Source organism: Haliaeetus leucocephalus, unplaced genomic scaffold (genome assembly GCF_000737465.1).
Source record: "Haliaeetus leucocephalus isolate CR32 unplaced genomic scaffold, Haliaeetus_leucocephalus-4.0 Scaffold0, whole genome shotgun sequence".
NCBI lineage: Eukaryota > Metazoa > Chordata > Aves > Accipitriformes > Accipitridae > Haliaeetus > Haliaeetus leucocephalus.
The window spans coordinates 8,096,034-8,168,122 of record NW_010972436.1 but is presented as its reverse complement, the minus strand read 5'-3'; the positions used below and the strand labels follow the sequence as shown (position 1 = coordinate 8,168,122).

At 37.4% G+C, this 72,089-nt stretch overlaps 1 protein-coding gene across 1 annotated transcript; it reads right to left on the bottom strand.

Moving 5' to 3' along the window:
* Nucleotides 1-23,321: 23,321 nt before the first annotated feature.
* On the bottom strand, nucleotides 23,322-58,256 carry SLC39A12 (solute carrier family 39 (zinc transporter), member 12). Its single transcript, XM_010578389.1, has 12 exons — nucleotides 58,126-58,256; nucleotides 56,655-57,007; nucleotides 52,450-52,731; nucleotides 49,740-49,947; nucleotides 47,120-47,322; nucleotides 43,124-43,295; nucleotides 39,679-39,851; nucleotides 38,253-38,405; nucleotides 34,573-34,636; nucleotides 30,744-30,902; nucleotides 29,146-29,333; nucleotides 23,322-23,924 (listed from the first exon to the last, which is right to left on the bottom strand). Exons 2-12 carry the CDS (start codon nucleotides 56,922-56,924, stop codon nucleotides 23,796-23,798), a joined length of 2,001 nt encoding a protein of 666 aa, XP_010576691.1. The 5' UTR covers nucleotides 56,925-57,007; nucleotides 58,126-58,256; the 3' UTR covers nucleotides 23,322-23,795.
* Nucleotides 58,257-72,089: the final 13,833 nt, after the last annotated feature.

The window sequence follows — 72,089 nt, the reverse complement described above, 5'->3', positions numbered from 1 at the left end:
CCTACTGACTGCAGTGCAATTTCTCATGCCCACCTGTCCTGGTTTTGGCTGGGATTAATTTCCTTTCTAGTAGCTGGCATAGCATTATGTTTTGGGTTCAGTATGAGAAGAACGTTGATAACACACCGATGTTTTCAGTTGTTGCCAAGTAGTGTTTAGACTCAGCCAAGGATTTTTCAGCTTCTCGTACCCAGCCAGCAAGTTGGGAGAGGACACAGCCAGGACAGCTGACCCAAACTGGCCAAAGGGATATTCCACACCATGTGATGTCATGTCCAGTATATAAACTGGGGGCGAGTTGGCCGGGGGGGGGCGGGGGGCAGACCGCTGCTTGGGAGCTAACTGGGCATCAGTCGTCACGTGGTGAGCAATTGCATTGTGCATCACTTGTTTTGTATATTCCAATTATTTTATTATTACTATTGTCATGTTATTATTATTGTCATTATTATTTTCTTCCTTTCTGTCCTACTAAACTGTTCTTATCTCAACCCAGGAGTTTTTCTTTTTTACTTTCCTGATTCTTTCCCCCATCCCACTGGGTGGGGGGAAGTGAGTGAGTGGCAGTGTGGTGCTTAGTTGCTGGCTGGCCTGAAGACAGAAGCCTCAAAAAAGAGAACGAATCATGTTCATCTATTACTTAAGCCCTAGTTTTGCTAGATTTGTGAATGAGCTGTATATAAAGACACCAAAAGAAGTCTTGCAAATCATTCATGTAAGCAGTTTCATTAGCTTCATAGAACCTTTCATGAGTTACGAAGTGCTCTACACTAGTTTTTAACGGGGTGCCAGAATCCCAAATAAGTTTTCTTTTTCATTGGATATATTTCGGTATGGCTTACAAACGCTAACACAATTCTTACTTCATGCAAGTATTCCAAAGCACTTTATACAAACTAATTCAATATTTACTGTGGTAAATACTTTTATATCTTCCAAATGCTCATCTACTATTCAACACATTGTGAAAAACATGGTTTTGTTTCTACAGGCTGACACAAAACATTTAGAATAGACCAAACACACATGAAAAAAGACAACACTATGTATTAGAGTAAGTCTCCTAACAACATAATAATACATTGGTAAATGGCTACTTGCATAAGTAATATGGCCGATGTCATAAGAATTACTTATCAGTGTGAATCCTGTGATTAACTGCACAGGGTTTTGCAGTTTGGTTCACTATGAAGTTGTTTTCTTTGAGAAGAAAACTCTACTGCATGCTTTTACCAAAAACAATACTGTTTTATTTAGTTTTGCTATATATGTCACCCAGCATAAAGGAAACAATGACAGTAAACACAGTGAGATAGTCAGGACCGAACTTTTAGCTGTTTGCAGCCAAACTATTGTTCATGAATCAACTCCTGAACTCCTGCTGTTTCAAATCCAGTATGCTAATTTAAAACAAGATTAATTCTTGGTTCTCACTCATATGTTGAGTGCAATAGTTCTCCAACCAGTAAAATAACCATTTGGCCATCCTTTTGGCTGAGGCAGCAGTGTCCCAAAGCAGCAAAGTGGCCAGCTGAGGGTGGTCACCCATTCAGTGATTCCAACTTCATTTGCTGTGTAGTTGCTTCTGGAAGAAGCATTAGTTTGAATGCAGTGTTTGTTCAGCCCCTAGTGTAAACTAAAAGGGCTTTTACTAGGAACTTCTGCCAGTGTAAGTATACCAGATAATATTTATTTCTTTTTTTTTTCCCTCTAAATAAACAAGGTTAAAGTTGTAATAAGGGCTTTTACGTGCCTTTCTTATAAATTAGCAATGCAGAGTGCACACCAAAGTATCAGGCAGAACATGAAGATCATGTAGAAGAAAGAAACTTCCTATATCCTTCTTGCTCTGAGACTTCAGAAAGAGAAGATTAGGTGATGCTCATAAGTGTTCCTCATAAAGTGCTGCTACTCCACACTGCATCCTCCGTTCACTACGTAGCTGAGTCTCCACTCTGTTTTTCTTGATTGCACATAGGCTGTTGTGCATAACAGCCTATAAACTCTATTTAATTAGCACTCATATTGCTGTTTGCAACTGCAATGAAAGTTTACCACAATCTAGTATAGTGTTTATATATAATCTCTTCGTTTGCATACCTACATTCTGTGTGTTGTAAGAAAATTCACCAATCTTGTACATTTGCTCCGATGCTTCAGCTAGAGAGGGAAAACCAACTTCAAGATAGGTGTCTTTCATGCACAAGTATGTGTTCCAGTACATTTAATGCTTTCATTATTCTGAATGTCTGACAGAACTAGTAATTTTGCTAATTGTCTTGCACTGTATAATTTAAATGCAGACTTTTTTTTTTAACATTTTTATATATAATGTTGATTAAAAATAATAGTATAATAAGGCAATGAAATGATAATTTACGGATTAGGAAAAAGTACAGAACAGTTAAATGTTTCCAAGGTGACACTATTATGGCTTTTGAACCAAAATAGGCATTGGATAAATTAAAATATCCTTTAAGAACAGGAATCAAATCTCGGGATATTCCCATCTTCTTGGAATATTCAACCATTAGATTAAAAACTAATATTTATTCTTCCCCTCATTCCTAGTCCCAAGAAACATTGTTTTCAGAATAGACCGTTCATGATGGTTACAGGAACCTCCAGGCAGACAAATAATGTGGATCTAAGCATCCTTATAGGTGTTTCTTAGGGAAAAAAGTTATCTAGTCTTTGCTCAGAGGTGCAAATCAAAAAAGAAGTACAATGTCCATTGAGGTGAGTGCCTCTGAGATCACTTCACACCCCAGCAGGGTGTTTCAGGTTTGCTCTTTACTACTGTGGAACCTCAATTCAGGTCACATTTTATGAGAGTAATCCTGTTTCTAGATCAGACCTTACATTTCAGAAGCAGCTTAAATTTCAAAGATACTACACAACATCTTTTAGAGGAAATCAATCTGATTGTCAAATCAAACAAAAAAATCCAACTCCAAGCAGAAAAATATGACAAAAAGTATTGAAAACACGTGGTAAACAAAGCTGATATTACATGCCTAAAAATGTCCTTTTGTGGGTTTTGGGTAATAAAACAGATATCAGATTATATACCAAAATATCCTTAAAAACAGAACCCAAAACTCTTTCAGCACAGTTACTATGTATTCAGTTGGTCTATGCACATACATATTTTTAATGATGAGCAACATAAATATTAAAAAGATAGATTGCTTGTAAATGTAACATACAAGTACAAAAACTGTAAATGCAAAGTGTTTTAAAAATAATTCCTTTAAAAAAAATAAAATTCTTTGTCCAGTAGGTAAAATGATGTATTGCAACCCATTGATGCAAAGGAACATACAGTATTCACTAACATTTACACAGCTTCCTTACTAAAGATATGCTTCAATAAAGCAAGTACTTAAGAATAAATTTAGGTAACAGGTACAATATTATGAAAAGGTAGTTTGATTATATTTTCAGAGCTCAGAGAGTTAGAAGTACCATTGTGTTACGTTGAATGTTAATGATCAGATTGGGAGCCGTATGCAACAAGTGTAGAGGATCAGTTTATTACAAAAACAAACACCCATCCCCCAAAACCAAAATCAAGTCTCTCAAGGTTTAGTATCTTAAAATTGTTTGCTGCTTAACCACTGTCATCACCCAAACAAATGGAATCAAACATCCTTAGAGTAATTCGATGCAATTACTTCATAACTGTGTTTATCATTCATACAAAAAAGGAGTACTAGATTTAACTGGCGAACTTTTTTGACAAAAGCATGTAGTAAACCCCACTTGTAATCCTTAGCCCAGGTTCATCTGTCTGTGATCAAAGGCCAAGTTTGGTGAAAAAAAAAGGAAAAAAAAAGAAAGAAAAAAAAAGAAAATTGCTGGTAAAGTAAAAATAATAAAGGCCTGCAAGACTTGAAAAGTGAAAGCACAGACAGAAGTGTTATTGGATGAAAAGCTATTGTTTTCTATAGAATATAAAATCTTTTCCAAACAGTTTTAGTCTTTACTTAGCCATCCAGGCTAGCAGTAGGAAAATCACATCGTTAACATGGACAGGCTGTGGACTCTACCAAGTTGTCTCATTTCACTGGTATGGGAGCAGTACTGGAAGTCCTCAGAAAGCGTGAAGCCCTGAGGCTGTGCTGACACAGAAGTACAATCATCACCCTTCGTTGTTTCTTAGGTGTTTCAGACAGGGGCCACGTGATCTTTGAAACTTCTTCGTTTCTTTGTCAGTAAGAAATTACTGTTCTCTGTGGGGCATATGATTAACAAGTACCAGCCTTGTCAAGAGGCATTTTCATAATCTCTATATCAATTTACATTGCTCTCTGCAAAAATACCCCAAGGTGTTGTTAATACTGTGAATAATTACATCTGCAGATAGATTGCGTCTTCGCATTTCTAGCAAAAACCATACAAATTGTTAAATATTTGTCAGTCAGTGGCTTTGCTGAGAGCGAATTGCTGCAAATTGGAAATCCAAATTATTTCATCACCTTCTCCCCTGCTTCAAAATGATTTTGAAATGCCACTGCTGATCCACAAAGATTTGTGAAGCCAAGGGTAAATGAAAGCCTGCTGTGGAACAGCAACTGGTCTGTGACAACGTGGTTTAGCAAAGTGTGTAAAGGTGTCTCACGGCGCATCCCGAGGCAGCCAGAAGCCTGTACCGCAAATGGCCGAAGCGAGCCAGCGGGGAGAACGGGAAAGCAGGAGGGTTCAGCGAGGGCTGTAAATTCAGCCTGAGCAAGCTGGTAGCGCTCAGGTGGCTGGCACGTAATGCGCTCTGTCCTGCTGCAAGCGTGCCGCTCGTGTGCTGGCCAACTATTGTAAAACTAGCTCTGATTGATGCCTGCAGCCTGTGTGATCCTTGGCTATAGCAGATACACGCTGAAACTCGCAGGTAAGCTAAGCACAGGGCTTACACCACGTTTCTGGTCTTTATTTTCCTTATTGTTTTAGAGGGGAGATGGTTTAACTGAAGATTGCTTCATGTGGCTATGACTACATACATGGAAACTATGAGGCCAAAATGCCCTAAGATAAACACAGCAGGATTTCATGAATGGGAAGTGATGTTTGGCTATTCTCTGGATACTGTGAGTGGGTCTCACATGCAGCGTCTGTTAGCACTAATCCCCATGCATTTAGAGCAAAGACAGATTAGACTCCTGTGGTGGTACTTTCCAGATTGCACTATAATAAAGAGAAACCATACAGACTTCTCATATTTCCTGCAGCCTACAAATGTGTGCAGTAAAATCAGTTCACGCAAAGAGCCATGTAACTACAGCCCTTGAAGCCCTCCAGAAAATAATACACGGTGCCAAAAAGGCAACTACCACATATACCACAAAGCAAGGACATCAGGACTGACTGGACTGATGATAAAGTTCCTGGAACATCTGGTAATTAATCTTAGTTTGGAAGGATTTTAAAACGTTGGCTTATATGACTAATTCCCTTTCACTCTAGTAAGTATGTATATGCCAAGAGAACTTTGCTTCTACAGCTCCTCAGTTGCTTCTCATGAAGTTTTAAAGAAAAACATGTTTAGAGATGTACATCCCACTTAGGAAAAGGTCAAAAGGTCAAAAGGCTACACTGTGCTGATAAGGACCATGGAATAAGTTTTAGCTATAAGGGGACCAGAATCAAAAAACAAAGTTCACTGACACAGAATAAGTATGATTCTCCATTTCAGAGTTTGAAATTTATCTGACAGCTGCTTATATGTACCTACCAGGTTGGCATATTGAGTACCAACCAATCAAATATTTGTGTTTTTGAAATACTGTTTGATTCAACAGTCATTGAAGCCATCATACAGAATGAAAATATAATTTATTGCCTAATGAATCTGATCAGTTTCTTGAGGCTAAAATGCCTCAGTATGCTCTCTGGTGGCTCTTACCTTTTCATTAAAGGAGCAGTTGCTCTATTGCTCCATGTTGTTCCATGTTGTTCCATGCTTTGCGCTCTAGTATTTATTCTGACTTTGTGTTTTCAATGCCTTCTGCGTGGGGACTTTGTTACTAGAGCCTTAAAGAATTTGCATCGTATTTATTTTAAGCACATATGGGTTGTAGCAGTCATGGAAGCTTCTCAGATTAACAGTGATGCTGTGAACACACTTCTAACAGCACGAGTCTCATGCGCAACAGTACCGCTAGTAAAAACTCTATGTATGATAATATTTCCAAAAATAATATTTCACTAGTGTTAGTTGTGAGCAACAAAACTCTCTTGAGAGACTTGTAAACATCATACCCATGTTACCAGTGGTGCTGACAGACAATCACGCCATGCCGTACCAGGTCTAGGCATAACTTCTTGAAAAGGCAGTATTTTATTTCAGCTCCATAAATGCCAATCAGGTCTAATAAAGGATACCTTATCAAGCAGGATGGTATAAAAGTAATAATAATTAAAAAAACTTCCTGTGACATCAGCTGTCCTAGAATGACTACACCTTTACCAGTAGGCCAGCCGAATAACATCCAGTTGGGATAACTTATTTGTTATTTTGATTGATAAACTCCTACAGGAGAGCTCTGAATTGAGGCAGAGACCATGCAAGCTCTAGCTATTTTAATAATAATTTAAAACAATCAATTATTCCTGAAAAAACTCTTCTTACATGTTTTATATAGATGAATTATTTTGGAATGATCATCATAAATCCTTAAGAGAAAACGAAGACATTAACAATATAAATATGCACTCTTACTTATAAACAGTCATCTCCTTTACAGTCCATAGGGAATGCTTCAAGCTACTATAGAATACATGCTTTAAATCTATCCTAGCATCATAATTGTCTTTGAAGTGATGAGTCATTTGGATTCCAGCTAAAACAGCTCAGTTTGTAGAGCTGCCTGCTGTGGTAATGAGATAGGATACAGACACAAGCCACCCTCTGCCCCTGAGATTTTATCAGGAATAGTTTTTAAGTGCTCTTGTCACATTTCATATTAGCATGGGTGCAAGAAGGGTTGCTGAAATTAGGTTAGGTTCTCTGAGCATTGCCAGATAAGTCACTCCAGAGAGGAGATCAGATTTTTCTACTTTGATTGTTCCAGCGCTCTGGGCTTCTATCAAGTATTAAAACTGCCATAAAATGAAGCTGGTTTATTGCAGTTCTCTAAATGTGCTAGAACCATTGCTCTTCAGAGAAGTTACAACACTGACAGCTATTAGATAGCTCTTTTTGCATTGTAACCTGAAAAACAGGCTGGAATATCGAGTGTACCTCTTTTCCCTATATGGATGCAATAATCTCATACTGTAATACTAAAGAATCAAAATTTGGCTCATAATCAACAAACCTGAGTAACACATTTATATAATTCCCATCCTGACACAGCTCCCCTGTACAGTCACAGCTGGTGGAAATGTGAAACGTGGGGAAGTAATGTAGCAGTGCACTACCTAGCCCTGAGCTGGGCACTCCGGGCAGATCCAGTGCTCTCACGCTGCTACTCTCTTACCCTACAGGCTGATGAAAAAAGCAGGAAATGCTATAGCTACGTTTACTGCCATCTTTTCCGTTTCTCAGTAGTAACTTCACATGAATGCAACTTAGTTTGCTTTGGTTGCAATCCTCTTAAATAAATAAATAAATAAATACAAATCTCACATCAAGATTTTGTACCAGCCACTGTTTAAAATACCCAGACCCTTAAAATGAGATCTATTCAGATAGAGATTATTATTTCCTTACAAAATAATCTCACTGAAAAGACCTGAAATATCCACCTAAGCTTCTGAACTTCTATAAAATCTTGGGTAGAAAACAAGTTCAAAGGATAATAACCTGTTTTCCATGGCAGCTTCCAAATTTTCTCTTCCATTATGTTAAAAGCCTCAGACAATTTGATCTTGCTAGGAATTCCCAAACGAGAAGCACAAATACAGTTAAAAGAAAGGAATGCTTTAAAATGAGAAAAGCTAAATACTACTTCAACATTTTTGGAGGTTTAAAGACTTTTTCTCATTTGGTCTTGGCACAGTGCTTTACATAAAACAACAAATGCAAATATTTATTGCAAAGCCTGGTTTTGTATATCCAGAAATTTTAAGGATGACAGCCAAATGTCTTGTTAATTCACTAAGAGAGCCCAAATAGAAACAGCCCTTCTTTGTTGTGATATCCAGTGCATAATAATGGAGCAAACTCTTCTGCCAGAAAATAGCTATTAATTTTCTTTTCTACTATCTTGGATCTGGCCCACACCATAAATAAATGGTTAGTATGAAGTATACAGTATTCCTAAGAATGCATTTACTACCACTTTCATCATCTCCAGATTTTCTTCAGACCATAAATGTGTTCTGAGGGCAAACATGCAATATACAGGTAGGGGTCACTTCACTAAAAATGTTAGTATTTTCATATGATTTATGATATGAACTGTTATATGCTATGATTTTATGAGCAATATGTATCTGACCCAGAAAGAATCACAGCGTTTAGAAAATAGAGACTAGTTTGTCTACAGAAGCCATATCATCAACTTCTGTTTTTTAATGTTTATAACTAAAAGATGTCAAGAAACAATATGTAAAAAAATTCCACGATGAAATCAGAATGGATTACAAACCAATGAGCTTATAATGGATTTTATGCTAAACCCACTAACCTGTGTCATGAAGAGGATAGGAATTATACTTCTTAAGGAAATACCATTTTAAAGATTTCACATTAAATAAATCTTTTGATATATTTACTTGGGATTAAATATTACTGAAACGTAGCATTCCTTGGGTGAATTGGAGTTGTTTGCAATTCCATAGCTGTTTACAGCACAAGAAAGAGAGTGTCTTTCATTTTACCACAGTAAAATATGTCTTAAGGCAAATAAAAGAGCTTTTTCTGGAGCAACTGCATGTTGAACATTTTGGAAAAAAGTCAACAGGAGCAAATATTGCTGCAATAAACGCACTGAATATCCTCCACTTTATCTTGTAGCACCTTTGTGAAATGCTAACTAGTTGTTGTCACCTGATAAACCTTTGAGAAAGCATATGATCAAAGTACTAAAAGTACTTGAAACAGCACAGAAGTCCACAGTTGTGAACTTCCAAAGAACTCATTTCACTGTTAAAGAAATAATTTAATTTTGGTTTTCTACAGAGGAAACATTGGGCAGGTAACTACATTTACAACTATAAATGCTGATAAATTTTTGATAGCAAGAAATAAGCAATTCCTTTTTTTTTTTTTTGTGGAAGGATAAATATATGAACTGATGACTACACTTAGAAAGAGGCAACATTTTTCTCTTTATCTTTTAAAATTTTCTTACCTTATCCTTAATCTCATAATTTTCTAGACCAAAACAAAACAACTTTTTCTTTTCCTGCCTGTATAATTATGAGGTTAACTAGAGACATAAAGCTCAGCTGAGAAGATGGGAGACTAACAGCACTTCATAATGCAAAAGCAATCTAAACTTAGTGTTTGCTCTTCAGTCTACAAAATACAAACACAGCATCAGTACAGCACAAATCTTCACCAGAGGTTCAGCAAAATCTTGATCTTGCTACTGTATTTTAGCTAGCATTTCCCCTTTAGGCTTTAGCCAGACTAGATGGGCCCAATTTGAATTTTTTTTAATTTTTATTTGAATTTTGAGAATTGGAGTGTTGGTCTGGATATTGTCATGTTTGAATAGTGTTGTAGAAGCTTGACTTGCCTTTAAACAAACTTTCCTGAGTAGGAAGAGAGTAGCTTGGAGTTGTTTGTTGAAACTCAAACTGCTGTTAAAGCCTTGAACATTAGGGTGAACTACAACCTACAGTGATTCTTTTAGCTTATTTTCAGGGGATATAAAAGCTGTATGATCAATTGACCTATTAATCAGTCTGTGCCCTGCTCCCTCTCTCAACTAAATTTGCCAGAGTTAGGGGTAACTAAGTTGTAACACCCCTTTGTGATGGGTTGACCCTGGCTGGACGCCAGATGCCCAGCAAAGCCGTTCTATCACTCCCGCATCCTCAGCTGGACAGGGGAGAGAAAAATATAACAAAAAGCTTGCGGGTCGAGATAAGGACAGGAGAGATCATTCACTAATTACCATCACGGGCAAAACAGACTCAGCTTAGGGAAAATTAGCTCACTTTTTATTACAAATCAGCCAGAGTAAGGTAAATGAGAAATAAAACTAAATCTCAGAACACCTTCTCTCCACCCCTCCCTTCTTCCCGGGCACAATTTCACTCCCGGATTTCTCCACCAAGCCCCCCCAGCGGCACAAGGGGGACAGGGATGGGGTTTACGGTCATCACATGTTATTTTCTGCCGCTTCACGTCCTCAGGGCGAGGGCTCATCACACTCTTCCCCTGCTCCAGCGTGGGGTCCCACCCACGGGAGACAGTCCTCCATGAACTTCTCCAACGTGGGTCCTTCCCACGGGCTGCAGTTCTTCACAAACTGCTCCAGCATGGGTCCTTTCCATGGTGTGCAGTCCTTCAGGCACAGACTGCTCCAGCGTGGGTCCCCCACAGGGTCACAAGTCCTGCCAGAAAACCTGCTCCGTGGGCTCCTCTCTCCACAGATCCGCAGGTCCTGCCAGGAACCTGCTCCAGCGCAGGGTTCCCACGGGGTCACAGCCTCCTTCAGGAACCCACCTGCTCCGGCGTGGGGTCCTCCCCGGGCTGCAGGTGGAGATCTGCCCCACCGTGGACCTCCCTGGACTGCAGGGGGACAGCCTGCCTCACCAGGGTCTTCACCACGGGCTGCAGGGGAATCTCTGTTCCGGCGCCTGGAGCATCTCCTCCCCCTCCTTCTGCACTGACCTTGGTGTCCGCAGGCTTGTTTCTCTTACATGTTCTCACTCCTCTCTCCCGTGGCTGTTTTCTGCGTCCCAACTTTTTTTTCCTTCTTAAAAATGTTATCACAGAGGCGTTACCACTGTCACTGATTGGCTCGGCCTTGGCCGGCAGTGGGTCCATCTTAGAGCCAGCTGGTATGGGCTCGCTCTCTCTCGAACACAGGGGAAGCTTCCAGCAGCTTCTTACAGGAGCCCCCCCTGTAACCCCCCCCGCTACCAAAACCTTGCCACACAAAGCCAATACACCCTTCTGAAAAGACTAGACTAGATAGAGGAGCACTACCCCAATGACTGCCCTCCCAGAGAACAGCAAGACAAACTCAGCTGTTACAACATGGGCTGAAGGAGCCAGTGGCCCAAAACCTGGTGATGCTTTTCTCTCTCAGCTTGCGGAGGCGAGACAGTCATCTTGTATGCAGGAGGCGAAGAAGCTGCTGCTTATGGGACAACCATTTTCTTATGTACAGCCTGTCTTGTTTAACACCTTCTAGTCTTCTCATGTCCCATATTTTACCTGATTACTGCTTATCTTCTGTTCTGATAAAATACTAAACAAGGCAAAAATCCTGCTTTCATTCTACCACAGCTGTCTGTGGTCTTCTGAAGGAATCACAGTTCTGCATATTATCCATTTGTACTACACCTGTTCTCTTCGATGGGTACAGATTTTTCTTCTTATTTTTGGACCCTCAAGGACACCGGAGGAGCCCTGAAGACTGTCAGGTGGTACTTCTGTTAAAAAGACCCCTTTGAGTCCCTGGGGGGATGCAAAACTGTTTCATGTAGATGAATTTCAATTACTTCAAGCAGGAGTCAGGCCTGAAACCGCTATAGAAATTAAGCAGGGGCTCTGAAAACTATTCTAATCAAAGGGTCTGTGATTTATAAAATTTGTATTAAATTAAATTATACAATTAAAATGCATTGAGATCACCTTTGAGATACATTTGGTTCATTATCGCAGTTCACTCATGTTTATCTTTAATTTCTTCCTGGTTCCTCTCAAGGCAATCTCTGAAATGTAAGGGACTATTGCTTTAACTGAGGACACATTCACTTAGATAAAGAGACATCTTAGCAACTTCGCATTTTAAAGCTCATGTTCCAGACTTACGAACAACTTTGGAAAGACAAAAAGTGCAATCCAAATAGAAAATTTTATCTGATGGGCACATTTTGGGACTAACAAAAGCGTGGAAAGCTCATTGTGCAGTCAGAACTGTGCAGTGCAGGAAACTGAAGAAGTTTATTGATAGCAATTAAACTGTTAGCTTATGAAAAGAAGATGTTATTCTTTGAATTTCAGATTTCCAAACAAGCTTATTAATGAAATGGTGTTTGGGTACTTCACATATTCACACAGCTTTGGCAGAAATGGACATGGCTGGAGATGATAGGTAGTAAGTAGAGTTTGCACCTTTTATTTTTATTTTTCAAAAATGCTTACTTGTTTAAACATTTAAACATAAAAATCTGTAGCTCTAATACTCTTTGTACAGCACAAACTGTACTCATTTGCAGGGATGTGGACTGATTGGGAGTGTTAGAATGAAATAATCATGCAATGCCTGTCTCATCTCTCATTCTCCTCCCTTCTCTAGAGCCAGCAGCAGTAGTTTGACAGTAAATATTGTACACTGTGGGGGGTCTATAACGCTGGATGGAAAAGCCAAATTCAGGGTAACGTTGCTATATGTCATATCCTTGCACCAAAAGCTTGTGATGTTTGTTTTCCCTGTGTAAGTCCCTCTAGAACCCATAGACTATTAAGATGTTTGGAGCAGGAGTTAAGCAGAACCAAAGCACCTAGTTTAAAAGCCGCAATCCTGGAGCATCCACTCTGATGCATAATTTTTAGAGGTACATAAGCACACTGAGTAACTCCTATTTGATCTGTAAGCTCCCTAAAATTCAGTTTCTGTCACAGTCTGAGCAAATCAGAATGTACCTCTCAAGGATTCAGGATCTAGATATTAAGCATTTTCTAGGGCTCAGCCAAGACATGCTTCAGAATTGCCTAATGTGTGAACTGGCCTCTGAAAAAAAGTATGGCCGCTGCCTTTCCAGAAATGGTTGAGAAAGAACATGGATCCCTATCCTTACTCAAGATATCTAATATGAAGAAAACTTTGTTGGGGATATTGGCTTGTTGCTTTCATCAGGAGGAGATTGAAATCCCTGTCTCCTACTCCCCAAAGGACTATGTTACATCAGGCTTATTGGCCATTCTGAGGAGTGGCACTCCTCTATTCCCATTAGCACTCTATAAGAATTAATTTAAGGTAGTAGGTCAGAGAGAAAGCAAAGAAAGAATATAACTTGCAGGTGGTACAAAACTGGGAGGAGTAGCTGATACACCTGGGGGTTGTGCTGCCATTCAGAGGGACTTTGACAGGCCAGAGAAAAGGGCCAACAGGAATCTCACAAAGTTCAACAAATGGAAATGCCAAGTCCTGCCCCCGGGGAGGAATAATCCCATGCACCAGTACAGGCTGGGACCATCTGGAAAGCAGCTTTGCAGAAAAGGCTCTGGGGATGCTGGTGGACAAGTTGGATGTGAACCAGTAACATGTCCTTGCAGCACATAAGGTCAAAAGCCTCCTGGGCTTATTTAGGCAGAGCATTGCCAGCAGGCTGAGGGAGGTGATCCTCTCTACTCAGCCCTGGTGAGACATATCTGGAGTGCTGGGCCCAGTGCCGGGCTCCCCAGGACAAGAGAGACATGGACATACAAGGTCAGCGAAAATCCACAAAGATGGTTAAGGGCTTGGAGCATTTGCTGCATGAGAAGCTGAGAGAGCTGGGACTGTTCAGTGTGGAAAAGAGAAGGCTCAGGGGCATCTTATCCATGAGTATGGATACCTGAAGTAAAACAGTAAAGAAGAGGGAGCCAGACTCTTCTCAGTGGTATCTAGTGATAGGACAAGAGGTGATGTGCACAAATTGAAATACAAGAAATTCTACTTAAACATAAGAATTTTTTTTTTTTTACTTTGAGGCGACTGAGCACTGGCAGAAGTTGCCCAGAGAGGTTGTGCAGTCTCCATCCTTGGAGATTCGTAAAACCTATCCAGGCATGGCCATGGCCAACCTTCTCTAGCTGAGCCTGCTCTGAGCAAGGGTGGTTGGACTAGGCAATCTCCAGAAGTGCCCTCCCATCTCAACTCTTCTGTGATTCTGTTACTCTCCAGCCTGGTGACCAGTTAATCACTTGTGGACTCTAGTCTTTACTCCAAGGACTGTTTCTGTATTTACGTTTCACAGGCCCTGGAGAAAATGCATAAGCAGTCTCTGGAGTTGGGAGTAGCTAGTTTTGGATTAGCTTTTCAGTATTCTGATTTGCCATGCTGTTTTATAAAATTTGGCAGAACAGCTTCCTTTAGACAATCTCTAAAAGAGAAGAGTGACTAGGTTCGGATCTTTGAAAGATAAGGTGTGTCTTCTCAGCAGAGGATTAGATCCAGTTCGCTAGATCCAGACTGATTAAAGGATTATCCCTGCATTCTCAAAGGCCTCTAAACTGTAGAGAGAAAGGTGGGAGTAAGATATTTTGCTACCTTTTGCATTAGCCATCCTGAGAAATGGCCGGTTTCTGTACAGGATAGTAGGGGCTTTTCACTGACAATCCTATTCTGTTCTATTGTCCTCATGTTCTCTTCCGAAGTCCAGTGCAGAGATAAGACTATGCACCTAAGGAAGTGTCTTTTGTTGTATCTAACTATTGATAGACAAATTGACAAACTTAACAAGCCCTAGGGGTTACCTGCAGCACCCACAGATGCTGCTTAAGACTGTTAGGCTATCCCTGGGTTTTGAATTTTCCATTGAACTCTTTTAGAAGTCTTTCCATTTTCTTAGCTCTCTGCAGAGCTCAACTGATTTGATAATGTGATAGACAAGGCATGGAAAAAATCTCATTTGGGAAGGAATTCTCTTCTTCACTAGATTTTCCCTGAGACAGCTTGATCAATTGATCAATTATTTTCTCATTTAAGTAGGTAATATGAAACTGTGTAGCAACCTAGTGCCAAAACTGTTACATTGTCATTGATGATTACTATCTATGAATCACAGAGATACCAAACACTGCTTCTTCCCTGTCACTGCATGGGGTTTTGTTCTGTCCTGTTTATCTTACCTTCATAGAGCTAAAAATTGCAATGACCCATTCACAATTCACACTGTAAGGTGCAGTACCATATCATTTAGAAGTTTACTTTCAACTCCCCCCCCCCCCCCCCCACCCCCCGCCTTGGAGCAGATTAATTATGGTGGAAGTATTTGCAGCAGCCTATCTGTCACCAGGAAACAATAATATAAGGCAGACAGAACTGTAGTGGTAGACTTACTGGAAGGGTATTACATGATCAGGTTAAACTTAACAAATTGAGTTTGCTTCTATTTTGTTAAAAATCAGTTCCACAATGGATTAGCTAACGAATTGTCACTGCGGTGACTGAAGGATGTAAACCAGATATAGGTTTGTTGAGTGTGTTTGTAGAAGAGATGTTTATATCTCACATTTTAAATAGACATAGGGGATAAATGAACATGCAATGTGTTTTTCATCAAACATACTGCCTAGGAACTTTCAGTACTTGAGAAACAGTGCTGGTTGCTGGCTGTGTTTCAGATGATCTCCTTATCATGTAGATCTCAGCCACAGAGGCACTGTGCAGCCTTGGGGGTTTTGTTACAAAGAATGCAAAAGCCCATGTTTTCTTTTGTTTAAAATAGTATAAAGCAGAAATTATTGCCTTTAGTAAAGTTTCACCAGTATAAAACCAAGAGTTCAGAAATGGTTTATGCATTTACATGCTAAAAAGTAAGTCCTGCTGATTATAAAAGCATTAGAGAGCAAAGTCTGAATCTGACATCTGACATGATTTTGTAACCATGAATATAGTGAACATGAATGTCTCTTCTGCCAAGACTGACTGTTTCTTACCACATGAACCATCAACTTCACTGGGGAACAAGCTTGACAACTCTTTGTCAAAGGTGGCCATTTCTGAAATAAGTAGGATGAAAGCGCAGAATAGAGGAAAGGGCCTTTTTACTATTCACGTAACCATTTTAAACATACAATAATGTAATTCTTGAGAAAGCTAGGGACCTGAAGGTTTGTTCCTACTGTCCTGAATTTCAGATAACTTTTGTGTTGTGAATTCTGCGGGAAGAGGGAAAGGTATGAACTATCTCTTATATGACATAGATATGAGAGACTCAAAAGCAACTCTTGTTAATTCTATGGTTTACATTCATACCAGAATTGTAAACTGCAAGAGCATATTGCAAGTTCATTAGTATCTACATTAAGTCATCAGGAATTTTCAGTTTATCTTGCTTATATCAAATAACTATCCATTCTTAGAAACTGTTTTTCTATGTCTTCATCTGTAATACTAGTAGGCTGTAGAAGTGAAAGTGGTTAGCAATTGTTTTACTGAGAATTTACAAAAGATTAGGCACATGCCCAGTGTCAGCTAATATGTCTCAGCTGGGAAGTAAAAACTTTAAGAAAGAGTGATTGAAGAAGTGCAGGAGATCTGATCACTTGCAGTCTGGTGTAAACTGACTGGTGAATACCAGTGCTGGTATTTGCACCATGTCATTTAAATCTTTTGTTGTTTGTTTGTTTTTCCTTTAAAGGGGGAGTGTGCTCTCTCATACCAACAAAAAGTGGGTAGGAACTGCTCTTGCTCTACTTATGCTTCCTTAGAATTCAGACCATCCTTTCTGAGGTCCTTCCTACCCATGATCCAACACACACTATAATTATGAAAAGTCTGGAAAAAGATCTTCTGACAAATTAGTTTTTCCCCACCAATACCGAAACTTAACACATAGCATAAATTATTTGGGGGGAGAAATTAAATGAGAGCAAGGGAAGGAAACAAAAAAACCCACTTCACTCAAGTGAAGTACATTATAATTACTTCTAAAAACCAGAGCTCCGTGAAGGAGAATCAAGGTCGGGAAAGGAGGGTTAATTAAGTGCAATCCAGCCTAAGAATTCTGATGGTGTATTAAAATATTACGTGCTAGAAAAGAATTTACAACAAATAGTCATGTGCTTTCTTAGTCCACCCTAATAATGCCAGAAACACTATGCCAGACAGTCAGCTACTCTGTTGTCTAGACAAATGGCATATTCTTGCTAATTGCAAGTACAAAAAGCCAAATTAAAAAGTAGGGTTTATGGTAGTAGGAAATGATAGAAAATGGACTAGGCTCTCATAAGCTTTTTTCCTTCTCATTACTTGAGATGGAACTGAAATCATGCATACAAAATTATACTGATTTCATCAACTATGAATATGTATTTTCCAAAATATATGGCTATGAACATATGGATCATATTTTCAATGCATGTCTCAAGTTTAAGTGTTATTAAAAGTTATCTGTTTTGTAATATTTAAACTATTTCCAGTGTTAAAGCTCAACTTCTTAGACATGGTATTTTCCAGCAACATTTGCAGAGAATTGTGTGGGTTTTGTGTTTACCAATGAGAATGAACTACAATGAGGAGGGGGTAATATTCTTTACGTATTTGTTGTGTGTTTTGGCACTTACACAGTCTTCTACAAGAACTTTCTCCTGAACACTTCCTTGTTCTCGCTTTTCTGTTATGTACCTGTTTTGTCCTGTTTGTCTCAAAGTGAAAAGGGAGATGCTTTGCATTTGTGCAGGATGATGAATCACTATGCAATTTAGTGCACTGCCACTTGTATTCATTTCTTTACCAAATTACAGAAGAGGCCTTATTCTCCATTGCATCTTTTCCTCCGAAACCTTGTGCAAAGTGCACAAACAAATTATCATCAGTGAAGTCCTGGAGTAGGACGGAATGATTCTAATACTCATGGGACTCCTCACGTGGATAGTACCTGGGAAAAGAATTGCATTCATGGCTATAGCTCAGTTGTGGATGTCACATCTTCTGAATGCTGCTATGCTCTCCTGGGCACACTAAACCACCAGATGTATATTGTCCACTTACACCTTTCTAAACTTGCTGATAATTACAGCTACTTGCTACTGAGCTGCTGTACCATGTACATACATGACTTCTGCTTATATACTTAGATGTGCAATACCCACCCACTTCTGGATTGAGATGGCAGCCATAAAGTAGGTGTACTCTTGCTCCGGAGCTCATACTAAACCTTTGCACAGGAATATGAAGATGGTTTTGAAGTCCTGAAATAGGACATGCTACCAGTTGCTAGTGGTAAAACCACCCAAGACCAGCAAGACAACACCAACACATTTCAGCATGAAATACGAAAGAATGAATGACTTACTTGTGTTTGTGTTCAGTACTCATAGCAGTGTCTCTTAAATAAGAAGAGTCAAATTGCTGGTACCACAGTGTAGGTAATACTATGTCCTTCTGTGTGGTTCTCAGTGAAATTTCCAATGCTCTGTTGCCCTTTCTGAACATCAGAAGTCACAAAAAGTTGCAACACATTGCTCCAAAACCATCAGTATGGATGGTGGAGGAGAACAGGCAAGAGCCCATACCATATGGGTTATGATATTTGCATAGCACAGACAAGCAGGTAGCAGGACAAACGCTAAAAATCCTTGCGAGAAAAGCCAAAAAGTTTTCATGTGAGGTCGTGTGCTGGTGGATGCCGTACCTGGTACGAAATGACAGGGACACCTGGAATACTCTGAAACAACTGTCAGACCTGAGATATGGCTGCTGCTCGCCCACCATGTACCCTGGCGAGGACAGCCTGGGCAGCTACCCAACAGACCTGTGCAGATGTTGTCCTGGTGCTTTCCCTGCAGTACGAGAGTCCACGGAGAGACAGCAGAATTTGGCGCGGTCTTAAATCAGGACTGGAATGTGTCATAATAATTGACTAGTCTATTCCCCTATGCATATCTCTTGTCATCTCTCTGGCATAGGTCAAGTTAGTTTCTGCTGGCCCCTGGGAAAAGGATGAGGGAGGGTTCCCCAGCCAACTGCAGTCGGACAAAATGACGTCACATATAGACACATCTATAGCACTGGATTAGTGGTTGGTCAGCATTATCTTGGGCCAATATGTAAATGGTTGCTAGGCAGATTTAGGTCGCCAGGTAAGCAATCCTGTGTTTAATGCTCTCTGGCAATGTCAGAGCTGAGACCCTGGGGAGGAGGGACTGCCACATCATGCTCGGTTTAGGTACCCTGTGGCTATAATGTGGAGGTGGACCACCCTGGTCATGGCTACGGGCCTTGACCTTTATTTATGAGAGCATCGTGGGAGGTTCCTCTGCCCAGAAGTGGCATTCCCTTGGGTCACCCTGACTGCTGGGGTCCTGTGGATTGTTGCCCTGCAGGAGCCCACACTCACAGGGTTATCAGACAGATTGTTTTCGTGATATCCTTCACATCCAAAGCCAAGACAACGTGAACCGTCTGAAAATTCGCCCTGAAGTGAGCTCCTGCAGGATGACACAGAGACAACTATAAAACCTTTGATCCTTCTGCTACAACTGTCGAAGCGCTGCACTGAAGTACGCCCTTCTGGAGCAGCCCTGCCTGCCCTGCCTCCTCTCATCTCTGCGAAAGGAAGCAGCACCAGCCCTCTGCGATTCCTGCACCCCCTGCACCACGACGCTGTTCTGTGCTGCCTCCATGGGAGCTTGGCAGTGACTTCAATGCAACCAGACGTCTACGCAGGGTCTCCCATTGTGCTCTGTCCTGTTATCGGAGACATAAAAGGAAGAAGGCACTGCTTACATTCCCCTACGTGACCGAGAGCAACAGCTCCACATGTGGATTTTTTGTTCTTTTGGGGAGAAGGGAATGAAGGTGGGTCTAGTAAAATAAATTGCAGGACTTTTTGTTTTGATTAAAGCCATTGTGTAACTACTGCTTGTGTTTTCTGTAGTCCCATTCCTACAGCTACACTCACAGTAGAAGGCAGCTTATTTTTAAGATGAGAGGAAGACTTGACAAAAGGTTAACAGTAAAGCAAGAAAACCTAACAACATTGATACAGTATGCCCTTATAAAATTATCAGCCCGAATCCTTCCTTTGATATAAACCTGGTTTTGGTTTCTAGCTGCAGGCTAAAAACTGTTACAATGATAATATGCTTTCTCAAAGGCCATGGCAAAGTGAAAGAAAAACAATCCAAATACACATATCAAAAGTAACCATGTTTTCTTATATGAAAAGGGTATTTTTTTTTGTTTCTGGAGAAATGCCATATTCATGCCTAAAGCATAAAATACAGTGAAGGAATAGATGGCAGTATTTAAAACATGCAGATGAGCTCCAGAAACTTCTAAGGGCATTAGCATAGCTGGCTGCAAAGAAGGTACTATTTATCTTAGGAGTCACTGGGTAACGTGTAACATATACAGAAAAGAGGTCAGCTCTCTTATGCTTAGGAGCCCTGGTAGTTTGGAATTGGAAGTATTTTTTATGAGGCCCTCTGCCATTTAACTTCTAGGAAAAAATACTGTAGCAAACAAATTCTTTCAACCTTTCCTTTTCTCTCTCATTTTCTGTGTTGAAAAGCAAGATATTTTCTATCTTTTTCATCTTGAGAGTGCCTGAAAACTAAGAATAGATGAAAGAGAGAAATACTAACCAGCTTCTTCCAGAAAAATTCCTGTATCTATAGATTCATATATTTAAGGGTTTCAAAGGAACATTATGATTATCTAGTCAGAACTGCCTGACAGGCTGTAAAACCTCACCAAGTAATCTCTCCATCAAGCACATAACATCTGTTTGAGTAATTGCATACCTCTTAGAGAGATACCTAGTCATGATTTAAGGGCTGCAAGTGATGAGGTTCTGCAGTCCTCAGTCAGGATTTGACTCAATGAAAATATTGGCATATTACGCTCTCTGTCTGTTAGGTTTAGAGGAACACAAAGAAATGCGGCTTTAAATAGAGTCTTGTTTGAATCTGTATGAATAAACTCTACAGAATTTAAAACAAACAAAAGAGAATGCACCATAAGAATGCATTGTGCACCACCTTCTCCTTTGTAAGGACACAATACCATATTCTTCTACCCTTTTTCTTGGGATTCTCAAAGAACATTGACAAAATAGATGAATCCTGTAGGCTGATCTCTCTGTGTTTAAACTGATGTACTTTTCTAATTCCGTGACTTATAGGAACAGTTTCCAGTCCTCTGTATGATGCATTGTTCCTAATACACACTCTAGTCTTGTTTTATGTGTGGTAATACTCCACCTTCAGTATCTTTTTAAAGACACTAATGTCAAGAGAATTACAGCAGAGGCACTCACAAGTGCCATAGGAATTCAAACTTCTGTACGGTAACGAGCCTTCAGGTGTTCAGACTTGACACCAAGGCAAAATGGTGACTGAACTGCTCACTTGCTGACAAATACCACAAAAGCACATGAGCTCTGTGGCAGAAATAAGGACTAACTGGCATTCTGATCAACACATTTGTGCCTGCGGTGGAAGCTGTATAAATATAATTGGCTGTTAAACGTGATGAAGAAACCTGATAAATATATATAGCCAAAAGATGGCATTTTCTGAACAGATGCAGATACAATATGTTCACAGATCATGTCAGGATGTGAACCTATGCTCATATGCAACTTTAATGTAACACACTGCCAGAAATTACTTGCCCTCTTTCAGACACATTAATAAATAGTAGCAAAATACTTCAGCATACAATAACATTGCCAAAACATGATCATATTGGTAATCTTGTTTTCTGTGGTAGTGAACATTATGCGTACATAAACATTCAAACTATGTTAGCTCTTCCTTTGAAATAACAAATGTTTCCAATATTCATTTGTACCATCTGATACAAGAATAGATTTTGCTTACGTCCAGTGGTGTCCTGCTATTGCTTGAATTGACTGTCACAGCTGAAGGTCATGGAGTGACTCTGTGCCAATACAAACAGATGAAATACTGGGAAACCACTTTTAAAAAATCTTACCTTACTAAAAGCAAGTACAAACTCCTGAAAAATGTAAACTTTGAAAAGAGAAGCATCAGTCATGGCTTCTCAGCTCATCTTTCAAAGTTAAATCAACAGAAAAAGCAGTCATAATATTTGCACACCTAAATAAAACAATCGAGGATTTTACTTTGGGGCTTAAAACAGCTCAGTTCATTTCCCTAGTCAGGTAGAGACTTCCTATGTGACCTTCGATAAATTGTTTGGGACAAGGTTTTTGAAGGTATGTAAATGGCTGAAGGTACATTTAGATGTGCATTGGGCTATTTGCTACAGATTCTCATAACTAACAGGCACTGAAAATGAGCGCATATCTACCTTTAAAATGATCTTTAAGTGTTTTTCCCAAGGGTAAGTCTGTGGATGTCTAGGGGTTCACAAGCCCATGAATCTGTGCTGTTATAAACAACGAAAATCAGAATTATTTTCACTTTACATTTTGTTGATAAGGTAGTATGGTGCCTGTGAAGGCTTTGAAAACTGAGAGTTCTGACAGTCTACTCCAGGACAGTAGATGCTGCTCCCCTTTGTAATAAGAGAATAATTGTACCTTCACTAGGAGCTGTCAAATAAACACAGGACACATTGTGAGACAGTCATATCATGTCATAATGTAGCCATATTTCAAGCTTGAGTTAAGACAAGGAAAAGAAAACATTCACTTTCTGCATAAAGAATATATGTTTGTTCTGTAACTTGCTCTCCCTATTTCCACAGTTTATCAGAGGAGGGAGAAAGAATGCATCTCAATTCTCATAAAAAGCATAAATTAGGTAGGGGGGGAGTCCTTACACCAAAAATTGATAGCATAAGTAGCAGAAATCGCAAAGCTGAGTGTTGCTCAGTACCTCCTGGAAGTTGCTCAGCACCTCAGAATCAGGGCAGAATTTGTACATTTGTTTCAGGCTTGATCCTGCAATACTAAATTAAATGAGTCATCTCAGCTTATGCAGAATTTCTTTGAAATCAAGAGGACTAATTACACAAAAATCACTCAGGATAGAAGGAGTTGCTGTGAGGCTCTACGTGCTACATGCGCTTTAGACAACTGAAAAAGCTCTTTCCACTGTGGACATCACATATGTATGAATAAGCTAATTGCTGATGGGAAGGCGCTATTGGTGTTTATTAAACATGATGGCTCAGAAGCAACATCTGGCTCAAGGAATCCCTTGATTTGAGGAGCCTGGAAGGGATATCAGGGAAACCACTTTAAACATATTTCTTATAATCCTTCACAAGCATTTGCTATGAGCAACCATCAGAGGTGGGATAATGCAGAAGGCAGTAACTCTGGCAGTTACTATGGTCCAATGCTTAACTGTCACAGAGTCCATCACACGTACGAGAAACTACATCACAGTCGGAAAAGGGCATTCTCAGACTTCTAGGTCATAAGCTTCAACATTTACACTTGTCATTTTTTACCTATACCAGTGTATACCACAGTGGTACCAGTAAGATACGACTACTGAGGATCTTTATGTTGACAAAGTAGATAGATAGTGCAGATATTATGAGATTGCTGTATGCCATTTAACAGTTTAGTTTTGCTATATTTTTTAGTTTTATAGAAATACATTTATTCTTTGTACTAAGAGGCAAAAAACATTTCTGCTTCAAATTATTCAGCTATGGTTAGTCCACTTTAATTATTGCATATAAAAGTGTTTTATTCTTTTCTTCAATCAGACTGGCAGAGATCACTTAGAGCATTCAACTAGAACAGTCTCAGTAAAAACTAATCAAAAGCTCCTGTGAGTTTGAGCATGGGATCTGGTAAACTCAGTAACAAATAAAACATAATTCTAAACATTCATGTTTACAAAAAAAATTACAAAATCTGAACAATAAGTTAATAAAGTGAAATAGTTATCTACTGTTCAGATATAAAAATCCCAGCAACTTAATTTATATATCACTATATCAGACATGACAAAATTGTGAATAATGCTATCCACTGTCATAAGTGGTACTTCAAGATTTCCAACAGAAAACTTAAATTTTAATTTTCTGTTCATATATAGCCAAAAGTAAGAGGCAAAGCCAGCCTAATAGTAATCCAAGGTTCTGTAGGAGAAACATCAACCAGGGTCGCCGTGTCTGAATATGAGTCATTTCAGGAAGCTAAAAAAAGAATAAGACACCAGAATGAGAGCCAGATATATTCATCTCTGGGAAAAAAAGTCTTATGGGAAAACAAGGCAAACTTCATTAAAAAAAACTTTCAAAATACTGAGTTTCTGAATATAGCTATTAATCTGTAGCATGTTCTGTACATTGTAACAACACTGATCTTGACAGTGAAATATTCAAATTAATCAAATTCTACCCTTTTTGGTTCTTTTACTAGTACCAACAAGAATTATAAATGAGATTCCAGAATTTATTAACTTCTCAATAGTTTTTAGTAATTTTATACAGCTGTCTGCAAGGAAATGCTTGTTTAGTAAAATTAGTGATTCCCTTTTGTGGGAATAAACTAGTTTGAGTTTTTTTGTTTCAGTACTATATATAGGGTCAATCCTGCTCTTACTGAAATCACTGGCAACACTCCTATTTACTTGGGCTTTAGTAAACATACAAATAGAAAACAGGATTTTTTGAATATGCTTGAAAAAATTTCGTCCAATATTTTTCTCTGTGAGTTTTCAATCAAGTAAAGGAGCAGCAGCTGTTTATAATCATATTAAAAGCTCCTTAACGTTGACCTTCCACCCTACATGGTCTCTTTTATCAAAGTTTTAAACAAACAGTATGCCTCAACAGAGCCTGTGGAAATGAGGTCTCAGGCTCCGACTCTCTTAGTATTTATGCTTTACGTGTTATAGACACCAGGGGAGACACCAATGACTGCTGATACTTTCACATCAACTTTGGAAATAAATATAGAGCAATGGCCTTGTATCGACCTTTGGTTTTGGTTGGGTTTTTTTTGTCTATTTGTTGTGAACTTCAAAACAAGAGCAAGTGGTCCTGGCACTCTCCCATCATCCCTTCCTGCTCCATTCACAGCCTGTGCTTGAATGAAGCTACTTAATTCCTCTGCTCTTTATAGCCTCTTCACAGGAGCTGTAACAGCATCAGCCACTGGGAGACAGTGGAGTGGTGCTGACCACGGAGGCTAACAGGGTATGTTTACACCTATTTGCTATGCTTGTCCTTCCCTCTGTCAGAGGGGGGGTCTCTGGGTCTGCTTCTCCTGCACTCTTCTTTCTCTGGAAGTTGGCATGGGCCCAAAACAAAACTATAGTGAAAAATCTGCCTCCACTTTAAAGATTTGCATAAAAATAACAGGTAAACCCAAACATCCTGGGTCTCTGTAACAACTAGGCAGTGGTTTCAATTACGTACAAATCCGCATCTTAGAAACTCATGTAGTTATATTTAATTTGTATTTAAGGATCATCAGCAACTTTTAATTTAAAGCAAATGTAAACACCTCAAAGTTCTGACATAAATCAAAATCGGAACTGACAGCTTGTATGTGTTTGGAGCATGTGTTTTTTGTTGTGTATCTAAGTAAAACCTGTTAATTAAGACCTAGGCTTGAATTCAGGGTTCCAGCCTAGACCTTTGGCCTTTCTTATTTATCCTTATAATCAGTCTATTTTGTCCTCTTCACCAATGCCTGGGTGAACAAGTTCTCTAAATAGGAACCTTTTTCCCTTCCCACTGCAAAAACTAGTTTTTCCTCTTATTGCTGTCAGTGCCAATTTATGAGTTACACACATCCACAGTAGGTTCCTAAGAAAGTTTTAAAAAAGGAATTCTGAGCAGGTAGTATCCTTCCTATGTCCAATGCAGATCTCTCCTCCCTCCACCTAACCTATGTGAATGTTATCAAGTGCACAGACCATTTCTATAGCCTTACCTAATGTGACATCCCTGCTTATGTCTGAAAATAAAGGCTGATTGCTGACACAGTATCAGCTATGGTTCCCCGACTCTCTCTGAACACAAATGTGTGCGGTACAGCAGAGAAAAGCTTATTGTTTAGAAAGCATAAGCCTATTCAACTGGCAGATGCAAACCACTTCACAAATTAAGGGAAGATAGGACCGTATCCAAGCTGTTGGATGCCATCACACTTACTAATTCTTGAAGTCTGTTGGAGGCAAAAGAGTTACTGTTTATCAAGGGACTACTCTATTCCCACTCCAGCTCATGTTATCATCAGCATACAGAAGATATGAAGAATTAGGAAGCAGCATGCTGAAAGAAGGCATGAGGGTCTCTCAACCATGTGCTGGCTAAACAAGAGTTCTACCAAGCTGGGGCATATATGACATCACTGCTGTGCTGTAACGGCCTGATAAGTCACTTTAAAAATACTCCTTTAACTCCAAAATCAAAAATATTTTTAAGGTTAGTCAGAGAAAATGTCAGTTAGTTGCCTCAGGGCGTGGTCAGTTAGCTCCTGCTTCTTGACATCTTTATTGTCTTTCTTCCTTCTGTCTCCCTCCTTTCAAATTAGACAGTAAGTCTTTCTGGTCAGGAACCATATAAACCAATATGATCTGTACAATCACTCAGAAATTACATCCCAGTGCTTGGGGTTTAATACAATGCATGTGATTTCATAAACATTTATCCATAATGATTACTTCATAGATACTCATTTAAGAGGTTGATACAAGATTTTCAGGTTTGTTTCGCAAGAGGAAAAGGGGACATATTTTGTCAAAGAAACAATTCATTAGGAGTTAGTTATTCTGTTCCATTCCATATATTGGTGTCTCAAGTTTCAATTCAGGTTAAAGGTATGTTAAAGAAAAGGTGTGTTAATTAAAAGGTCTTTGGAAATAGTGCAAAGTTATGATTATACTTATGACGTCTAAACAGATATCAAGGACAAAAAATCTCACTATACTACTCATAAGAAGCTGTTTTTCAGGGGATTTAATTTTGGTTAAACAAAAACTAAACCCACAATATTACAGGTGTTTATTCACATGCATATCTTGAAGCAACAAACAATTTACGTTGCAATATTACACCTCTGCATACACATTTGCAAGACAAAATACTCCTCCCTTCCACCTTCCCCAATTACTGGGAAGATGAAGTTTTGCAGAATTCCTTGGTGAAAAATGATGAAAGATTTAAATAAGTTTATCTTTTGTCCTTTTCCTCAAATGTCTAAAATGATTAGTCTACCCTGCTTGTTAGTGGAGCTAGAATGCCATTTGTAGAAATGAATAATCTTTAATTAGCCACAGAAGTAGTTCTGTGTAACCTTGACTGCGGCGGCAGTCTCGCAGTGCTGTCCTGTCAATGAACCTCCACCTCACACCTCTCAGCGTTCCTCAGTGGAGAAACCAGAGAGGCTGTTCAGTTTTATTTACCTGCTGCTCTCTTACTTAACTGCTCCTCTGACAAGCACATGAATATGTGAAAGCCCATAAAACAAATACTGAAAATTCTAGTTAAGCTTTGTAAATCATTAAGTATTTGTACACCATTGGCAGGAACACTGATGACTGCTGTTTGTAGATGAGAAAGCAGCAGAGAATAGATGTTATTTCTGTGCAGAAAGTTGAAAAATACATAAAGCATGGCTGATTTTCTTTTGAGAGGTACTATACAAACATATGAAACTCTTCAGATCTATAGATTCCTGCAGTGCTACAGGAATATATTTTTAAATAAAATAATCCCCGTGATATTCAACACTTGCACTTCAGATGAACATAGGTGAGCAACCCAATGGCAGTTCTTTTGACAAAATGCAGAGAAAGGCAATAGGATTGGAATCTTATTAATAGAAGGGAGGTGAGAGAAATAAGATCCTTCCCTCTCTCTCCCTTCTTTCTCCTTTTCACATCAAGAACAAGATTATGGTGACAAGCTGAGGACAAGGGAAAACATGTCCCTGTCTCTGCCTGGAATTATGTCATCCATTGGGATTTACAGCTGGCACATTGCTTTGAAGACTCAGGGAAAAACATGGTGTTGTTCTAGGAGCTTGTGGATCCCTGATGGATGGCAATCCTACACTGAAGGAAAAATATGCCTAAATCATTCCTAGCCACATTAATAAAACCATGTCTATTGAGTAGGTAGGCAGCCTCACTTCCAAATTTCTCTGTGTCAGAACAAGATGCAACTTGGTACACAGTGTTCTTGTCTGTTATTTACCACCTCAGCCAGGACTGTTGACACACCCACAATCCTCAGGCAGTTCCCTCATAAGCTCTTAGAAGCACTTTATATTCACTTTACTTTTGTTACAGTAGCAAAAATAGACTAAAATACACCCAAGTTCTAAGGTCAATTATTACAAGTAGATTTTTATATAGGTTATAATAGTGGCATGGCATATCAGATTTAAGGTATTATGCTTGAACCTGGTAAATGATATCTCAGGCATGAGGTGGGGGGTGGTACTGAACACAACAGCGAGACAGACAGGCTTGGGAAAAACACAGTAATAATTTGTGAAGAGACAGACCTCTTTTTTCCCCCCTCTTGATCTAACCACTCAAAATATTCCATCTTTGTTCAGAAGCTTGCAAGCAACTTTACAGTAACACATGTTGGTTGAAGAGCCATGTGACAAAGCTAGCAAGGTAATTAAGTTCTGCATTGTTACAAGTGTAACAGTTAGCCATCTCTTCAATAAATTATGTGGCCTGAGGCATCTTGCATGAGTTATGATTCCACCACATTCTTCCACAGTCCTTAGACCTTCCTCCTACCGTATATCTTCACACTTTATTTTTCTATAGTCAGATCATTGCTATGGAACTGGGAGTGTGAAAAATGTCAGGCAAATACAAAAAAAGTTGAGGCAATCTGATGGGTTTTTAATTGCTTAGGAGCTCATCCAAACCTCTCTGAGATAGAAAGGCTGGCCAGAAAGAGCACAGGATAAGCATCTTGCATTTTAGTTCAGAAACAGCAAATTCATGTTGAAACAATGGATGAAAAATATATAAAGAAAAGGGCAGGAAAAAGAAAAAAGTAACCAACTTCTTCAAGATTTTAAAAACCCCTGCAGGTTCAAATGTTTTTTTATGTTGTACTAAGTAACTCTATCAGGCCTAAAAAAGATATTGTTTACCTCTCCCCCTTTAAAAGTCCTTTATGCCTTTCTCATATATTACCTTCTTAATGGCCTTTATTTCACCTTTGTATTGCTAATTACACCTGGCATGAGGGTGACACGAAACAAAAACAGACTATAGTTCTAAGCACTGTCCACACACAGGGAAGACAACATGCTCTTCCCAAGAAGCCTATGAACTGTTTTTCCTTCCAAGTTCGTTCACCTGCATTTGTTTGACATTCATCTGTGATGTGGCTGTGTTAAAAGGAAAATATAACAATAGACTGAAGTTCTCACCATTTCTGCTAAAGATAAATACAAGAACATTCCAGCTGTAACAGTAAAAATCCAGTTTTGAATGCATGGGTCAGTTGATACAGAAAGGCCAATATAAAGTCCTAAGAATGCTGTTAGTGCACTTATAAAATTCATCAAAATTGCAATCTTCGTGGGGAGTCCTGTACTTAGCAGCACAGCAAAATCTCCTGCATAGAGAAAAAGACAGAAAACTTATTACTTAGCTGATAAATATATTTGTAAGACTCTCGGTAATAACACATGAAAGAAAATAATTAAGATATGCACAAAGACAGTGAATGATGGTGGACTGTCCTTAGATTTCTGTAGAATTAGTTATAAACCCATCACCTGTGAAAAAAAACAAAAACAAAAAGCCCATATTGACTTGTATTTGTTTAGCTGTTCCTAAAGATAGCATACAGTATACAGGAGTGGCCTTCTGTTAGTTCTCGATGTTCTGTGACATTTCCAACTTGGATACACGCAAAAGTGAAGTCACATGCTTTCCCACAGTTTCTAAATCTTTCTCAACTGGGAACTTGCCAGTTCAAACCATGTGAGTATATTTGCAGCATGGTCTTTGAGTGTTTTACAGGTGCTGCAAGTCAGAAAAACCTATGCCAGTCTGATTCCAGTTTGAGTTTAATTCCACAGATTTCAGACCTAATTAACTTCAGTAAATTGTACATCAGAATCCCATCACAGATTTTTCTTCTAAAATAAACACTTTCACAACAGGTCCAAAGTAAAAGATTTTAAAAATTCTTCTCTGTGAGCACAGAAATGCCACTTTGACACTGGGGCACTACTTCCCTAGAATTAACAAGGTCTGTCTTTGGAGTTAACGGTTCAGTATTTTAGTAATTTCTTTGCTATACAAACAAGAGTTACCAGTTTCACAGCAATTCCCCATCCCACCTTTTTGTTTAGGGAAGTTTTCTACAGCACATGAAATCTTCAGTCATTTAAGAACAGAAATGAGAATCTGCAGTTCTCATCTCAAACTTGCCAACTTATATATGTTCATCAGCACAATGTCAGGAACAACTTAGACCACACTGAAAGATTTACCACAAGGAGATAATTGAGGGCAATGTTCAATAGAATGATATTCCTGTCCTGTCCACTAGTAAAATGGGTCATATATCTTCTTTTATTATCTTGTTATTCTTGATCAGCAGCAGGAATGAGGGTGGCATGAGGAATACATTGTTAAATGGCTCTGCTGCATATTAAAACTCTTGGATAGCCCGTTGTGTCAGGCATGCCCATTGTGCACACATGGCTCCTGCTCACAGCTTACTATTTTTTTGTGTCTGTACACATGAGAATAACTCGTGACCTGACAGTATTTATATCTGGAGAAAGTGAGATGGGATGGCATCCAATAATGAGGGCAGAAGCCTCCTCTCCTTTTTGTGAAGGGGAAAGAGAAGAAAACAGCCTCTTTATATATCCATCTCACACATTAATGTTATAGTTCATGATGCTATAAGCAAGAAGAATTTCCACTAATGCCATACAGGAAAGAATTCTTTGGGAAACCTGGAACTACAAAGCCAATCAGGAAAAATACACACATATATATTTCTTACCCATTTCATGAGGAATTTCATGGCATAAAATAGCAATAGTCGTTGTCACACCTGTTTCTGTTGAGGATGAGAATGCTGCTCCTATTACCAAGCCATCAGCAAAATTGTGAAGACTGTCACCCACCAGAACCATTATTGCTAACAAGCTAATTTTCTTACCTAGGAAAAAACAAACAAACAAGCAAATAACAAAAAAGCCTGGAAGTTTTAACAAAACCAGATGCTGTTATTTTTGCTATGTTACAAATTATTTGGGTTTTTTCACATACACCATTATGAAAAGTCATAATAATCAGAGGACAACAGTGTTTATCTGTTTTGTTCTTGTTATTATACTTCTTTCAATACACTTGAAATGAAAAAGTACGTTGTAGAATAAATCAGAGATGGAAATACCAGGAAGTAGCTTCTTTATTTTTACTGGGTCAACTACTAGACAAAATCTTAGACTTCAGTTTGACTCCAGACTCATGATGTGTCCTAAAGGTTTCCATTAATCTTTCCTTGGTCACTGAAATTCACACAAGTTTTCTTGCATTCTAAATGTTTTTTTTTCCTTAAAAGGTGGGAGTTTTTCATGGAATTGCACAGCTATAATGAAGATGAATACTTGGTCTCATGCAGCTGATCACTGTAATACTGTAAAGCATGTTGCTACTGAGTAATATTTTCAGTGTCTGTTTTTTATGAGATTGCATTACAGTGAAAGACAGAGATGAAAGGCAACAAGCCCCAGAATATCATTATTAGTACAGCATTACAGCATGCTCATTTCCAACTTTTGTTCCAATCAATTAATGGCTGTTATGCTCATAGTACCCCTGTCTGCAGCATCACTCATGGATGCAGATGGCTATTTTTCTTTCCCATATTGTTCTGTGACCTTGCTTTAGTATGGAACAGTACATTGAATGTTCATGATCAGGCCTCTGACATGAGAGGAAAGGTGCTACTAGTTATAAAAGTACTGAAATCAAGCTAGGGAACTAGGGCCAGTCTCTCCATCCAGCCTGTAACCCAGACAGCCATGCAGCATGCTGAATGGATTCATGGAGAGGGATTTTAATTCTTCATAGATACATAGGCTCAATGTCTAGGCTTAGCAATATATAATTGGCTCCCCTATGCTGTACTTTGTTCCATCCATTTTATCCACAATCTTACAAACAGGACATTCTAATGCCTTTCAGGAAATTCATCCATCTTCCCTCTACACAATATGGACAGAACACTTTGCAAAGGGTTGCTTTTATCCTGAAGAAGCAGGGTCATGATTTGGGCCCTAAACATCAGGTATTTTCCTGACTTTTTTGGCCCCACATAGACATAATATGACGTCTAAGGAGCTAACATGGAGCTGCACAGAACTGTCTGAATATAGTTATTACAAGGTTTCACTTCAGTAATGTTTTTCCAGAGATGACCATTTTATAGTGATGGGGGAGATGTTTTTCTTAGAGAAACTGGCTAGAACTGCAGTCTTCAGACTATTATAAAAAAACACACAGCACATAAAAGCCTAACAACTGTATTCAGAAAATCCTCCCTAGTTGCCTGGGAGCTCTGCGGGTTCAGAAAAATTGGCAGGCTTGTTAGATTTTCCTGCCAGCTTACAGAGCCAGACGTGGATGTCCCCAGTTTGCACAGTTCTTTCTAAACACTATGGGCAGTTTATAATCAATAGTGCAGAGCATGAATTACATAGAAATAATAGATTGCTGCATTACATTAAGTTTGTGATTTGTAATAAGCACTGGTGAGGACGAAATCATGGCCTGCCCTGAGATACTATTAGTCTGTTTTATTCAAGTATCTGATTGTTGAAAAAGATATACCATGGTTACTGGAACTCACTCCAGCGTGCTGTCTATAACAGGGATCAGGTTAACATTATGGAGCAATTGCAAATGTAAGCTTTGTGAACTTATTTGACTGAAAGCTAAGAAGATGCATATATAAACAAATCTGAATCTTTATCTTAATTTATTTTCAGCCTATTTTAAAGCAACTTTGTTACTAGCAACTATCTCACTGCATTATATTGCTGCAATAGTAACTATTAACTTATTACCCTACCTTTCTACAAAGCCTCTTCTTAAACAATCCTACATTTGCTTTTGATAATTTTCTCTGCTTAAATAGGGGATTCTACACCATAATTTTCATAAAGTTAATGGGTGCAGGACTCTGATCATAGATTACACTTTTTAAGCTTTGAATAAGAGTTTAAAGCAAACATTTATCCATAAATAGAACTTTTCCCCAATGTTTTCATTACTCATACAGCAAAAATATTTCTAGTTAATGTAAAGTCTCACTGAGTATACCAAATATAAAATGCTACTGTTTGATCTGTTCAGATATTGATAGAATAAGTGTGGATAAATGAGGAGAAGACCTGTGAGACATCTTTTTATTCCAGTAGCTTCTTGCTTTCTGAGTTACTCATTGGCTATCTATCTAAGGTGACTGACTCCTCTCGCAGACCTACTTGACATGCATTTACAGTGAAGTGTGGCATTTCTGGAGATGTCAGGCTTCTGTCTTAGAGCTGCAGATTCCATTCCATTTTGGGAAAAAAAACACCTAGAAGTTTAGCCCAGCATCAAGGTACCCAGGTATGTTTATGCATCTAGCTATTCATAAGAACTCTAACAACAGAAACTTTTGAAAATATGTATTCTCAAAAACACCCTAAAACAAAACAACCCCCCTTCCCTACTATGGCTTCCCTTACTGATTTCTAATATAGAGGTAAAACTGAGGTATGAGGAAAAAATGGAACCAAACAAAGAACATTACTGAGAAACTCTCCCAAATTTAGTTCTACACCAAATTTAGTTATTTGTAACAAATAACATTGACATCACTAGAAATTTGTTTGTGCTTAGCAGGTAGCGATGATTGAACAGAATGGAAACACCTAGAGATGGACTAGATAGTCACACTGAAACTGGCACTGGATTGTGTACTGCTGGATGCGTGAGACTGAAGAAATGGAAATCCAGATTTCAAATGCCTCAGAAATGGAAATTAAGTCCACAAGAACAGAGAAGAATATTAAAAACCTAGAAGAAGATAATGACATTGTTAAATGAATCAAACTGATGACCTGAGATCTGAGATCACAAAATAAAGGGGAGTTGATGATAGTAAATAAACAGATTTCAATTCAAATGTTATTCTCTCAGTTGAATAACTACAACTCTACTAAATTCACAAAGGTCACACAAGTACAGTCAAAGGCAGAGTTTGGTTTATGCTCTATGTTCCCATTTTTTGGAGTAAGCAGCAACAAAACAGAGAAGATAGGAGTTACTCTGAAGCTCTCTGAAGAAAACAGATTATTATCCTAAAACTGAAAGCCCATAATTCCATACATGTAATAAATCATTACTGATTTACAGAGGTTATTGCTTTACTACGTAAGAGCAGAAGGAAGCAGAATTATATTAGTATAGTGAGCCAACAAAACAACCATTTCACTACCTCCAGAAATAAAAGCCCAAGCAAAGTTTACAATTATAAAAATCTGTTTTGTGTTAAATTTTGAATATTTCCCTTTAAGCAAAGGCTTTAGAAAAATGGTTTGCAACAGTGAGTAAACAAACACTAAACATGGACAGTATAAGATTAATGAACTTCACAATTACAGGGTTGGCAGCTGAAAAGGTCTTTAAGCAGAGATTAAATTATGTAGCCAAGCACCATCAGATGTGGTGATGTAGCACATAGCAAACGCAGAGCCAAGCCAGCTTCACACTTTCAATTCCATCTTAGGTCTGAAGGCTTTTCCTGTTACTTGTCTAGTCTTTTTATTGATACTAACTTTTTTTGCTGATTGCCTTACTCTCTGGAGGAACTTCAGCAGGCTCAGAATCTTCTGGGCTTCTCTAGTTAAAAGCAAAGATAATAGATCAGTGTTAAAGGGCTCTTCCAGCTGTTGCTATAAATACAGGAAAATAAGTTCAAGCTTTTTGAATTAAAGATAATCGCTGTTATTTGCATAGATATCATTAGAATCATATATTGAGCACTGGCAGTGTGATTGGTACTGCAGAAACACAAAAAAAGAAATCTCCCTTGCGCAGAAAAGGTTACAGTCTAATTCAGGTAGGAAGAAAGACATTCATAAGCACTGTTATAACCCAAGAACATAATGTTTCTGCTTGAATACACAAAAAGCTGAGCCAAATGCAGAACTAAAAAGAACATGATAATTCAAATTGTATCTTTTGATTTTGCTATGACCGGATGATTGTAGTTTCCTGCTGGATAGGGTGTCTGTAGGATTTCCAAGGAAAAATGGGTAGACACCAGAGTCTCTTTGGAGTTCATGTTCTTCACAGTTACTCTGTGAAAACACAAGACTAAAAAAGATGGTCATAGGTAGGTTTCACAGCCTTTCAAAATATAGGGTTTTTTTCTTCAGGGTGGTACAGGCTCCATCCAGTGCCTTGCCCCTTGGCCTTTAGTTAGGGCTTTGTCTTGGCATCAGGCATCACTGGCTGGGCATAGCAGCACATGAGTACACTCCACTGCAATGAGTGAAATTTACCCTTATTTCAACTGAAGAAAGAGACAGTATCTTTGTCCTTATCCTAGAGAGTTAATTTGATGTGTCAGCCCTAATGTTTAATTAACAGAAGCTGCAACTGTGGAAAGAGAAGGGAGAATATGAGGAATCTCTCTCTCCCCCTACCTCTCTGGGGCTTTTCTTTCTGACTAGAGAAATTATTAGAAATTCGTGCAAGGGTGAGATAAGCCAAAAAACCTTGTTTCTTTGAAACTAGAAAAACTGAATTTATAATGACTATCTTTTCTTTTTTCAGCCCCAAAAGCGTATCAAAGGTATTATGGCAGCCAGTGAAGAGTCAACAGCAGCACAAAAGAGTGCTTTGTCAGGGACAGCAGCCACCACTCCAAAAACTATAGCAGAGATGTGTACTGGCTGCAAAACAGGATATGTTTCTTGGCTGGTATTAGCTTGGTTGTGATGTGGGATATGTGCTGTAGAAGCATGAGGAGGGAAGGGAAAGGGTTTGGTTTTGAATTCTACATTTTAAAGGAAAAATAAAAGCCTTTAATTCCCATGATTGCAGCCAATCATATGAATTCCAGTAATTGTTCCACTTCTCTTATAATATTTATTCACATGCCACTCCTTTGAACTCTGAGTCAAAACTGCAAGACTAATCAGTGACCTGAAGGATTTATAAGCTTTTCTTAGTCAACCAGTGTTTGTCTTACTATTACTCACATGATTCTGAAAAATTGGCTGCTCTTGTACAAACTAGCTAAGCCAGGCTAGTTCATGTGTTCTATACGTAACTTTAGGGGGATCTTGCAGCTGTGAGGAATGACAGGGTCGTTCATTATCATAAACAGGAAGCTATGACGTGGCTCACAAATTAGTAAACATTCTTCATCTGTCTGTTTGCTCTGCATTTAATTGAGAGTTTCCCAAGTGTGTTTGAGAGATTAGCAGTGGCTCATGAGGCTCTTACCCATCACAACTGCTTTAGTAAAATGGAGTTCGCATTACAGAAGATCTCTGGAGATTCTGATTTAAATAACCAGGAACCTATGTATCTAGATACTACATATAAACTGAAGAGATTTGTTGGAAAAAGAGAAAACAGGTTAAAAGGTATGAGTCAATTTAGTTTGCAAAGATATATCTGTCTGGATACCCTCCACAGACCAACAGAAAATGATGTAACTTCTTATAGGTAAGCACCATTCCCAGATATCCAGCTTGTTTATGTTACTCTTCAAATCTGTAGAAAAATACCCAAGAACAGTCCAAGATTTCATCTGTTCACTAATTATGCACTTAACTCTCACTGCAGAACATCCTGAAGTTTTTCCCATGGGACAGTCTACCCTCATATAGGATAAATTTTTAAAAAGAAGGGAGGAGGAAAATCTTCAAGAATTTTATCAACAAAAGGTGGTACAGGAAGTATACTGTTATACCAATCTGATACACACTTAAGAAAAGTTATTGTAAAAATCTGTTTTTGAAATCTCTGTAAAAGCTCATTATAAACTTAAAAATACAGAGATTCCTGACAATCATGTCATGTAATAAAGGACAAATCAATAAAGATTGAAAAATAATACTGATTTATTACATTAATTTGGTTCATTTTTTTGAGGAACAGAGAAAGAAGGATATAAAATCAGGGAAGTACATCATATTGGTAACCTACCAACTGTATGGTTGAAGTAGATTTGCCTCTGCCTGAATGTTCATTTAATTCAGATTCCACTGGAAGATCATGGGAATGTCCCCAGTGCCCATTAACTAAAGAAAGGCCCTGCTGAATGAAGATGCTTTGCAATTAGTTCTGAAACCCAATGAACACAGGTGCAGTCTTTCTCAGCCTTTTGTGAAAGTTTAGCATTTGTAAGAATTATTTTTTTCAGAACAAAGCCTATTGAAAAAGATTGTTGGCTGGCATCAACATTTCCTAATGCTTATTTGGTTAAAAAAAAACCCTGAAAAGTGAAACAGATAAATCATATTTTAAAACTGAAGATTAAAATTTGAAGCTGAAATTGATATAAAAATTAACTTTGAGAATTCATGTAGTTCTCAGTAGAACAAGTTTAAAAATTTGTGGGATGATGATAAAGCCCTTTTCTCCAAATAAGTAACAAAAAGGACTACTTTTTACCAAACAAACAAAACATCACCATCATCAAAACATTCTCATTCTATTAATCTCACATAATATTCTTATGGCTGACTCAAAGATAGTGGGAATAAGGACTCTTTGCTACATATCTAAATCAGGCTAGTCATTAAACATTCTCTGTAAAACAGAACAAGCAAAGGCTTAGCCTTCTAAAGTGACATTAAGATAGCCTCCCATGCTGAGAAACTTAATGAGCCATCACACTTTGTGTTACATTATATCCTTGTGCATAATCATATTTTCAGGCAACAGCCACACTGAAATAAAGTAATAGAGTTACTGTAAGTATGGCAGTGAGCAAAGAGATATTATTAATACAAGATTGGGTTCTACTGACTGCAACATACATATTAGATTTTCAAATCTATTGGGATAGGGGTCAAAAACAATTTGGAAATTTTAAGATATTGTTCTTGATAATATCATGTGTTTACATCTATGTCTTCCTCCTCTTCAAACAGAGCCTAGAGTAAACAACTGCCATTGCTATTTCATATGGATACCTACTCTTCACCTGCTCCAGTGCTAGTCATGAAAGTATGCTTACGGAACACATTCAATTAACTGTTCCCTTCTTGAGTTATAAATATATGGAACACATTCATGAAGCATACAAAATCCACAGAGGAAAGCAAAATAGAAATTGAAGGTCAGTCTGGTAGGAGCACTTTGGAAAGCAATTTTTAATGCTTCATTTAATTCATACAAATGATAATCATTTTCTCCAATCATTTTAATGTTTTGTGCACTGTAAAATCTCAAAATAAAAGAGATGTTTTAAAGGATAAATTGTACAAAGCTTTACCTGGTCACGTGGTGTTACCAAAAGAAAGAAACACTTTTCTATCAGAAAAAATCCATGAATTCCTCCAATTATTCCCAAAAGTTTCCAAATATATTCCTTCCCCTCATAGAAATGTTCTACCTCTTGTGCTTCATGTTTATGTAAACCAAGAGTCTAAAAGAAAGAGATAAAGTAAAAAAATTTAAAATGTCAATTTTTTAATTTTTGCTACAGTAATCCATAATGTGTTAATTCAATTTATTCTCAAAATTTTCTTCTGCTGTCTCTTTCAAATTTAAATTGTGTTTCAAGCTAATCAGCTGAATAGTAGATGGATAAAATGAATTATTACGAGCCTCTGCTACACTTCATCATCTCTCAATGGTGAAAATAACTATTTTTAGAGACAGTTTTATGAAATTGCCCTTTACATATATATATTATATTTGGTGTATATTTTGTTTGGAGTATATTTGTCCTTAAAGTCTAAAAAGTTACTTTCATCATCTTCAGATGTAAACTTCACATTGAAAATAATCCATAAAGGTTTCTGCTGGTGGGTGTGCTTCCATTTTTTCCCCAGCTGCAGAGGATGGTAGCCCTTCTTTGCTCTGAAAGTGGGCACTTTAAAGGCTGCTGGATACATCACTTAAAACTGGTGAGGGAGAATACTTTCACATTCAAAAGGCGTTTCTAAAGAAACGCATTTGTCTGACAATCACTGAGAACTGCCTTCCTTAAACCACTCTCCCAGTTCTTCTTCCAGAGGTGATGTATTCAGTACAAAGAACATTTTGACCAGAATCTCAAGTGAAGGTGTGAAGCCCTGATTCAATGACCAGCTGAAGTCTACTAATAACAGTTATGTAATATCAGAGGAGACTCAATCAAAAATAAATGAAATGGAAAATTTGGTTCTGTTTTACATGCCACCTGTGCTTAAAATTTATTTTATTAATTTAGGAAAAAATCATAGAACTCATTTTCTTACAGTTCTAGGCAGCAGGATTAATTAGGCTGATAGCCCCTGGTTCTCTGGAACAATGTGTGGAGGGGACTGTGGATGCCTCATACAACCTTTGAACAATTTCTCCTAAAAAGCATAACAGAATCTGCCTCATGAAAGAGTTTAATGCATATCTAGAAACCTGGCTTGCACAGGACTTGTGGGTTTTCTGAAAAGTTTTTGTGAAGATAGGAACCTTATTTTCTCTGGATTCATCATTCATTGATTTCTGCTTCTTACTACTTGGAATCTCTCTCTGAACTACAAAGTGCAAATGTAATTGGAATGCTGGCTAGTCAGTTCACAGATTTCATGGAAAGCTTTATTTTTAAGCAGATGAGCATTAGCCAGGTTTAAATGAAACTTTGTGTGTGTGTGTGTGCATGTGCATGCATGTGCGTATGTGTCAATATTTTAAAAACAAAGGTGTGCATTACCTACCTGAGGAATAAGATGTAGCAATGCATCTCCAGAAAGGGTCCCAACAGCCAAACCGACAAACAGCTGTAAAATGAGTGTATAGATTTCTTGACAGGAGTTAAATAAAATGAGGGTTGTACCAAACATAGATCCAATAGTAATAAGTAAAACAGCAACAGTGCTATAACCATATTCTGTAGGGAAAAACAAATGAAACAAAACAAGGGCACCTTTAATCATTCAATATTTGTATTTGTGTTTGAGTATTTGTTTTGTATTTGTATTTCTATTTGCTTTTGAGGCTATGTTTTGCTACTGCTGTGTACAAGCACACAGAGGAGAAGTGATTCATTGTGCCACATAGATTTTTCTAGTCATGTGTGATATAGATGACAGAATTGGAAGCCTAAAAACATTCATTTTTTTCAGGCTTTACAGGTAATACAGTCTAATGTTTCCGAATTTCAGACCTTAAAGAGCTAAATAGACTGTGACTGTGCAGATTAGAGATACGCAGAGAAGCACAGTGAATGCTGGTCTGCATTTGTTTCCTCTCTTAACAGATTTATGCTTGTTATTCTATATCCTCACATGCCACACCTGTGTATCTTTACAGACAACATTATTAACCAAATCATATTTAGTAAACAAACCAACGTCTAAAACCTCAGATGAATGTAGGCATCTAATTTAGATTTTAAGCATAAACTTTTTGGTCCAAATTATGTTTACAAATGTGCTGTGGACATAGACTTCTCTAGTTACTACATCAGGACCACCAACCTATTTTTCCCAGGTTACTGGGATTTTTGGAAGGTTGCTCTTATAATTCTTCAGAGTTACATGCTGCTCACATTTCCAACCTTTTGCACAACATGAATCCTGATTAATCTGCATGAAAGTCTTATGATGGAGGTAAAACACTGATGAGAAACAGACATAAAGGAACTAATGCCAGAATATTTGAAAGTGTCACTTAATGTTTCACACTTTAATAGCATTGCAAGTGTTCAGCACCTCATAAAATCAGACAGTAAATTTCACAGACTGCACATCCAAATACAAGGGTATAGTAGATATTTATGGAAGGTCAGGCCTTGGTGACTTAGCCAAACCAGCACAGTCTGTCAGTAAAATAGAACTGAGAATAAAATTAATGAGCCTATGCTCAGGTCACTAGGTCACACATAGGTCAAACATGAAGTCCTTTGTCTGGCTCAAGCCAGTAGCAGTGTCCCTGTGGTCATGGAAACCTTCCTTTGCCAAAAAGCACAGGGAAAGGGCTGCAGAAAGGGCTCTTATTAATTCCATTCTGTGTTTGAATAGTTCAGCTTTTCTCAGCTACACAGATCTCTCACCTTTATGAGATCACTAAAATGTCATTGACCAGGCTGATGGCCTTAGACTTGGGCAAATCTCACTCAACTGTGAATTTGCCATGAACCTTGTATAAGACCTAGATAAGCTCCTTTCCTTCTTTGTCCCTTGATTCCCCATCTGAAAAATGGGCATATGTGTGTAGCATAGAAAAGATAAAAGCAGTAAAGACTGCAAGGTGTTCAGGTAAAGAGAAGAGAGATAACATAAGAAAGAAGGACTGCTGCCTGCTGGGGAGCTATAATGATTCTTCCTATTCTGTATGTTTCTTTCTCCTATAATCATTCTTGATGTCCATGAGTTTCCACCATGCCCTTATCTAACATGTTTTTTTAATTCACACTCATAGTTCAATTAATTTGTACACCATGGAATGATAGCTCAGCTCATTCTCACAAGCTGCTTAACATGTGTAGCTTAAAGTACAGACAGAATTTAGAGATGGAAAGTGCTGCTCCATAAGGATTGTTGGCCAGCAGTGTGTGGGGAAGGCTTATAAGCTCCTAAAAGATCTAGTCATCTAGAGCTGGCCACGTAGATATTAGGATAAAGGTACTGAAGGCATTGATTTGTAGCCTAAAAGTGCTGCTCTAAATGCAGATGATTATGGCTAGATGCCCCTTCCTTTTTGCTCACTCCTGGCTCTCAAATCCCCCACCAGAAATTAATGTCCCCTGTAATACATCAGAACACCTAGGTTTGTAACCACTTTCCAGATATCACTGGTTTAAAGTAAAAACAAAACCAGGAAACACATTAATCATAGAATCATAGAATCGTTTAGGTTAGAAAAGACCTTTAAGATCAAGTCCAACCATCAACCGAACACCACCATGCCCACTAAACCATGTCTGAAGTGCCTCATCTACACTTTTTTTGAACACCTCCAGGGATGGTGACACCACCATTTCCCTGGGCAGCCCGTTCCAATGCCTGACAACCCTTTCAGTAAAGAAATTTTTCCTAATGTCCAATCTAAACCTCCCCTGGCGCAACTTGAGGCCATTTCCTCTCATCCTATCGCTTGTTACTTGGGAAAAAGAGACCAACACTCACCTCACTACAACCTCCTTTCAGGTAGTTGTAGAGTGATAAGGTCTCCCCTCAGCCTTCTTTTCTCCAGACTACACAACCCCAGTTCCCTCAGCCACTCCTGATAAGACTTGTGCTCCAGGCCCCTCACCAACTTGGTTGCCCTTCCCTGGACACGCTCCAGCACCTCCATGTTTTTCCTGTAGTGAGGGGCCCAAAACTGAACACAGTACTCGAGGTGCGGCCTCACCAGTGTCAAGTTAAGTGCTGATTAAGAAGGCCTTAGGTCAGGTCAGATTCAGTGGTTTTTTTTCAAGACGGTGGACTAGGGAATGGTTACAGGAGAAGTTGAATCAGCAGAACAGATGGGGCAGAAATCCCTGGAAGCAGTGGCATGTGAGGGCTACAACTGCAACTGGGAACAATCTGATTATACTCTAACTCAGTTCTTGTTCCAGCTCTGTCACACAAGTCCTGCTGCCCATGTGATTGGTTTTCTGGTTGTTTTTCTTCCCACAGTAGTATCCCCAAAGCTTCTCTGCTGTAAAATATCACAACATGAAAAACTAGCAACAATTTTAAAACTAGCACAGAACTTAATTATATCAAGCATTTTCCACATCATGGTATAAAATGCCAGCTAACATAACCTTGGGGCTATATGTAAGAGCAATGAAATGATTCCAGTATAAACCTGGTGGAAATTTCACAAAATAGGTCATTACTGCCCAGCAACCCACTGATAAGGACCTGTCATGGCTCACCTGCTGCCTACATCAAGCAGCCCTCTAAGAAATGAAGAAAAAGCTTAAAACTTTACACATTGAAATAGAATTCTAATATAAAATTGAGACCATTGAATCCCCTCACTTCTCAATACAGTACTATTATCCGACAGGTATGCTATGAAATTACAGAGTGCATAAATTATGGAGTGCATAAATCTCATCATGTTTTGGTTTAAATATATTAATGAATGAAATGTCTCCAGAAGTTAGGCCCCTGCATCCCTTTATCTGAATTTTCACAATACTTCACTGATAACAACATAACTCACTTTCCAAAGTTGTTGGTGGAAGCTTTGTCTGGTTGGAGTTAGGAAGCTGACATGAACAACTTAATAGTTGCTGAATGATAGCTGGACTGATTTGCTTGAAGTGGTCCTTAGAAATGGAGGAAGAACTGTTTTTAAAAAATATCTTCACAAGTTCATTGGCAGAGAAACAAACCTATGTAGAAAAGTATATACAGTTACTGAATATGTTGCATATACCTGCATTTAATGCTGAGGTTAAAAATGGAATCTGAGAAGAACACAGGGTTATACAGCCTGGAAAAAACCTGTTTTCCGTACACTCTTTTCTGGTTAAATTACTTTAATTACTTCAATTACTTCTAATTCTTTTTTGGTTTTCCAGTTAAAACTTGATACTACTATATATTTCAGAAAGATCAGAACCTTTGGGATGAAGTAGCACAATTTCTATTGAAGCCTGTTAATGTCATGAGGATCTGACACAATAATATCTCTAAATATTTTATTGTCATATGTGCTAACAAAAATATTTTAATGCTAACACAAATCACATTCCTAGCTATTAATATAAGACTGCATTAACAGCAACATTATTGCTATTAATGTAAGATACTGCCTGTATCAAGGCAGTACTGAAATTTGTCCTTGTGCTGCATCTTTACGAAGATATGGAACTAAATTTTTTTTTTTAATTCTTTTAACAATAGCATGTCACTTTAAGGTCAGCAAACTAGATGTTATGTAGTCTAAATTTGGTCTAAAGATTACATAATAATTGTATTATTAGAGCTACTTAAGAGTTTCAATACTTTTTATTCTTGTTAGAAATGTTTCTTTGTCGAAAAAAAGAATTTTTCTTGGGAACATGTATATTTTGAAAAATTTTAATGAAGAATTGGTTTTTCATCTCCAGGATAAAATTCTAGCGAGCAGTTAGCATTAGAACCGTTCTAGTGGCAATTTCTGCAAGAACTTCTAAAAAGAAGATGTCCAGATCAAATATGCTATTTTACTTAAAGGAATAATCTTCATTTCTTAATCTCATGTGATTGGTTGTGATTCAATTAAAAAATAATATTTGTTTCTTTCATTTAAATGAAGAAATGGGCTGACAAGACCTTCATGAAGATCAGCAAAGAGAAATCTATTGCACTTCAAACAGAATAACCCCATGCATCAGTAAAGGCTAGGAAAAACTGACTGGAAGGAAGCTTTACAGAAAAAGCCCTTGGGGTCCTCACAGACAACTTGAACGTGAGTCACCAGTGTGCCCTTGTGACAGTGAAGGCTAAGTGCATACTGGGCTGCATTAGCAAGAGTATAGCAAACAGGTAGTGGAAAAAGATGATCGCCCTCTACTCAGGACGTATGAGGCCACATCTGGACTATGTCCAGCTTAATAACCAGCAGTACAAGAAAGACATTGGCAAATTGGGGGAAGTCCAATGGAGGGCCACCAAGATGGCTAGGGAACTGCAGGACATGATGTGCAGGAAGAGGCCGAGGGATCTGAGTTTGTTCAGTTTGGAGAAGAGAAGGTTTGGGGGGTATCTTAAATCTTTAACTATCTAATGGGGGCTATAGGGAAAATAGACCCAGAGTCTTCTCAGAGGTGTACAGCAAAAGGATGAGAGTCAATAGGTATTAGTTGCAGGAGGCAAAATTCCAATTTGCTATAACAAAAAAACCATCAAAACAAGGGCAATAAAGCACTGATACAGGTTTTCCAGAAAGACTACAGAATCTCCATCTTTGGAGACATTCAGAATTCAACTGGACGCGGCCATATGAAACTTGATCTGACTTTGACATTGGCCTGTTTTGAGAAGTAGGATAGACAAGATGAGGTCCAGGATTACTGTGAACCTAAATTTTAATGTGATTTTGTTATCAGGAATTTTAAATGAAAAAGGAAGAGCTCATCTGGAAAATAAACTGTCCACCCACACATAAAAAAAATAGTTCTTAATGCTTATTTAGTAAAAAGTTCTTGTAAAACTTGAGGCATGAGGACCCGCATCTTTTCCAGTTGCAAGACCTAGCCTTTTAAGCTTTTTAACATACAGAGGCAGAGCACTAAGTCTCCATTAGTAAAGCAACTATATGTGTACTCCTGGAGGATGATACTGAAGAAACAAGTAAATAGAATTTGCATATTCTCATATGAAAAACTGGATGGATGGATGGACAGATGGATGGATGGATGATTTTGTTTCCAAAATCCATGTTTCTTTAATGAGGAGTAATAAATTAATACATACAATATTGTGAGATAGTTTAATGGAACTTAATATTATTGCTCTTATTAGATCATCTGCTACTTTTTTTATATGCATTTTTTAAATCAGTAGAGACAATGATGACTTAAAAAGAAAGCAGTGACCTTTTCTCTGTGATAATGTTTCAAAATGTAACTCCTATCTAAAAATCAAATTACAGATCTTAATGTAGTTAGCAAACACAAGCCATAAATGAGTCAATGCCTAATATGCAGCAGCATCTGTTACTAATGGAGCACAATGGCTATCATAGGTTTGTACAGAAAGCAGGAGACAAAATTATCAACACAACACTGAAACACAAAGCCTTCTAATGGAATGATATGTCAAAGAAAATAGACATAGCTAGAAAGTAGAGGAATGGAATAAACCCAAGAAACTAGGAATTAATACGGAAGATAAATTCTCTTCTCTCCAGATGTTTCTTTATGATTTTTTTTCATCTGTACAGAATACTTGGCTCAGTTTGACTCCCAAGCCTCAGATAACTCCCCTGCACACTTATCTTTTGAGTTACAGTCAGTATCAGAAGTTGAATTATAAATTCTTCTATTGCTGGAGAACAATTTTACTTCTTGTAGAGATAGTTATCACTACTGATTTCTGTCCTTCATAATTTAAAATTAATATGAAACACATTTAAAATGACCTTCATTTAAAATTATTTTCAGACCCCATTACATGCCTCATCATGCTGATCAGCATGATTCTCTTGTGGTCAGCTGGAAAGGAATAAACATATTGATAGAGTCTGTATTCCAAATGCAATAAAATTAAACAGATAAATATCTATCAGAATGGCATTTAACCAGATGCCATTTGTCTCAATTCCACACCATAAAATGACCACACAGAAAAAGTCAATTGCACATCACTTATTCTCCTAAATGGAGAAGAAACAATTTAAGTTAACTCAAAGACAATGTAAAGAACTGACAACAATAGAAACATATTCTTTGAAGTATATATTTCAAATATATATGTCAAAATATATAGAAGGTATATACTTTGAAGTTTCCTTTTTTGTCTAAGGAATGTCTTCCAGTCTAAAGGATGGAAGTCAGTTACCATCTTAATCATTGTGATAAACAAAATTTATTTATTTTCAAATATTTAGGATAAGGATAAAATCACCTGCATTGAGCCACTGTCCTTCAAAGCCCTCAAAGAGGATACTGGGTAGTAGCTAAAGTTCTGTTCTATAGACTCTATACTTTCTAAAGGAGGCTTCTGGACTCCATAGATGGCTATTAAAAGCATTTGGAAATGCCCAATCTTCAGTTTACAGAAGCCTTTTAAAAAAAACTTACACAGAAACCTTAATTTACTTTTTTTCCTTAGTACCGAACACTCATTCTGTCTACAAGATCACTTAAGTGGCCCTAGAAGCTCTGCAACATAAGAGCACAAGAAATCTCTAATAAATGTGTGAAAGCATTGAAGCCATGGTACTACAGTCCTCTGTTTCTTGAAGAAACACCTGGTTCCATGGAACACTAGCCATTCTGTTAGCCCCTCCCAGCTACTTTAATCACACATTCAACATCCATAAAGTTCTTCCGGCAATTAATATTTAAACAAACATAACTGTATAAAAATATATTTTAATCAGTATCTACATGACTTTTTGAAACTAATAAATTTTACCTCAGAAATAATGTAGTGTTTGCAAACAAATTTGAACTTTTATTACTGAAATTCTGTAACCAATACTATAACAACATAAAAAGAAATTAACCTGGTCCCAATCTGTGCTCCTTTCACGATCTTCAATATAACCTTTCAGATAGTCTCCTTTTGTATGGTTTCCTTTGACTAGAATATTTCTGGTTCCAATATCTCTGATTGCCATACTATAATGTCGTCTTTTGTGACTGTGGAATTGTCCATTTACAGTGCAGGTCTTTTTGGCTGCGAGCACATTTAGTAGTTGTTCTAGTTCTAGTAATTCATTAGAAAACAGATATGTTACCATGGGAAAATACACACTTGAAAAGATAAAACCAAAAGTTACTGTTAAGATTTTGTTAGTTGTAACATTAATTCAACCTCATTTTAATACTTTTTTCTCTCCCCAGTTTGGTACTGTAGGGAATTTCCGCTTAATAGCTCTAGAAGTTCAAGACACCTATGTACTCAGCCTTTCCTTCTTTACAGTACCACACTCAGATGTTTTGCCTATGACTATCTCAGAGGAACAGATGTGACAGGAAGGCAATTTATCTTCCATTTAATCATCGAAGTCTGCCAAAGTTATCTACAAACTACTGCTAAATAGCTTCACTGTTCTTCAAATTTTCCTGTGTAAATGTAACACCATGCTAAGACGCCATGGCCAGGGTAGTCCAGAAAGACAGATCCTTTATCGGGTGTCCTGAAAGCAATCCTCAGGATGCTATGCTGCCCTTCGCACTCCAGAAGTGGAACATGGGGCAGCAGATTTTCTCTCTCCTGTGGTGAATCTGGAAGCATGCCTGTTTACAGCACTGAAGTAGGAAGGAGGGAGCCCTAATCCAAACCTGAGACAATGCAGGGATGCATCCCATGACATAGCTTGAGTGTGGTGGGTCTGCCTGCTAATGAAATAAATGCTGGGTTATAGGAGGAGGCGTGCTCTAGCCTGTCTTACTTATCACCTTCCTTCACCCCTGCATTTTCAAGATGAAGCCATAGTGATAGTTTCTATAAACCTGAGTTTGTCCATTTGAAACAAAAGCAGGCCACAAATTAATTTCAAAGCCATTTAGATCAATGAGATTAAGAATGTTTCCATGAGATAATGCTTTATTTTTTAATGGTGTTATTCAGGAAAAGCAAATGGAATAATCTTAACGGTAAATCTTACAAAAAGGCTTGTGGTAAGTTGTTTGTCTGTTTTCTTTGTCTTGAGCAAACAGATCTGAACAGAGCTGAATCTAGATTTGTTTTCTAAATGTAGTCAACTCTGGGGATTTTTTTTCCATGCTGCCAGTTCCTTGCCCTTTCCTGCAGTTACTATTAAGTATTTAAATAAATTTAAAGGGACAATTTAATTAGCTTAGGCTTAAAATATACTTACACTGTAACAAACTGATTAAGAATATTTTTTTGTTTCTCTCAATGACACCCTAACTCCACCAACCATAAAGTCTTGCTGTTGTCGTCACTGACACCTGGATTTCACCATTTATAGCTATTTAGTAGCACTGTGCCCAGATGGTTCCATCAATTCTTGTGAGTCTATTATTTTAGAAGATCTGGCTTAGCAAATTTAAAGGAAGGGTTTTGCTGCAAAACCAGTTTATGCAAGAACAATCTAGGAGTCCAAGTTTAGGGCTGAGGCTTTTGTTCTTTTTTTAATTATTCACTTCTGCGATTCAATGTACTTCTGTGTAACCTAAGAGTGGTAAAAATGTTTTTACCTGTGCTTAATTCAAATTTTTAAGCTGTTTTAACCCATACTTAATGTAACTTTTTAAAAGTGCTTTGAAAAGCTTGTAAAGTGTTGCTATTCTTAGTTACCACAAACAGGGAAAAGCAGATGTCTTTTATAATAACTTTCTAAATCTACAGTAGGCCCCTGAGTTGATGGTTTAGCTTCTTAAATTGCTACGCATGCAGAGTCTTTTACAGAACATAATAGCAGCTGCTGAGAGCTCAACACTTGTGTTTTCTATTCTTTTTTTCAATTTTTGGACGACTCAGAACTCTCCTATACTTGTATTTATTTATGGTTAAGTAGCATTTCTGATACATCTAGTAACAGAGCTCCTGAAGAAAATGAACTTTGCATATTCCAGACTCACTGACTGGGTACTAAGATCAGAAGGTGGGTAGGGAAGCACAAACCACAAAGATGTTTTCAGGTACAGCAGGCAGGTATCAGAGAGCATTTGGTCAAAACAGAGTGGCCTGTATCTATTTCATCTCTGCTGGGGGTACATCTACACTGAGGTGTGAGTGACTAAGGTGCCTAATCTGGCTACCATACATGAATTATCCCATCTACCCCTAAATGAGTCTTGCAGTGTATAAAGATCTGCATAAAGAAGCAATGTAAATGAGGCCCCAGTGAACTGTACCCTCACAGCTAGATTGCCACTCTCAGAGATCTTTTGGGTAGTAATTAAGTAATAAATTAATGGGATGGCACACATTTAATAATCTCAGTAACAATTTGTTTTATACCTCTCAGAGAATTATCAAAATAAGTTTACTTTCCAATCTTGTTTTTAAATTTAGAAGAGACTACTTAACAGCTCTAAAATGAAATGGCATTTAAATCTAAAATGAAGTACAGTAAGTCCTTTAGGCACTTAAAGATAGCTTACATCAAATATGTGTTGCAAAAGTTAACTAGAGATGAATAAATAGCTTACCTGTCACTTGGAGCTCAGTGGTACTGTTTAGAGAACTGAAAATATATTTTATAAAGAATTCAGGGGAGGGCAAACTTGCTTTCCCCATACAGACTCCTTGGAGAGCCAGAGTAATGATTAAAGCAGCCAGGCGTGGAAGAGTGTTTTCATCAGCACCATCTCTGTCCATTATATCAGCATTTTTCTCCAGAATACTCACATCGACACACTGAAATCAGGAGAAAACAGCATGAAGACAACCCTGGTCACCTACATTTAAATTATCAGAGTGACAGGAGGAGAAACTGGAGATAACACTTCCCCAGACAGCCAGAGTAGAAAAAATACTAAGATTAAAGCTCTAATTGACAGCAGGACAGCAAATGCAAAACAGCGGACATTTCCAGGAGAACAGGCATAGAATAAAAAACCTGAAATTTTACTCAGTGTCTGATGGGGAAGAAGTACAGTCCTTCATTCCTTAGTGTTATTTTCACGCTGTTGCTATTATTCCTGTGTCCTCCTCAACTGCATCTATATCTACTTCCAGAAAGTGGCAGAAAAGGGAGGAATTTTTGTTAAGGCACAAGAAATTGACTCAACACAGACTTTAACTCTTTATCTCAAACTTCAGAAAGAACTCTCTTAATGTTTTTAGTTCCCTATCTATTAAATGGAATCCAAAATTTGTTATGGGGCAGTTACCTGGGGACAATATGGAAAGATATAATTCTGCAGATAAAGGGTGACTTCCCTGCTGGGTGACCAAACAGGAGCAGTAGGCAGTTGTGTATACCCATGTGTGTGGATGTGTGCAGGTCTGAAGTGAGGGAGCAGGGTACAGCTCTCTCAGTTACCTGGAAACTTATCCCTGTTTTCTTCCATTTCTGCCTTTCTTGTTTATTTTCACTGCAAACGGTTGGGGTTTGAAAGAAACAAAAAAAAAATGGTGAAAATTATTTAAGTTCATTTGTCTGTAACCGATATTAACTAAATTGAAAAGTCAACTAGATGAGCCAGTACAGTAATAATTTATTTTATACCTACTCATCTCTCAATATATGCCTTAAACACTGCAGAGAGGAGGCTGGCATTTCTTTTCCTGTCCATCTATTATACATTTAAATTTCCACAACCCAAAATTTCATCCCTCATTTCAAATAATATATTATTTGAATAAGATTAATAATTATGACTGAGAAGAGGATATTTTCTGTGAAACCAAAACATATAAAGAGCCACTAAAAATGCTTTTCTTCTATTACTACCCTGTGTCATCAGCCATTTTCCATAACTCAAGTGTTGTGATTCTAAGCATTAGATAGTCTATAATGTTCTGAGTATCTTTCATAAAAAAAACCCTGTTTTCCCCCGTGTCAGTGAGCAGTGAAGTCTCAGTTACTGAAAAGGCTTGACAACTGATTATACTGCCAGCATAAACAAACAGACCACACAGTAAAGCAGTTTATGGATTGTTATTCTACCTTGACATGCCAAATACCCACCGATGCCTCTTTACAGTTGCCCAGATACCATTGGAGTTCTTGGAAATCAGCACGTTCACCAAGACTCAGAACCAAAAGTACTGGTCAATGAATAATTTATGATGGGAAACGATTACACAAAGAACACAGAAAGAGGAACTGGAGGCCCTCAACATCCTGCTGCACAGCCAGGACTCCTAGCCATCTTCTGTTTGCGTAGGAAACTCTACTACAGTATGGTGTAAATTAAAATCTAATGAAATGAAAAAGAAAAGGGCAAATTCAAACTTTGCAATAAACCAAATTTAACTGTATATTATGAACAGTTCTAAGGGGCTTTTCACAGGAGGTCAACCTGTACTTTAGGAGTTATCAAATCTGGCAAAAACTTATTTTATTGTCCATTACAAGGAAAAAAGTTTTTCTTTTGATTGTGAACTCTAGAATATTATTCTATTATTTTATAGACCCTACTTGAGATAAGGAATAATAAACAGTGGTGAGAAAACTCACTGCATATTTCCTGACTTAGAAAGGATGTCTTCAGCTGAATATACTTAGTATGCTTTTTTATTTTTTAAACTTTAAATTTAAGCTTATCTATATCAGTCTTTCTACAAGGCATACTCGTGCTGGTAGATAATTAATCACAAATGTATGTGTCCCAGCTGAAGGAAACCATCATATCTTTGGACAGATTCCTTATTCCACCCTGCTTTGGATGGACATGGAAGTGCAGGCCCTGGCAAGGATTTCATCACAGCAAAATGATTCAACATCTCTGCTATACAGCCAGATCAGTTTTGGAGCTGTTCTGCTTTATACCATTTAAATACAATCACTGCTAGTATATCTACACTAGTAAATACAAGAGATGAGAAAGTATTTTCTGTCCTTGAAGCGAAGCGTAAGGTCTTGCATCCACACAGCTATGCTCTTTTCCATCTGCCCTAAGCAGAGCAACTGCATCTAAATTACCTATTAGGAATGGTCCCTAATACACACTATCTCTCCAACCATGTCCCAGCGGACTCTGGAAGTGCTAGGTAGCACATGCCAAAAGCAAGTCAAGGAGAAGGCTAGTATTAAACATCACATACAACAAAAGACCAATGTTCAGCCTGTGCCCTCACACTGTTATTTACCAGTTTTTTGGGGGACCATGATACTGACACAATGTCTGAACTAGCTTAAAGGCATTATATCACTAACAAATATGAAGTTATTTTTACTTATGTTTTCTTTACCTGGGTTTCAGAAGTTTTAAAATGTTGTCTTACTGCAGCCAAAATATCTTCAGTTTCATTTCGTGAAAAATAATAACAGTCTTCATCATGTCTTAAACTGAGCATACTCTGTAGGTAAAATTTATAATCCTTATTATTCAAGCTGAGTTCTGAAGAACACACATCTCTATGATGAAGAATGTAGTATAGAAGAATAAGAGAAATTCTCTCAAAAACTTCTTCGCTGAGATGGTCTTCTAAATCTCCACCAGCTATTAGTAACAAAGCCTCTGGTTCAAGGCACTGTGAAAACATAAAAATAAATGGAAATTCAACTCAAGTAACACATTGCCAGTCATCTGCAAATACAGTTAGAGAGGAGAACAGAAGTCAACTCTTATACTTAAGGGATCGAACCTATGCCTACACAGATGCAGGCTGATGGAATGGCAGGAGGAGGATGCAGTTAATTCATTGCAGTTCTATGGCTGCAAGATCTCACCGTGTTTTTTTCCGGACCCCCTTCTGGTTTTAAGAAATGTCAAGTATTCAAGGGATTTAAGATTTACTACAAAACAGGACTAAATCTGATCAATCATTGTAGAGAACTGAAAGTCTTCCACTGGCTTCAACAGATTATGTTTCTGGTTATAAATATATTAGATAAGGGCTAGGGCTATTCATATTTTCACCCATGCATTCTGTATGTGTTTATACTACAAGACAAAGACCGTATCTGGACTGTAGTTAATTCAGGATATGTAAACAGAAGTTATATCATATTTAATGCACTGTTAAGAGACTTAATTGACCCTGCAATCATACAGCTATTTTTATTTTTTCTCAGTTAATTCTGTAAACTGGAACAATTCATCCCAGTGCATAGAGCCAGCACAAGGTCTTCAACACCATTTAGTCCTCTAAATGCATTTCAAGAGGGACTGAAATCATATACTCACTCTGTGCAGGCATTCTATCTGAGCACAGATTTTTTTAATGCATATATATATATATAAAAACCCCTCCATTTTTCTTGATACAAAGACACTTTCTAGAAACTTTTGCCAGCTCAAGCAAAAGTCAGTCTTTAAAATTAGACCAGAATACTAATAGAGCTCTATGTCAGGCTATGGGAAATAAGATACTGAATTCCAGAATAAAGAATCTTTCTTGAAGAGATCCTGTAACTGTTGTCATTCATTGTGCAGCTGGTTTTTTCCAGCTGGCTCCTTTCCAAGCATGTTATAGCCATGTCAGCTAATCTCAACTATTATGGTGGAGCAGCCAGACTGTATATTTCAGAGAGGAAACTACCACACATGAACATACTATGGGAAGATCAAAACTGCACTCTAATAAATTCATGAATCCAGACAGAACCTAGTTTGTCAGACTAAATTGTTTGTGGCTATGAGCATGACATGTTGGTCGGTGTGGCTCACCTTGTATGTTCGTTCATTTTCCTACACAGAAGCTGAGTAGAGTCAAATACACATTGCCATGTTCAGAAGCCAATGTTCCTTGGAGGAATTGAGAGAGCTGCTGCTTTTTAACAGAAATAATTCTAAGAAAAATTCTCACAAATGCTGTCTAAAAAAAAGAGAACTGTGGATGGTAATTGCCAAATTAGATATTTATACCTGTAAATAAACTAGATTACAGTATGATCCACTGTGCCCTGCCTAAATTGTATCAAGATATATAATTCTTTTTCAAATGCATGTCTCTGAGCATTAGTATTTGGGCTAGGAGGAATATAGTTATTCTGTTTTCTGTCCCAAAAGACCTCAAGTTAGTCAGCCAGCCTTTTCAAACACTCAATAGTAATATAATAAACATACTGCATGTAGTGGAAGGTTTTCAAGGACTTCTATACCATTTCAAAACCCAGTGAGGATAAATTGTAATCAGCAAGGCTGTTGTTTTGCTCTTGCAAGGAAGATGACTGAAAAGGAAATTGGAAGGAAGCAGGTGTGTTGTAAAAGATGCAGCTACTCCATAGTATATGGGTAACCTATAGACAGTGACCCTTGAAGAGGTATCAAGAGAATATAAATTGGTTCATCACTGGTTACTTTGCTATTACTAATATTTTAAGGCATAACCATCTCCATGGCCTTGGTTTAGAAATGTGTATTTGCTATGAAAAAGAGGCCAACTTTGAACCTGGCCACTGAACACTGAGTTTCTTTTGTATAAGAGGCCAGAAGTTAGAAAAAATTATCTTACCACTGCAAGAAATATATTACTTTTGTGTGCTTAGGAGATAAAGCAGTGTCAGATGCCATTCAACAGCTGCCAGCCCCTGCTCAAAGAGTCTTGGGGCCAATATGTAACAAACAAACCAAAAAAGGGTCTAAAAAACTGTTAAACTTCACTGCTTTTAAATACCCATTAGAGACATTATTAAAAAAGAAAAAAAAAAATCTGAAAAGAAAGTCATGTGAAAGGTTGGACCAGATGATCTTTCCAGGTCCCTTCCAACCTGGGCTGTTCTGTGATTCTGTGACTGGAATCCTGGATTTAGAAGGGAAAGTTGAGTCTGAAATCAATTAGTTATTCCCTACAAGTATGGGGAAAAAAATGCCAAGCTAAGGTCGGGCATTCTGTTTCAAATTTTGACCGTCTTGAAGGATACTGCTTCTTGTACAGTTTTTGCTATCTTGGTTTACCAAATCTTGTTAAATCATCTTGGAAGATTTCAGCACAGTGGGCTGTGGGCTGCATGTGACTGAAGATGCTGTCTCTCTTTCATGGATTTTCTATAGACAACGGACTTCATGTGGCACTGGCAGCGCAGGACGTGTGCGGTGTTACTGACACAGCCAACACTGAGAAGTACTGAAAATAGTGAAAGTACTCAAATTCTTCCCACAGGAAATTTCCAAGACGAAGCCTAAACAGGGTGGAAGTCCTGACCAAAGTAAGTTTCACTTAGATTTCTTCCATCCAAGGACGCAGTGGGCATGCTATCCACAAATACAAGAAAAAATACAGCAATCCAGAGAAGCAAAACAAAGAGGGAGAAAAGAAGGCCTAGACCCCTGTTTTGTGAAGTTTAGGAGGACTCTATACTCATTACTGTTTAATACATTCTCAGCTTTTGATACGGGTCCATATCTGGTACGTACCCATTGCCTATAATTGCAAAGAGAAAAACTACACAATCATCTCCTTCATAAAAATTACCCATTTAGGGAATAACAGGCCCTACATTATTTATGTATGAGATTTCACATTGGCGCTTATATGAAAAATGGAAGTGTTTGCAGAAGGGGCCAATTAAGTGAGTAGTTGTCTACTGCACAGGAGAAAAAGACCTCTGTTTCATTGGCTTGGCACACTGCCAAGAATAGTATACTGTGAAAGCATTCACCTTTATGACCATCCTCATAATTCTGATATACAGTGACACTCTGCTGCATGTAGGTCACTGAACAATGCCAGAGCTAGAGTAACGTTAATCAAAGCCAAGACTGACCAAGCCCTTTGCAGCCCCTTTCAGCAAAGTTGCTCACTTACCACTGCCTCTGTCCTACCAAAACCTATGACTTTATAGTTCCTCTCTTTGTCAAATGAGGAATTGGTTCTGAAAATATTCTCAACTCAACTAGACAAACAAACCTTCTGTGATGCTGTACCTTGGACTATTTCCAGTTTCAATTTGGATTTGTGGATTCATTGTTCTGCCTTTGATTTTCCTTGACCTGAACCGGTTACCAAAAACCTCCCCTAAAACTTGAATATTTCAGTGAAGCAGCACATAAATCTGAGACAATCCTGTCTGGGTTTTATTTTTATGAACTAAAATCCAGAACAAAAAAAAAGTGGCAGAACTGGTCCCCAGTTTTCACCTATGTCTTGCCACAGTGGAAATCCTCTGCGATCCAAATTCAAGTTCATGCTTTTATAGTTAGATCAGGGTAAAGTAGAAAAATCTTTGTTGGAAAATAAACACTTGACAACTTTCAAAGAAAAATTATTACTGTTATACAACTGAAGCATGGCATTTTTAAGGAATGCCTGTCATGTTTTGAATATCTCTTCATGAGCTTAAACAATAAATAATTCAGAATGAAACAACTAAAGTAGGGACAATTTTTTGATGCAACAACAAGCCCTTCACATGTTTAGGTTTTGTATTCAGGAGAGTATCACTCTAATAAATAATTTTAAAACTCACTGACAATCCTGTAAAGATATCCCTCATTAATTGAAGCACTAACCAGATTACAATCCTCTTGCATGCCATAAATCCGCTGTGGGCACTCAGCTCTCTCCAGTAACATTTTGACCAGTTCTCGTGAGTGGTTCATGTGGAGCTCAGTGTTGTCAGCTGAAAGAACGCGTAAAACTTCCATCAGATAGCCTCGGCTGGGAGCATAGCTGCCATCCTGCCCATGCTCTTCCCCAGGCTGTCCTTCAGCAATGAGCACGCTGAATATGAAAGCAGAACATACCACGCCAAGAGCTGGATGCTTGGTCAGAAAACACATCTCCTCTTCCTGCAGTGTGTGATCTGCACTGAATGTTGAATTGTTGTTTGCACTTCACAGCTTAAACTTGAAACCTGAGGAATCTGAATGGTAAAGGGGAAAAAAACCCCAACCCCTTAATTAGTGTGAATGCAATATGTTTGAAAGGATTTATTAATTGGTTGGCTAAGCTGATTTGCAGTGACAAGCTGTTTTAGAACAACAGGGAGCCTGTAAGGGCTTTACAGCCCAGAACAGCAGGAAACTAAGACAACCATGGCCTTAAAACTTCTGTAGAATTACCAACAAGAGATTGACTCAAAGTGCCCTTCCCTCCTCATAAAAGTAAAGTGTATGGTTTTCATTTCAGTGTTATGTTATTGCATTCACTAATAATCCTCTTCAGTAAGAACAGGAAAATACCATAGCTTTCACTTTCATTCCATTGTGAAACAGGTTTTTAGTAGCAAAAATAGCTGTAAATAAAGATTACTATTCCAATTTTGATATAAATGTGCAGTAATTATGTTACACAGCAATGATATAGAGCAGGTTTTATTTTCAAAACACTTTACCAACATTACCAAACTCCAGCTACACAACACAAAACAAGAATGAACAGGATTTACTTAAAAATTAGTGATATTTTACGATCAGACAAAAAAGTTACAAAACTGAGGTCATAATTCATTCATAGAACTCAGTGAATAAAAAAACAAACACACCAGAAGCAACAAGTTTTACTTGTTAACTCTAGATGCAAAAGACATTTTGTACTGTAAATCTGTCTTGCCACTATGCTTCCTAATATACCATCGCCTCTGCTTTAACAATAATCTGTCTCAATATCAAAGTGAAAGAAACAGAAAAGAGTTTCACTTCTGTTTTCCACAAAGAGGTTTTCATTTTACTGATGGGCAGATGCTGGCAGTGACATACATTTTCAGATGATAATGCACATGTGTTAAACAGCCACACATAAGTTCACCTTCTTTTAACTGCAATATGATACGTGTGTGTCCTATTTTAAAGGAAACTCTGCTAACAAAGCATTTAAAATGAAAAAAGAACTACTTAATTCAAATTGGCATTCACTCAGATAAATGTTAGTATGTTTTTAGATGTTAGGAAATCTTTTGGTGTTTAGATATATTTTACTGTTAGCAATTAGGAATATGTATCGTTACGAGGATGCACTTATTTCTAAACATTATTTTCTTACCTTCTGAAGGGAAAAAGAATGCTTGTGTATCTAGCTTTGTGGCCTTCTGAATCCTCAGAAGTATTTAGCTGCTGGAAGCCCAATGTTTTTAAAATTCCTTGATGGTGCTCTGGAAGCTGAAGAGGATTAGTTTATTGCTGCCTTGAAAAGTTTTCAGTTGCTATGGAGAGAGCTGCTCTTAAGGTAACAATGGAGGTGGATAGGAATTAGTACATGTTCTTCTTGGCAAGTTCTAAGCATCACATTGTTGAATGTATTTCACATATTTTAGTATTTATCATTTTATGTAAACAGTCTCTATTTTAGCAGTGCAAGATGTATAAAATCTATTGAAGAATGTATTTCATTACAATGAATAATACATGCAAGCACTCTGTTCTCTACATTACATTATCCGATCAATTTTACAACAAACCTGAATTTCTTTTTTTCATCAAAACATTACTTCTTTTTGCAAATATGTGAACAGAATAGAAATAGAAATATTTTCAAGCACCTCCATAGAAAAATGTTATTTTTATTTGGGAAACACTGTCCATAGAGAACAGGCTCTTTCATCCCCACTTACTCTGTGCCACATTTGCACCAATTAAAAAAGCTGGGATAGCTCAGACTGCAGTGATAAAAAATTTCTTCCACCCACTCAGATTTTCCAGAGGGATGCTGTTACAAAGTTGCCATTTACGTCACCATGCCACTACAATACTACAGTACTGGAAGGTAGTGAAAACTGTCATGACTGACAGATTTCCAGAGCAACAGGTACAACAGTCATATCATTCTCCCACCTTCCAAGCCTTCCGTGCGGTAATGAAGAATTGACATCTCAGCTGGCTCAACAAATCCTGTGAAGCAGTAAGCCTGTAGTAATGGAAACGTCACAATTCTCTTTAAAGCTAGATTGACAAAAAATCCTGGGTTCTAAAACGCATGTAGTGTTTCTTACAAGGTGGTGAGCTCAAAGGCAACAGCCTTGTTTTAGTAAGGGTGAGAACTGGCAACTGATACTGACTGTAAAAAAAAATTAAACTGATAACACTAGCTTGAGGGAAGTGCAAAATATAAACAAATATTCTCAAAAATACAAAGTACAAGTACATGGAAGTATGTACAAACTCTTGTGTGATCAAGGCTGAGCTTTTTAAAAGTCAGTCCTACTACTAGATACTCAAGTACAAGCCCCTCCTCCGACGATTTGTATCAAATTCTCTTTTATTTTACTTCATAAATTACAAAAGTTAGTTATCAAACATGGCCAAATATGAAACTTTATGCAAACAAGAATTACAGAAATTTTAATCTCAAAAATTTATTTTTATATGAATGACTGAAAAGCAGAAACACATGATGATATGCATCTCCTCTAGCTTTTTTGCAATTTGGTCTTTGAAACAAAGTTAACTATGTCCAGATTTGTTCCACTAATAAAAATAATTCCTCAGATAATGAGGGAATAGCTTCCAGCATTTAATTCCAGGGATTGCTCAATCTCCAGACAAACACAGAATAGGTTTATCTGTATGTAATTTGGTGTTTTAATTACAAACTGAAACTAAGAATTCATTCTATCCAATTAAAGTGTACAGAGGGTGAATTGTTTCAATTTATTGAGAGAAGCTAACATTTAAAAACACATTTGATGATTTATAACTATTGAAAGCTGCTGAGAGAAGATTTACATAATAATACTGGCTATATTTTACATTAACATTTATATTACAGAGTGATGGTAAAAAAAGGAAACTTTCAGTGTATTAAAAAGCAACAGATAATAATTGGTACAGGGTACTATGACTGATTTCAAAGGAGAATTCACTTCCCTTTTTAAGACTAAGTGTTGCAAACATCCTCTGGCTTGTAAGTGAGTTTCTGAGTGGTGGCAAAATCACTCATGGTGACTCAAGCCTCAACCTCTGCTTTTACCCCTGACGCTGGAGCACTACCTGTGCTTTCACTCATGCCACTGTCATCAAATAACTTTTCTGTCTACACAGCACTTGGATTACTACTTTTGAAGTAATTGCTAGCATGGATTGCTAAGTCCTTTTTTCAAACCCTCCTATAGTAGCATTATTCCCCTACTACCTACTCATCCTGATGCTGTGCCAACTCATAAAGTGCAACAGTGATAACAACAAAGCTGTGTCTTTAGATGCCTATTAGAAGTTTGCTGAGAGACACAGACAGAAAGAAATCACTGGTACAGTTTATTGTCTTAAAAACCCCCAAAGAATCTATCACTATTATTGTTGTCTCATGCATTACAAGTCTCTGCCATTTTGGCTCAAATTCGATTGCATGTCTTTCGGTGATTTTTAATAAAGGGGAAAAAAAAGTTCATGCACTGTGCTCATAAGCCAGTGACTCTCTGCTTACTGTATAATGATAATATGCACAGAAGAAAGAGGCCTCAGAGGAATTGGAGAACTGGGGTAACTCAAATTGAAGCAGCTTACCATTCTAACATGACAACAGACTGTATATAGCAAAACCAGAGGCATGATGAACTTCCTGATTAAATAAGCAAATGAAACTTCTTTTTTTATTCCATTCTACACTTAGTTAAGGATCTTGGCATGATCGAGCAAGGATCTGAGCTCAAGAATTTGCAAAGATAATCAACCATTTTTAATCAGTTTGAACAGTTACCATGGAGGGATACTTGCAAGACAGTAACTGATTGCTCACAGGCATAGGTACAAGTCCCAGGGAAAAAAAAGTAACAGAAGAAATAAGATAAAAAGAAGCGTGAAAAAAATGGGAACTTCTTAAAACTCTTATTTTCATTTAATGATTGCATTCATGATCTCAGACAACTGCATATCAAAGTTTCTTCTCACACAAATGCAATCTTTTATGACTTAGAAAGCTCATATAGTAATGTCGTAACTTCCATTCTTACTGAACAGGAGTGAAGGAAATTTCCAAATGACATAACGAGATACAGAACATGATAAGCACTTGCAGCAAGCCCTCTTTGGTTAAAGGTTTTTATTTATTTATTTTGTTTTGTTTTAATTTTAAGTGAACCAGTAAGACTTACTGCAGCTTATCTTGTTGTTTCTCCCACCTACGCCGCACCTGCTGCAAGAACAAAAGCAAGTTGCCCATTCACAAATGCCATGAATACCTGCACTCTGCAATTTACTGGTTTTCAAAGGATTGGTGAATAAATTATGTAGGAATAGGAAAACTCTTTAGAGAACTCACTCTGAGATGACAAAGACATTCCTATGAGCTCTACCAACCTGACAAATGGCTTCATTTTATTTGTACAGCAGAATGGCAGAGGATATAGGCATCATTTTAGCAAAACCCCTGCTGAACTTCACAGCTTACTGAGAAATGCAGCTATATAAATCTTATTCTTTAAATACTGTATAACTTGTTTTGATGGACTAAGAAAAGGCATTTTTTGCCCTTTTACTAATCACAGCAATTATGGCAAATAGAAGAGAATCCTGTGGTACTGCCGATTTCCTCCATGTTATTAATGTGATGTGTGCACATGGCTATAATTACAGCCATAGGCAGCATACTGACATATGAAAGGACTACATTTTGCATGTAATTTGTGTAGAATTTCAATATATAAAGCATCTTTGCCAATGAATTAATGCCAGACTCCTGTAATAAAAAATGTCAGTGCTTTAAAATTATCACAGTCTATTCAGCTTCATTGGCCTCATATGTCAATCCTAACAATATCACATATATTAAGATCGCCAATTAATTAAAATAAATAAATGCTATTGAAATTATCTGAGTTACATATATTAACACAGAGTTATATATATTAATATATGTCTCTGGAACAAGCCTTGTATTAGTTCAGGATTGCAAAATTCTCCTGGAGTCAGCAGAAAGTCTCCCAAGAAGGTTCCTGGAAATCTAGTTACATTAAAATAGAACAGAAAGAATTCATGGATTACTTCTTCCACTCTAGGCCAGGAAAGCCTCTTATGTTTTGAGAAAGGTACCTTGAGAAGTGCCTTCTCACATGTGACAGAATTAATCTCTGACATTTATTGTCCTAAGATATTCCTGGCATGAAAGCGTATATGGGTTAACAAAAAGAAAGTGTTCGTTTATATGGAAAGTGTGATCTAAAACCTCATTAATTGCCCCCATCTTATTACAGACTTCTCCCTCACATAACCTCTCCATTGCTGACTATCTGGCTGTGTTTCAAAAAAAAAAAATATTGGGATGTAGGGGTAACTATCAAGACTATTCAACAGTACCATTAATTATAATCAAGAACTTAGTCACAGTAGGAGATATGAGTATCTTGGGCAAGAAAAAGAGGAGACTTCAGAAGGATGTATACTATGCTGTTAATTTTTAAGTTAAAAAACACACGGGGGAAAAATGCTCTTGTGTTCATCCTTAGGAACTCTAGCAGCCTAACTTTACTGAAGGTATCTAAACATTAAAGTATAGCTACTAAGCCACCAAGTCAGCTTCAGCTATTTCACATCCTTTTACACTAAACAGATGCAGAAATCAGTTACTAAGCTTTTCACTGCCTATTGTTTGGTTATGTCCTGGAACGTTATCAGGCTCTTTTATACATATTGTTTGTTTCTGCTTCTTTAGGTTTCCAAAGACACTGGGCTCAAAAAACATGATCTGATTTTACTAACGATGTCTCATCCAGTCCAAAGCATTTATGGTCCAATTACACATGTTAAACTATAAATTTAAATATCCCAAATGAAATATTATGTAGTATTACAGCATAGAACACCAAGTAATATTTCAATGGAAAAAAATTAAGGTTTTTAAATTGAAAATACCCTTTTGGCAGTTATGCTATTCACCTTGTAGGAAACTGATTTATGCATTGTATGTTGGTTCTTCAGCCATTGACTTCTGACTCCAACATGTTGGAATGTTCCTTTCCTGTTGGATAGTCACCATCTTATGCTTGAAAACCACTCAAGAGTCCCTTTATGTAATTTGTCGTACTTCCTAAAATTTTTATAAATCATTTTTACTATTACAGAAATTAAGTGTTTACTCACATTACTTTTTGTTTTTCAAACTATGAGTCAGCGTTCAGTTGTTCTAAAGAAATTCTCACAATAGAGAAGAGTCATTGCAAACAAACATCATGGTAATCATTGCTTGAGAGAAGATTGATGTTTCTCAAGGCCTTCTAGTCTACCTAAAGCAACTGAAAACATTAGTGTGTTATCAACATTCTCCTCATACTGAACCCAAAACATAACTCTATACCAGCTACTAGGAAGACAATTAACTCTATCCCAGCCAAAACCAGGACAACTTTGGACTCCTTTCTTAATCATCTCAAAAATCTCAGCTCATTGACTGAACACTTCCTGCTATCTCCAGAAAAGGAATGAAGCTACAGTACAGTTTTTTGCACTAAGGCTGTTCTTATATCACAAACAATAATGGGGAGCTCACTTCAGTTACCAGTGAAGACACATATAGGAATCCTCGCCATGATGACAATGAGTAGGAATAAACAAATAAACAGCAGCAATGCAGATACGTTTTGGAACTAATACAGAACGCTGGGTTTCAGGGCTGAAGCCCATCTCTGTCAGGTACCAGAAGAGAACTTTCTCTAAAGCAGCTGGTAGTGGGATAGGTATCACATCAGTGGGCCCTGAATTTCATCAAGCATGGAAAACCCTATAATACTCAGCTGCAAATGATCAAGCACAAGTGTTTGTAACAACATCACTCATTGTGATGTTGGTTGGTATTTTAAGCTTTAATTACCGATTTTGAACTGTTACCACCCAGACAATCTACGACTAATCAGTACCTGTAATCTCCCACACACTGTTCCAAGAACTCCTTGCCTGAATTTTCTATTTAGTTCTAATTATAACCTCCTATATAAGAAACAGTAACAGTCTGTATTAAAGTTGTCTTTTCAGGACAGCAATTGAAGATTTAAAGTAAACAACTCTTCCAATTTTTGAATATTTGTGCCCACAAACTACTAGTTTATCTTGAAGATTCTCCATACTGTATAACTTCCACTCTTCACTTACTGAAAAACACTCTTTGAAAACATGTTTTCTGAAAATAACATCCTTTAGAAAACTCAAGATAAGCCAGAAGTTTCTTTCATATAGTTCCAATAGGAAATTATTTCCTGCTTAGTCTTGCATATATAACTCCTCTTGTGTTACATGGATGGATTTCAACCTATGTCTTCCAGTTCACAGTTTTTAAGGACAGAAGGGATCATTTAGGACCACTACACAGTTCTGCACGAAAGCAGGACAAAAAACTATACCCAAGAATTTCTGAAATAAATCCATTGTGTGTTTGCATTCTATGATATATTTGTGTACAAAACTCAGGCCTTATCAAAAGCTTTATCTGAGGATCTAATCATCAGGAAAAGTTGTTTCAGAGCTTTGTTATCCTCACCTTTAACACGTACGTGTCTCGCAGAATGGATTTGTCTAGCTTCAGGTACTATGTTTTTTCACTTTAACTTCTTCAGCATGACAAAACATCAAATACAGTAGAAAAAGTGTTATGAACATAAGCATATGCTGACCATTATCATTATATGTGAACCTTTTCTTGGATAAAGTAAGGAGATCAATTTTAAATCTCATAAGAAGACATATTTCTAAGGTGTTAACTGACTCTTACAGCTTTTTTCTGAATATTATCACAAGTTTGCTACACGTCTTATTGGAGCTTGGAATTTTTACAAATTATTCCAGTGATGGTTTACACTGAGATCATATATAAAGAAAATAGAATTTCCTACTTAGTACATCCCAGCCTTTGCATCTAAAACTGTCTTCACTGTCTCACCCACAGTACTACACTGGGCACTCATTTTTTGCCAATTATCCACCATGTTATCAGATCAGTGTTCCAGGGGACCATCCCTCACCTTGGCAGTGTGACTCCAACTTTTTTTTTTTTAGTTTAGCAGCCTTCCTTAGATTGCTAAAATTCTCACCATGCAATGAATGCCTCTTATGGAGTACAATGTTTCCACCATTTTTTCTAGAGGAATTTCTACCTTCTCTATAAATTTTGGCCTTTGTAGTTTCTTTTTGTTTGTTTTTTTTTTTTAGTGCTGAGAAAAATCTTTAATGGCATTTGATCAAAACCACCCTCCTGAAAGCCTATTCTCCTAATTTCAGGTGACAACTCACTTTCAAGTCCTTATATATTCATTAACTTGACATTCATGATTCATTTAATTGAATCAATATTGCTTTATGGGATCCCACAAAGTAATTTTTTTTTAAATTGCAGAGTCATTCAGGAATCAGGTGAAAGCTTCACGGAAACCTAGGCTTCTGCACTGTTACCTCTGTCAGACAAGTTTACAGTCTTATGAAAAACCTATCATCACAGTTCGTTTGTCCAGATCTGTTTCCCATATAATCATATTAATTTGTATTAACTACAATACTGTCTTTTAACTCTTCAGTTACTGCATTCTACAGTGCCTTTCCCTGCTGTTAGCTAGGATTAATGTCTGCTAAATGGCCTACAGATACCCAGTCATCCTGTTTACCCTTTTTAAAATATTGGAACAATTTAAGCTTTTCTTCCATTCTATCAAATTTCACCATGCTCCAAGATGTGTTTTTTTTAAAAACAAACATTAAAGGTTCACAATGCTCTGTGACTAATCCTTCTGGCTAAGTATATGCTATCCTGTCTGGCAGATGTAAAAACATTTAACTGAAATAATTATTTGGTTATGACAGAGTAGAAAGTATCTTTATATCAGAGCAAGGCACTACATGTACTATTTCTTTCCAAAGCTAGTATATTAATATACTTATATGAACTTACACACACATACACTTTTAAACAGTCTTATCTAGACCTTGCACCAGGGCTAGAATTTACTTTGGTTTTGATATACATTTTGATAGTTATTACCACGTACTTTGGTATCATACTGATTAATCTTGTTTTGATATACTATTAAATCTTTCTTTGACCTTAAACTTAGTATCTAATATCCTTTTTCCTTTAATATTTGTGCTTTTATTTATTCTTTTTTTCATAAATGTTGACTCTGTTTACATACTTGTTCTCATTGCCATCAGCTTTTTTTTCCTTGTTATTTTATACATTATTTGAGGGCATATTTATATTGCTCTATGTGGAAGTACAATTGGAAGAAGAAGACACATGGTACAAATTAACAGATGATGTTCAGAAAATCGATAAAACAAAATACAGGATTTTTGACAAAAATTTTTGTTAGGATTTTTATTGTGTCCTGTCTTAAAAACTACTTTTAAAGACAAATTTGCTTTCTTTAATGAATGCAGAATTCATGCTCTTTCTGTTTAATAGGACATTCTTAGTTCCAATAATAATTCTCATTTTATTTTTAAAAACCTCCACTCATTCAGTGTTGCTCATCATTATTTTCAGCTTTAAGGAAAGAGCCTTTTTAAAGTATCGGCTATGTATATTTTGTTTAGAACTATTCATATACACATACACCTATATGAAATCAGGAAATGAACAGACACCTGTAGGCATCAACTTTTAGTTCAGTGACCAATCCACCTCTATCAGTCACAGTGGCCTTTAATTTACAATTAGGCTATTTAGATTTTGGTGAGTCTGTGGTAATTACAATTTTAGAAAATTCTGAAATGCTAACTTCAAAGCAGTGTTCTAAAGATAATATGCTCAGTTTAAAGATAAAAAAAGACTAAAAGGATGTAAAAAGAACAAGAGTTGGAAATCTACCCAAGTAAGTGTAAGTTATGTCTTAAAAAGCAAAATGTAGCAATCTGCAGCGTAGCGACAATTTGGTACCTATATTCCTCTGTGAAGATTTTCCAAGCCTTTCCCTCTGCTGAACAAATTCCTTCAACAGTACAGAAAGAACTAACGGCATTTAGCTTCTCCTTTGCTCCTTATGTCTCATCTGTACAGATGAGTACAAGAAAAAAGTCTGTAACAAAAGAAAAGACTTTAAAAAAAAAAGAGATTGAAATTATATTTATGAGGCAAATTCTTATTAGCTCCAATACCAGTAACTATTCAGGTAATCTTGAATTGCAGTCCATGCTAACTCTGCTGAGCAAGTGCTTGTACTTTGATCTAGCAGCTGAGCAAGCTCTCATGCATGCTGCGGATTTATACTGAAGTGCTTAATGTGAGTAGCTTGTGAACACCAGAAGCAGAAACTTTCCTGGAACTGAGGGTCTGCTACAAGCAAATTGTCTGCTTAGTATGATACTAACCAAGCCTACTGCAGCTCTGCTTTTGCTGTGGTTCTTCCTCCCGTGCTGCCTTCTACAGACTTGGAAATGGATTTTGAGGTATGCAAGTAGAGCGTTTACCCTAATCCCCCTTTTCCCCACTGCCCTTTTTAAAAACACATACACACACACACACACAAAAGTTTGGAAAATCATAAATGTAAAGTGTAATCTTAGTTTTCACAATTTACTTAGGTGAACTTAAAGCAAGTACTTATTAACAATTAGATACACTTGCTTACATTTAACAACACACAATCTGCAGCCCAGTGTAAGGTTCAAAGTAGCCAAGTAGAACAAGTCAATGGCTGGCACTCATAAGCTTGAAAAAGAAAGCCTAAGTGGATTAGTATGCAGAGCGTTAGTGCATTGAGGTAATTTTTTTAATTAACTCTCTACAAGGAGGTTTGTGGGGTTTTTAACCAGAATTTTGTTTCAAAAATTCTTTTTTGCTGAAATCCTGAAAAGAACTAAAGAGGAAGCTGAGGCAAATTTATATAAGAGGAAGAAAACTAAAATTCTTCATAAACAAGTGGCAAAGTGAAAAGAAGGGAAGTGTGAGTCTGTATGTACCTTCAGATGAAAGTCTGGAGAATGGATACATCCAACGTACTGGATTTTCTCCCCATCTTCTGAGTGATGACTCTCACTGCATTGTTTCTATGCCTCCTTTTGAGTGACACAGAACTCTCCTACAAGCAAATCTTGTCAATTAATGGCAATAAACAACACAGGGCATATTGACTGCACACTGTGCTAACTGGGTATGTATTAACTCCAGTTTGCTCTCTTACTGCAGAAAAAAATCTGAGATACACCTGTCAAAGACTATCTTTACCATCATTTTGAAAGTGGGACATATATGCACATGAGAAAGGGAAAAATACACTCTGCTCCCTTTTGGCATGTTCCTTTATATTATCTCTTCTTTAATATATCTATAAAGCTAAATTAAATCTTTCAGAATGCAAATGTGTAGCTGTATGTTGATTAATCAATTCTTTAAAAAACTACAAACTTTACAGTAAAACTGACACCCTTAACCTGCCTACAACTCTTCGGTCTTTGATCTGAACATTTTCCACAAAAGCTAATGCACAGTTCCACAGAAGCTTTTTAATGTATGCATGAAGCCCACTAATTCTCTTTCATCTATGCTTTTTAAAAAAAACCCCTTCCTACCTTTATTATACATAATTGAGTATAGTGTCAATTATTTACCTTTCCTCTTGATTTTATTTTCATTTTTTCCCTCATTTCAAGAGGATTTGGTTTGCTTTTTTACAGTCTGATCTCCTGAGGAAGCGAGGCTTAAGCAGTCAAGATCTGTGTTTTTAGTCAGGATTGATTTTATCTAAATTTTATGTATATGGAAGTCTATATCTGGGCGAGTCACTCTAGGCTCCCTGTATAGTCATTGGAGAGAAAGGCATTCTAAAAGGCAGTTTGTCTGGCCTATTCTAGAATAAACTTTTAGATGAGAGGAACTGCGCTCTAGCCTCTGTGATTATATTTATGGTAACTTCCTTGACAGTTAAGAGAGCCTGGAGAGATTATCTTTGTTGTAGACATCTGTACTATCAACTACATTTTGCCAGTTAAATCCTTCCCTGTCTCTGTATGGAGTCCCCCATTCCTTTTACCCCAGTAATTCTTTTAACAATTTTTCCACTTTCAAATATATTTGACAGAGGAGCAAAAATCACAAAGATATTTAATTCCTGCAAGTTCTGTGCAAAACAAGGGCCATAAGAAGCATTCCAACAGTATCTACATGCAGGAAAGCTGCAGACATAAGACTCAGCTACAGGCATGAAAGAAACTGTAAGAGAAATGTTATGAATGCCATAAACCATCTTATTCAAAATGAAGAATCCAAAGAAAAGATGCAAAGCCATTGGACACAATCAGTCTTCATTACATCTGCTACTTGTTCAATTTATAAAGACTTTTCAATAATTTTTATACTCATGAAAAAGAATTCACTGACTGAGAGGCAGTATAACAGGATATTGACCACTAGAATGTAATGAAGCAATCCCTAATAAAATACATCTGTGGAACTAGCAGTTTACGAGCTCAGGAAAAAATATGTCCATTTGCTAATTCAGAACCAGATTTTATTTCATTTGTTCAAAGAAAAAACAAAGTTAATAGGGTAGGACGTTCAGTGACCTTTCTATGAAGTGAAAACCACAGTAATTCTAGTCCTGAATGTGGAAACTGTATATGAGAATAATTTTCTCTTATTAATGAAAATAAATGTTGACATGAACATCACCAAGAAAACTGAAATAAAAGACTTAACCCTGGGTTTATTTAATAGTTATTATTTTTACTGTTTAAGCTACATTATATTAAAGATGATAAAAGTAGACATACTGTAATCATCTACTTGATATGCCATTTTACCACTGCTGCCCTCTGCTGTATGGAACAGTTTCCAAGTGCTTGTATTTTGTACTAGCCTGGTGAATGACTAGTTTTAGAGATAGATATTCAAGTGCATATGCGAGATTGATTGTCCTTATTCGTTTACCCTTCAATGACGTTTATTTGGCAACAGATGAATGTTAATTTTTTCAGTATGACTTAAAATTACCAAAGTAAATAAATGATTATCAAAGATGATACATGATATATAGAAGAAATGTATTCTCAAATTTTTTTTGTAAAGTAGAATGACTTACTTCAAGAAATATTTTGACTCGGGTTAAACATGCTGTGATATCCATGGCATTAATGTTAATGTCTTGTTAAATGTCATGTCTCAATGAACATTATAAATGAGGAGGCAGTAAGAACCGAAGAAAATACAGCATGAACAGTCTATGAATTCATATCCTTGTCTCAGTACAGTTTGTCTTCAATATTTCTCTCTTTCTCTTTTTGTTTAGTCCATCCATCCATCCATCTGTCCATCTATTGCAGGAGAAAGTGCTATTCTTACATGCCATAATCCCAACAATAATAAACCTATTATCTGGGAAGATGTAACTTGCACTGCAGGGTAGCCCAATTACATTATGGTGAGCTAATACACCTTTGCAAGCCCACCCTCAAACGGGTACACATCAAACTACCTATGCATTTAGCTACTGAAAGGCATAGACAACTGTGATGCTTCCCACAGAATCTTAACAATACCCAAAAAATGAAACATTTTTTTATTTTCCAGCACAAACCTTAGCTTAGGCTCATCAGTAATTTAGCCATCATTCACAAATATGAGGCAGGTTTTTTTTTCCTCCCATGCATTTTCTGAAGGATTCATGCTTTTGTTGAAAACCCTGCAAAAGTCCATGGCTTTTGTTAATTTTATTCTGTTTAATAAAGCTCAGTATTTTTAAATACTTTTCGACTGGAATAAGCATAATACCACAAGGCAAATCTTATGAAGAGAAGTATGAGAAGCGAAGTGAAAGGAATAACCCAAAAGACACCCAGAGCAGAGGACCATGAGGGCTAAGAAATGCTCCACTGGCTCTAAGCAATGTTTTACTAGCTTAGTGTTCTATCACAAGAATAGAAAATGCTATTTAGACAGTTCATGCAAGCCTGACACTGTCTGTGGTCTGCTCCCCTAACATCCCCAGAACATGTAGTCATTAGAATTAGCTGCTAGAGGGTACACCCGACTGTTGCCTTTAGTATATGCTTAAAAACCTGTTTTCCACGTAATTTACCTAATCCTTCTTTGCATTGTCTGCCTTCATAAGATCCTGTGCTAAAAAATTTCAGAAATTCACTACCTACTGTATAAAATAGTATTTTCTTTCATCCCTTTTCAATCAATCTCCTATTAGTTTCAACTAGTGTACTGTAAAATTTGATCAATAACAGATTCTGTATCGATTTTATCCACAACCTTCATGATTTTGTAACCATCACCAATATCTCTCATCAGCTTTCTCCAATCCAGATTTAAGTATTTTCCTTCTAGTTTGTCTCTTATGAGACAGTTGCTCTATCCCTAAATAATTTTACTTGCCTTTGTACCCATTCAAACCCCATGTCCTTCCCCCTTCAAACAATATTCAAGATGTGGGTAGTACACCACACTCTTGCATAGCTGAAAATGAATGTATCTAAGTAGGTTTTTTTTAGCAGAACTAGCAGAACTCTTTCTTTTCGTCATGTATTTCTGAGCAAGTACCGGTAGCAGGCATTTGATTTAGTTAGCTACATTAATATAACGCTGCTCCTGGAATCATTACATTGTTTTGTAGGTCATCTTAACTTTGGTATTGATGCATAAAGGCAGTAATCTGCAACAGTTTCCGCCCTTCTCCCACATGCTTTGTAAGGTGCTTGGCTCTAAAAATCAACACAAGGAAAATGTGCACTGAGGTGGGGGGGTGGTAGATAAATATAGCATGCCATACACTAAAGCTTATGACTAGTGAAGCTGAGGGCAGGAAAAAAACATATCTTTATTTCCAAGTGTCCTGTCCCACAGCATGTTCATCGCAGTCAGAAGTTAAAATGAGATGCCTCTTGCTGCTGACATGAGAGTAAGCTCTAAATATGGATTCACCTGGTGACTAGTTAAGCATTTTAAAGGAATTTAGTCAAACTACAAATAAATGTTGCTTGTATTTATCACAGTTGCAGATGAACAATGCATCCTGCGTTCCTGAAGAAAATCTTGTTTCTAACCATTTTCTTGGTGTCTTGGGGAACATGCTCTGTGAGCCATTATTAATTTCA

Excerpts from the sequence above, each read along its gene's own strand:
- SLC39A12 (XM_010578389.1), bottom strand. The coding sequence starts at position 56,924 with ATGTGTTTTCTGACCAAGCATCCAGCTCTTGGCGTGGTATGTTCTGCT. Across the intron at positions 30,903-34,572 it reads TAAGGCAATCAGCAAAAAAA|GTAAGAAAATTAGCTTGTTA; the intron begins GTTAGTATCAAT and ends GTTTTTTCCTAG. Across the intron at positions 29,334-30,743 it reads TGAAATTCCTCATGAAATGG|GAGATTTTGCTGTGCTGCTA; the intron begins GTAAGAAATATA and ends TTCTCTATGCAG.